The 72089-nt window shown below is 32.6% G+C and overlaps 4 protein-coding genes across 8 annotated transcripts; 2 read left to right on the top strand and 2 right to left on the bottom strand.

Annotated features, from left to right (window-relative positions):
• The first annotated feature begins 2991 nt into the window (after positions 1–2991).
• Positions 2992–3576, top strand: LOC150033657 (uncharacterized). Its single transcript, XM_090317009.1, has one exon. It carries the CDS (start codon positions 2992–2994, stop codon positions 3574–3576), a length of 585 nt encoding a protein of 194 aa, XP_090173135.1.
• Positions 3577–6539: 2963 nt separating this feature from the next.
• Positions 6540–14360, top strand: LOC120085786 (uncharacterized). Its single transcript, XM_039041973.2, has 8 exons — positions 6540–6901; positions 8176–8568; positions 8813–8883; positions 9027–9422; positions 10283–11618; positions 12003–12097; positions 12356–12497; positions 13467–14360. The coding sequence occupies exons 1-8, from the start codon at positions 6658–6660 to the stop codon at positions 14150–14152; spliced, it is 3363 nt and encodes a 1120-aa protein (XP_038897901.2). The 5' UTR covers positions 6540–6657; the 3' UTR covers positions 14153–14360.
• Positions 14361–16606: 2246 nt separating this feature from the next.
• DWF1 (cell elongation protein / DWARF1 / DIMINUTO (DIM)) lies at positions 16607–20344 on the bottom strand. 5 transcript variants are annotated; one of them, XM_039042450.2, is made up of 3 exons: positions 20170–20344; positions 17821–19091; positions 16607–17258 (listed from the first exon to the last, which is right to left on the bottom strand). In XM_039042450.2, the coding sequence occupies exons 2-3, from the start codon at positions 19066–19068 to the stop codon at positions 16806–16808; spliced, it is 1701 nt and encodes a 566-aa protein (XP_038898378.1). In that variant the 5' UTR covers positions 19069–19091; positions 20170–20344; the 3' UTR covers positions 16607–16805. The 5 variants fall into 5 exon arrangements, with proteins under 5 accessions (XP_038898378.1, XP_038898380.1, XP_038898379.1 ...); XM_039042452.2 differs by lacking the exon at positions 20170–20344 and adding an exon at positions 19775–20020; XM_039042451.2 differs by lacking the exon at positions 20170–20344 and adding an exon at positions 19627–19767.
• A 9887-nt stretch (positions 20345–30231) lies between these two features.
• Positions 30232–36217, bottom strand: LOC120085026 (pto-interacting protein 1-like). The gene is made up of 8 exons (XM_039040845.2): positions 35855–36217; positions 35111–35222; positions 34499–34749; positions 34284–34410; positions 33784–34057; positions 31995–32127; positions 31817–31903; positions 30232–30552 (listed from the first exon to the last, which is right to left on the bottom strand). Exons 2-8 carry the CDS (start codon positions 35193–35195, stop codon positions 30421–30423), a joined length of 1089 nt encoding a protein of 362 aa, XP_038896773.1. The 5' UTR covers positions 35196–35222; positions 35855–36217; the 3' UTR covers positions 30232–30420.
• Positions 36218–72089: the final 35872 nt, after the last annotated feature.

Here is a 72089-nt window from a genome sequence, read left to right on the forward strand (position 1 = left end):
AATTTCATGTTCAATAGATTTCTAAAATTTTCAGTTTTGCATCAAACCTATTCTAACGTATTTTAAAAAATATACATATCTATTGAATATATAACTAAAAATTTAAAGCTATTCCAATTGACATTGATGAATGAGAAGTTGTAGACCAATAAAAAATTGTCACATTATTTACTAAATTAATGACAAAATTCCAAATTATCAAATTTGAGACCAATTAGGAGTTGACATGTATTCCAATTTGAGGTTGAAGATAAATTCTAATTACGCCACGTATTTTCATCACAAACGTTAGATTGAGTAAAATTAATTTAGTTCAATTTGATATTATAATTTAGAGCTATAGTCCAGTTACGCCCAATAATTTGACCCAAATGTCAAAGTAGGCCCAAGTCCAACTGATCGAGTCCAAAGGTCAGACCCATGGACCATGCTCACGATACCACTAGAGAACTTTATAAATAGAGGAGCTCTATTCCTTTGTGGGGTTGATAATTCTATACTCTAGAGAGCCTAGAGATTTGTCTATAATCAAAACATTCCCTAACTCTTGAAGCGCTCATCTCTTGAAGACTCAAGTTCAACTCATGGTACCGACATAAAATTAAATCTATATATTATAGATCAATAAAAAAAATTTGAATATATCAAGATCTAGTAGGTAAAAAAAATTGAAAATTTAGAAATTTATTATACAAAATATAAAATTTAAGGTCCTATCAGGCTTTTTGAAAAGTTAAGAAACCATAGAATTAAAATTCCAATTCAACCCATAAAAATTAAATTAGCAATAAATGACTAAAACAAATAGGGTTATTTTGGTATGAAAATGTGATTGGGTTGAAATAAAAGAAGATATATATATATACATATATATATATATTATGTGTTAAAATGAAATTTGCGAAATCCACATTTTAAATTTAATACCTTTTATTTTTAATTCAACAAATATGGAGGTGGGAGCTTATCTACCAAGCTGTATGTGAATTGACGATTTATATCGTTATAATAGTATTTAATTAAATTTATCGATAATATTGTGTTGGGTTAAATATTATTTTCATCCATGAACTTCTTGCTTTATGATATTTATTTTTATTTTGAAATTTTGATTGAAGAAAAAATAAAAAAGGGAGTCAAGGACTAAGTGGTAATTTTATTAGTACATGAATTTTAAAAATAAATAGACCGAAGTCGGAGTGGATAACTCTCTTTTTTATAAAATTGCAAAATACACGACTAAAATATGATGATAAAACTTTCGATTGTAAAAATTAGGCCATCAAACTTTTATAATTGAAGGACCTCAAACCTAAAGTTATATTGGACCTCAATGATGAAAATTGAATCTCTAGCTTATACCATGGTTACAATTTCTAGTTAGAAATAAATAATCAAATTTTAAAAATAATTTTTTTGAAAAAAATAATAAAAAATTAATTGAGTGGTTAATTTGAATATTAATTATTGTATAATTTTTTTTAATATTTATTAGTTATTATAAGAGTTAATTAGTATTAAGGCATCAATACAATACCCCATTAATAATCTAAGTCTTGAAAGATCATTCTCGAACTAACTTTGTTCTTAAAAAATCCAACTTATCTCAAATTTAGGAACAAATAAAGTGTTTAAATTCAATATAGGCCATGGCCCACATATTTGTTATTTGTAAGAATGGCAAAATTGAAGCTCGACTCGTATATAAATGAGGCACAATCGCTCGAGTCTAATTCTTGAGCGAAGGAGTCGCTTTCAATGAAAATTTCTCTTTAGCAATCAGCTATCAGCCATCTTCAAGTTGTCGAATATAGATAGGAGATCCACTTCGACGTTCAAGGCTGGCAGCAAGCGTAAGTGTAATCGCAATCCCTATGAATTTCATTAATTAATATCTCTCCCGCCCTAACGCACTCTGTTATATATCACAAATACCCTCACTATTGATATACTTGATAACTACTGATATACACTTAATACACTTGACCAATATACTTGATAATGATGTACTTGACTGATATATTTGATATACTTGTTGTTGAATATTGAAAGTCTTCTCCTTTCCCTTATTTCTTTGGAATATTATTTCTTGTAATTAGTATTCATTCTTTCTCTATAATATCCTTTCCTTATTTTCATTCTTTTTTACTGTTGATTATCTTTGCCATACTTGGCTCTTATCATTATATACCCATTTGTAAAGAAATAAGAAGAATTTAGAGAATTCAGAAATTACAATATGGTATCAGAGCATACTCTGTGAATTTTCATAGGTTTCACGACAAAGAAAAACAAAATCATTGAAGCTTCAATCAACATACCGATTAGTTTGAAGCAGTGCATCTGTCTATAACCTGGAGCTTCAAGTCCGAAGCGAATCTGTGAAGAATCGTCCAAATAGTAGATTGACCAAGCTTCACGTAGAAGAAAATCGCAACATCTATCAATCAAAATCTCTGTTTCACATCCAAAACAAATCGGCCAAGAATCGTGGGCTAAATTGCGGTTGCAAGGGTTTTGATCGTGGGTGAATCATGGCTAAGTAAGGATCTTCATTGTGGGTCAATCAAGTCGTGTGTATCCAATCGGGTCAGACATATCCGAGTTGTGGGCTGAATCCGCTGTTACTTTTTTTTAATCGCAATTGTTACTTAATCCAAGTCGTGGGTCTTTTCTCCTCCAGCTTCGTCTTTCGGTCTAAGAACTCGTCTTTCCTATTTTTACTTGTTTTTTTAATCGTGGTTGTTACTTAATCGAGGTCGTGGGTATTTTCTTCTCAAGCTTCGTCTTCGGGGCTGAGAACTTGTCTTTTTATTTTCCTTTGTTACAAGGAATATTTGGATAAGTGTTAAATATCTTCCTCTATAGAATTTAACATTCTAATATTTCATGGCATTTGTGAATTCTAATAGAACAGAAGGTACCATACTTCCAACTACTAATCACAAACTAAATGGAAGGAATTATTTCCCTTGGTCATAATCTGTTATAATGCTCATATGTGGAAAAAGAAAGGAAGATTATCTATCAAGTGAAAATCCCATCCCAGACCAAGCTGATCCAAAATACAAGACATGGAAAGTTGAAAATAATATGGTAATGTCATGGCTAATCAACTTCATAACGATAGATATTGGTGAAAGATTTCTACTTTTCTCAACTACAAGCGAAATTTGGGAAGTAGCTCGTGAAACCTATTCCGACCAAGGAAATATAGTGGAGTCATTTGAAATTGAAGGCAAAATTCACGAGATACGGCAAGGGGATATGCAAGTTGCTCACTATGTCACTCAAATACCTCGTCTTTGGCAACAACTTGATGTATTTGAAAGCCACAAGTGGGAATGCACTGCAGATGGAGGCAAATGCAAAAAGATAGTTGAGAATAAACGAGTGTTCAAATTTCTTCTTGGCCTTAATAATGAACTAGATGAGGTACGTGGTAGAATCTTAGCTATTAAACCCTTACTTAATATCAAAGAAATTTTTGCAGAAGTAAGAAGAGAAGAAAGTAGGAAGAAACTAATGTTAGGAGTGTCTACAAGTTCTGAACCTGGAGGATTGAAATCTTGGTAATGAGGTACGTATAAATACTCATGATAACCATTACAATCGAAAGTAGAGCTACACAGGAACCGAAAATTGACAATGAAAATTAAGACCATGGTGTGAGCATTGTAGAAAACTAGGACACACTAAAGAAGTGTGTTGGGATATTCATGGCACGATAGACGTGGAAAGGCCTACCAAACAAGTGCAACAACCGAAGGTAACATTTCTCCTAAAAATAATGTGTTTATTAAGGAGCAGTTGAATCTTCTCCAAAAACTCTTTGGTCAACCCAAATCTAATAAAAAAAACATCAGAAACAAGTGTGGCTACAGTTGCACAATCAGGTAACTTTCTTTGTGCCCTTAATGCAACTAAAGAAAATTGTACTTGGATTATTGATTCTGGAACTTTAGATCACATGATAGGTGATATCTCACTTTTAACTAATTATGCCCATTATAGCGGTCAAATTACTGTAAAAATTAATGATGGTACCTATTTTAAAGTGATAGGAACTGACAATATTTTTATCTCTAGAGATTTTATTTTAGAAAATGTGTCACATGTCCCAAAATATAGATGCAATATTCTTTTCATAAGCAAACTAACACTTATGAAAAAGTGTATTCCAACTTTCCACTCATATAATTATATATTTTAGGATTTGAATTCGAAGAAGACGATTGGCAATGCTAAGGAATCCTCGGGTCTCTACATACTGAATGTTTCCAAGTCTCACGTCAAGGAGTTAGGTCTTAGCAAATCTACTTTTATTGTTTTTAAAGGCAATTATGATAGTACAATAATGTTATGGCATAATCGTTTAAGACATCCCAATTTTCTATATTTGAAACAAGTTTTTCCAGATATTTTTAATAAAAGTTCTCAGGTTTTTCAATGTGAGTCTTGTGAAATAGAAAAGTTTGCTCGAACTTCATATCCAGTAAGCACTTATAAACTTTCTCATCTTTTTCCTATGATTCATAGTGATGTTTGGAGATCTAGTAGAGTTCAGAATATAACACGAGCTAAATGGTTTATTTTCTTTATTGATGATCACATTAGACTTACTTGGGTCTTTTTAATGAAAGAAAAATTTGAGGTTACTGTCATATTTAAAAATATTAATGTCATGATTCTCAATCTCTTTAACGGAAAAATCCAAATCCTTCACATTGATAATGCTAAGGATTATTTTAACACTTCATCAGGACACTTTCTAAAAGAAAAAGGTATTGCCCACCTAAGTATGTGCCCAAACACTCCCCAACAAATGGAATTACAGAGAGGAAAAGTAAACATGTTTTAGAAGTTTCTAGAACTTTTATGTTTTTCGCTAACACCACCATCAGTTTTAGGGAGAAGTTGTTCTGACAGCCACATACCTTATTAATAGAATGTCCTATTGAACATTCGACTTCAAACCTCCCTTACAAAAACTTGAGTATTTTCACATAATATATTATTCTCTCAAGTTCACTAGAAAATATTTGGTTGTAAAGTTTTCGTTCAAGATCATCGATCCAATTGGAGTAAACTAGATCTTAAGGCAATCAAATGTATCTTTCTAGGTTATGCTCAAAGCTAAAAAGAATACAGATGCTATTCACCAACCATGAAAAAAATTTATACCTCTATGAATGTAACCTTATTTTCAAAAGCAAGACATCAGTGAACCTTCCATACTTGTTGAAAACGAAGGAACCCTAATAACAACCTTCAATGAAGAAAGTACTCCCCTCCTACATGAAACTGACATTTCCAACCAAAGCATACTCGAATGTAGGAAAGATCCGATAGTCTTTACTCAAAGAAAAACGAACATCCTTGGACATAAACCAATACTTAGTCAAAATTCAACTGAAATGCAGGATAATCATGTTTCCAACTCCACAACGGAAACCCTAACAGAAGACATCGATCTTCCCATTGCAAAATGGAAAGGGGTAAGAACTTGTATGATGCATCATATTCAAAACTATCTTACCAATAAACATCTCTCTCCCAAGTTCAAAGCATTTACAACTACCTATCCAAATATGCATTACTAACAACGTCTATAAAGATATTAAAGAAACCAATTGGAAGCAAGCTATATTATATGAAATAAAGGCCTTGGAAAGAACAACACATGAAAAATAAAAAACCTACCCCCAGGGAAGAAGACGGTAGGACGCAAATTAATCTTCACCATAAAAAAAAAAAAAACTAAAAGAGAAATAGATAGGCTCAAAGCTAGACTTGTTGCCAAAGGATTCCCAGTCTTATGACATTGACTACCAAGATGTTGGGATTGGTGTCCTAATTCTCCCGGAGTCTCGTTGTTTGTAATTTATACACATTGTTTTATGAATAAAATAATTGTTATTTCATTATGGTATTTACTCATATCCAATAAACAAAACTCCATAGTTATCTTATGTAAACTTGATAACCTAAATAGGTCTGTAGTTAAAAAAAAAAAACATTGAACTTCTTCTTCGCACGAACCAGACCCCTCCCCAATCCCTCCCAACATCTCTCTTTCACCAACCAACACTGCTCCACCTGTTGTTGCCCATTGCTCCACCTCTCTGCCGTTTGCCTCCGTCGACTGTTGCACGTCAAGTCATCGCTTCTCTCTCTATCTTTCTTTTCTCCAGCATCTCTTTTTCATCAACTCCACACCATCTGTTGCTGACCACCATTCCACCTCTCTGCCGCTTACCTCCATTGACCACTGCATGTCCGATCGTCGATCACCGCTCTTCTCTCTATCTTCCTTTCTCTCTCTGTCCATTGATCATTTAGGACAAATATGAAATAAAAAAATAATTAGAAATCTAGATTTAAAGTTTTAATATATTTGTAAAATATCAAATATGGGTGACGCGATTACAAAATAACATATTTAAATTTCCATTTTTTTAGTTTGAAAAAAGAATCACAAACCTTGTTTTATATCCCATTATATATTGAGTCGAGACGACATGTCGTACCGTACAAGACGATTATGGACTCGGCACCCGACCCATTTGTGATGTGGGCATTTCATTTCACATCCTTTGGAATTGGGTCTCGAAAATTGAGAGTTGGAGTCTCTGCCACTGGACCATAGATGAAAGAATGAATTCAACTGCTGAAGCTGGAAGACGACTGTGCCAGGGATTTGGATTTGGTGATGGCCGGTTTTATACGAACAGTGAGAAATGGAAGCTGTTTCTGGTGGTCGTTGCTGCACTTTTAGTATCCTTGGTTGTCGAATCTAATGCATCGGAGACAATTGGAGAATGGCAAATTCTTACCAGACAGAATTTCTCTTCTCAGATCAGACTTCATCCGCATATTCTTCTTCTCGTCACACTGCCCTGTAAGTTTTCTCTCATTCTGTGATTTTATTTTTATGCCAGAAGTGATCAACATCGACTAATTTTGAGCTTATTGTGAAGCGAGTGTGTTCGTCTCTTCTGTTTTGATTAGAAACTATTTTCTAATGTTTAGCTGATTAGGTAGTATGGTGATTTTTATTGCATTCGGACTATTTTTTTTTTTCGCATTTTCTACTTCCGTGATGGAGTGGCAAGGAGTAGTCCTGGAGTAGTTTAACTAGAGCGGTTCAGAGGCTTCATCGTATATTATCACAATTTAAGTGGCAAGAAGAGTAGTATTGGAGTAGTTTCGTATTCAATTTACACAGTAACAGTGTAAATCGAAGCTAAAAAAGTATAACCGGATGTTGATGGTATTGGTTGTCCAATTCAACGCCCAAATTCAAAATTTTAAGATTATCTTGTTTATTACCTGGAACAGGACCTTCGTACCCATGGAAATCAGTAGAAATCAAGCACACTGATTCTGATAAGAATTAAAAGTCATTAAAACAAATTTAAATTGCCAGAAGTGATGGAGGATAAGTACTCTTTCAACGAGGAAGCTAAGGACCGAATCAATAATCTCTTCTGCACTTTATCTTAAAAACTCCAACAATTTCTCTCTGAAGTTGAAATCACTCACTCTCATTATCTTCAGAACATTTACATTTGGTTTCCTTCTTTGCCCGTGGCTAGAAAGTGCTTGAAGGAGAAATTTTTTAGTTCTGAAAGGGAGGCACCACTCTCTTTGAATCGTTGAAACACCTTGCTCCTAAATTCCCAAGAGGTTGAAAAAAGATGTTATTGACCTTCGTGAGCATTACACAAAACATTGGTTGTGAACTTTCCTTTGGACTTGATATAGGGTGTGAGTTTCTTTTAAAATTAGCCACCAGCCTTTTTTCCTGATATGCTGGTTCTAGGCCTAAGGTATATAAGCTTTGAAATTGCCAATTGGTTAGAAAAATGAAATTGGTTCTCTGAGAATTCCCCTTGAACATGATCCTACTACGATCACCAGCTTCGAGGGAATATTCTGAGTAAACAGTATTTTACAATTAGCCATCCGAGAAGTGAAGATATTTGGAGCCTCTACTCCAATTGTTAACGGTAACTGTTCAATGTGAATGCTGAAGTATTTTATTTTACAGTATCCTATATTCCGAAAGTTTTGGTTTCCTAAACTTTAGTGATGTAATTTAGGTGTTAAAATTATATATGTGAATATATATTTGTTTTATTGTTGGTGCATGATCAATTATTCTGTTGGCAGGGTCTGGTGAGTCACGAACACTAAAGAAAGATATAGCCCATCTGATTGAAAATAGAAAAGAAAGCTATAGTTCATTAAAGCTGATGTTCATGTACAGAAACTCGGAGAAGATGTTAGTAAATGCAATTGGTGCTACTTCAGAGGAGACAAATGTTATTTTCTACCATCATTCTGTATCTTACAAGTATCAAGGGAGACTAACAGCCCAAAATATTGTATTCTCAATTTATCCATACATGTCACTATTGCCTGAACAACTTCCCCTTACACACTTGAATACCCCTGAGGACTTGAAGTCATTCCTTGATTCAACTGATAAGGCCTTGCTTCTTGTGGAATCTTGTGGATGGACCCCAAAATTGTTGTCCAAGGGGATAAAGGGCAATGTTACAGGTCTGTGATGTTACTTCTGTACCTCTTGTCACCCTCAGCTTCGCTATTTCATTTCTAAATGTACAAATACAATTTTTTTTTTTTATTATTTTCACTTTCAAAAGTGAATCGTTATGCAAAAAATTTGACAACAAAAAGATTCATTTATACTTGCTTTTGTTGTATTCGATACCTACTCCTGGTGCTTCATCATTATGTTTTCTGTAATTTCTAGAATGAATATCTGCATAACATTTTGTTGCAGATGATCTTATTGGAACAACTGACAAACATGCGGATGGAATGCAAACATCGAGAGGGAAGAATAACAGCAAGGTGGCTAGCTATTTTTTTTTTACCATTACGTGATTGGTTGTAGAAGATAACAAGAAAATAATTTATTCCAATATGTTTCTCACCTCTTCCTTCTCCCCTGCCTGCACCATCTACTTCCCCCCCCCCACCCAAAAAAAAAACAGCATCATAACCAAAATACGGACATGATGTGTGGTATTGAAAAAGGATATGATGGAGTTCCATGGTTTGGGGAGTTCAGTTCAGGAAACGATACTTGTACAGAGACTAAGTGTACCAATGAATCTTTTCCATCATCCTGCAATAATGAAGAGTTCATGCGGTACAACTCTTTCTTCACAAATTTATTGGCTGTTGTCAGAGAATTCTTCCTGCCCAGAGAGAAGCATGGGTTTGGTCTGATTTCCGATAGATTGATGATTTCTTCTCTTGGCATTGAAGATTCGGATTCATGGTTTGCAACACTTCATTTTGCTGGATGTCCCAGTTGTTCAAAAACTCTGAGAGCAGATGATGACCTTAAGCAAAATTTGCAGATGAATAATTTCATTGTTTCAGAGGTAAGTTAATTTGCCTTCAAAGATAGATTTTTTTATTATATAATTTATGATATTAATATCATTGCTTGATGTTTGGTTGGTTTCTCTATGATGTATATGTAAACAAACCATTGTGATACTTCTTTCATAGTTTCATTATAGATGATCATGCATATGTTATAGAAATTACACCACTAGTGAATGTTTTGTACAGAGACTGTACAAATGAACGTTTTCCATCATCATGCAATAATGAAGAGTTCATGTGCTACAACTCTTTCTCCACAAATTTATTGGCTGTTGTCAGAGAATTCATCACATCAATGAAATTTTTGTTTTCTATCAAAAAGGGGGGGAAAAAAACCCCACTAAGCTGCTCGTTACACATTTTGTTTTTTGTTGCTTTTAATGCCTTGATGACTTTTTGCCCTTTTTTATGCTTTTAAGGCCCTTCTAAGGTTTGGTAAGTGCTTGAACATGTTCCTCTTCCTTGTGCTTGAGTACCGACATCTTATGACAGTTTATTATTATTATTATTATGAAGCTAATACTCTAAGATCTTTAGGTTCTAGAAACTGAACATCAAATGTGAAACGTGGAAATTTATGTTTTCTTTGTGATTGTCTTAGATATTAAATAGAAACACCACACCTTAAACAATATTCAAAGAAAGGGGAGAGAGAGAGAGAGATCTTAAACATGGAAGTAGGACTGTTTCTTATTTGCGTGAGTATTCCACAACCAAGCTAATGTTTAGATAATGGAAAAAGGGTTAAGGTATCTGCCAGATTTGAAAGGAAAATGGAGTTTAAATCTTGAAACAAAAAATAATAGAATTCATTTTTTATATATAATTTGTTGGGATTTGTGTTATCATTTAGCTTGAAGTAGATGGGAGCGGTGAACAGCCTACTTTGCCAGTCAATAAGCCATCAATAATTCTATTCGTGGATAGATCATCCAACTCATCAGAGTCCAGAAGAAAAAGTAAGGTCGCTCTTCGGGATTTTAGAGAATTAGCACCACAGTATTGCACATCATATCCCGTCACTGAACAAGGTGGTAACAAGGTAGAGAAACCTTTGCTCCAAAAATATCCAGTTATGAGAAGTCCCTTGGAACCTCCTAGACTAAAGTTGTCTCCAGCATCTCGGTTGATTAAATTGGAGGATAAGATGTCTTCTGTCATGATTGTGAATGAGGGAAAACTTGTCTCTATGGATAAATTAGCTTCAGAACTACAAGGAAATTCATTGCATGAGATCCTATCGCTTCTAAAGAAAAAGGAGGCTAGGTTAAGCTCCCTTGCAAAGAATTTAGGTTTCCAGCTTTTATCTGATGATATTGACATTAAGTTAGTGGATCCATTGGCTGATGTGGCAGAAGTTCAACCTTTAGAAGTGTCACCAGAGACATCTCAGGAAGGCACTATGACACCTAGTGTTCAACCAGATGAAGATCAGTCCATTAATGGCAGGTGTATGTCTCCCAAAGAGCATAGGGAAGCTTCAGAATTTTGTACCATCGAACCTACTCCTCAGCAAGATAATGAAAAGAGAGATAGTATTCATGCAGTTGAGCATCATAATTTTATACAGTCTGATGAATCAACTTCCGACCATGTTCCTCAAAACATTGAAGTTGAAGAAAAATCTTCTTTAACAATGGAAATATCAAGGGATGAAAACCTCCACTTCCAAGGTTTTGAAGGTTCATTTTTCTTTTCTGACGGTAACTACCGATTACTTAAAGCTTTGACAGGTCAATCGAAGCTCCCTGCTTTGGTAATACTCGATCCCCTTCTGCAACAGCATTATGTCTTTCCACCAGAGAAAATACTAAGCTATTCCTCACAGGCTGATTTTTTGAGCAGTTTTTTCAATAGAAGCTTACTTCCATATCAACTGTCTGAATCTGTTAACAAGAGCCCTAGGGCAGCCATCAGCCCACCATTTTTTAATTTGGATTTTCATGAGGTGGATTCTGTTCCTCGAGTTACAGCTCTTACTTTCTCCAAACTTGTTATTGGCTCCAACCAATCTGAATCCTTAAATACACTCGATGCATGTGGCAAGGATGTGTTGGTTTTGTTCAGCAATAGTTGGTGCGGTTTTTGTCAGAGAAGCGAAGTAGTTGTTCGTGAAGTTTATCGAGCTATCCAGGGTTATGCTAATACGCTGAAGAGTGGATGTGGAAAGGAAAGAAATATGTTAAGTGGTGAGTATTTCATTGCTTGTCCTCAAAATTTGTTAGGAGTGATGGTGGTTTGTTCTTTGTCGTCTTATCTTCTTCTACCTGTTCTGTTTGAAAATGCATCCGGATTTCCTTTCGTGGGAATTTTACAATTTGTCTTAACATGAAATTACTATTTTGCTCATCGCTTTTAAGTGGTTTCTATGACTTGATACGAAGCTCATCTATTTTGTAATCTTAGTATTTTAATGTAAGATATCTATAGAACGTCGGTTGACTTTTGGTATTAGAGGAAATTTGCTAATAAAAAGATGGCAGTAAGTGTTTTTCTTTTATCCATTAAATGTTTAAATCAATTTTAGAATGGTCGAACAATAATAGTGTTTATATTCACGTTACATTTTGCAGAAACACGTGCAGATCTACTGTCAAATCTTCCGCTTATCTACTTAATGGACTGCACACTGAATGATTGCAGTTCAATTCTAAAGTCATTTGATCAGGTGCGCTTGTCAGGACTGACATCTGTTTTTTTCTTCCCTGTAAAAGTTTTTCTTTTATTTTAATGCTTTTATGCAATCAGTGTTTTCATAGATTGTTTTGCCAAATTATTGGTGAACATGGTATGGTAGTTCCAACAATGTTAGATTTAAAAGTTTTGCGTAATTTTGTATTTTGGAAATTTGTCTCTGCCAGTGATTAATTTTTTATTTGCTTCGCATTGTTCAATAGTTAACATTTCGTAAACTTGGAACATGCAGAGAGAAGTATATCCTGCACTTTTGTTATTTCCAGCAGCAAGGAAGAAAGCTATATTGTATGAAGGTGATCTAGCAGTAAGAGATATTATTAAATTTGTGGCAGAACAAGGAAGTAATTCCCAACATCTTATCAATCAGAACGGTAATGTCCAACTAAGACTTTTTATTGTCTCCCTTATTACTATTCTTACCACCCGAGTTCCATCATCATAATCATCATCTTCTTCTTCCTTCTTTTTTTCCTTTTTTTTGGCATCATAATGGTGTTGATTTCTGCATCAACAGGCTTGTTAGCTTGTTGATATTATATTTGTATGATTTGCTTGTACCTTTAAGTCCACGATCGTCGTTAAACCTTCCACATATATCTTAGGCATAGAAGACAATTTCTCTTGGATGAGTAAGAGTCATGAAACATATTGAATGCACCGTGTCACGGTCTCAATTAATGTGGCTGGTTCTGTTGATTGAGAAATTTGATTAGTTCAAAACTATCAAATTATGTATAGAGTAGTATTTTTTAAAGTCCAAGCGCAATAAAGCGCAAGTCTTCTGGGGCAAGCACAAGGTGCAAAAGAAAGCACGGGCTTTTTGTTGTGAGATGCACTGTATATAAAAGTACCATAAAAAGAAGAGAAAACATAGTTGAAGTGGAAATATAGAGAAAAAAAAAAAAAACCCTAAGCACAATGAATATTGCATTTAGACTTAGTAAATATATTTTTTTTAGTTAACAAAGAAGAAAAACCCTAATTATTACTATTTTTTTTTTTAATAATGTAAAGGCTCAAAGCAGGCTTCCCAAAATGCACACCTTATTTTGTGAGCCTCACCTTTTCAAGACATTGCGCTAGACTTGCGCCTAGCACCTAGGCATGCGTCTGAGAGGGCTTTTTAAAATGCTGGTTGAGAGAACAATTATTGTCTTTGACTTTCACTAAAAACTTTACTGGAGGATGACATTATTTTAAACATTTGGCTGGGACGTGTTTTGACTTTATGATAGGGATGTCCTCGGGAATAATTTTAAATATAGAACTGAACTTGCAAGAAACCAGACATTTTCCACATTTTGTCTAGAATCTAATTTGCTGGTTGTTCTTTAATTTAGGAATTCTGTTGACAGTAGCGGACAACAGAATTGGAAACGTCAGGTCATTTGAAGATGCGAGACCTACTCATCCTCGAGGAAAGGATGCTATTGCAATCGAAAAGTACCACGAAGTTCTAGTGAGAGACAGGAAAGTGGAAAGTGCTACGAGATTCAGTCACATAAATCTTCATATCACAAATGATGAGGATGAATCATCACCTCGTATAGGCATTGGATCGATGTTAATCGCCACAGACAAGCTTGTTGGTTCACAGCTTTTTGATAATGCTCAGATTCTGATTGTCAAGGCAGATCAAACAATTGGTTTCCATGGCCTGATAATCAACAAGCATATCAGATGGGATTCTCTTCAAGACATGGCAGAAGGTTTAGATATGTTAAATGAGGCGCCTTTGTCGCTCGGGGGACCACTCATTAAACGCAAAATGCCACTCGTGGCGTTAACTCAAAAAGTTCCTGAAGACCTGCAGCTTGAAATCCTACCAGGCATTTACTTTCTGAATCAGGTAGCTACATTACATGAGATAGAAGAGATAAAGTCAGGGAATCACTCAATTGATGGATATTGGTTTTTCTTGGGTTATTCGAGTTGGGGTTGGGATCAGTTGTATGATGAAATTGCTGAAGGAGTTTGGAGATTATCCGACGATAGCGCGAGTTACTTAGGTTGGCCAGAAGTTTGACAACTTTTTATCTGCATCAGAAGAGCTTTTAGAGCCTAACAAAACAGGTGAGTGCACACGAACTAGTTAATACAAATGAGATCATTTGATATTTGCCAGATGAATATTGATGGTGTACAAATTTGGTGTGGCTGGATTTTTGTAAAATTGCTTTTGTCCCTTATATATATAATTTTAAAATATAAATCAAATTTTAAATTTTAAATTGGATATATTTTTATTCGACGTGATTAAAATAAAATTAAGCTAATACTATTTTAGTCAGTTTATTCAATTTTAGTCCATTGTCCAATTCTAGGTCTTGTACTTTAATAAATCTTAAATTTAGTTCCTCAAAATTAATGTTTATCAAAATTGATTAAATAGTATTAATAATTTTCATGCAAGAAAGTAAAATATGTGAACATGTTTTCAAAATTTATAGTAAAAATGATATAGATAACAAAAAGCTTTTTAAGCATTAGGGATTAAATTTAAGATTTATTGAAACTGAAATATATGGACTAAAATTGGACAACTGAAAGTATAGAGACTAAAATGGGAGAATTGAGATTAAAATTGAATAAACTTCAAAATATAGGAGAAAAAAATGGTATTTTAACCTAAAATAAAAAATGGAACCAAAAGGATAATTAATAATTGTATTAATTTAAGTATTGATTTTCGTAAGTGTATCAATTTATACTTATTTTTAGATTTTGTTCAAAAATCATTGTTGGAGACTGTAATTGATAATTGTCATAAATGGAACTAATTTAGATTAGTTATTAAAATTACCTTGAAAAATTATCTATACATCCATTCTTACATGTGTGTTGATATCTTCGAATGTCGGAAACAAATTGGACTATTATAACACACACATTGCACGCACACACGTGCGTACACACAATTACATATATATTAAAAATCTTTAGGAAAACTTTTTCGATTTAGAGGAATTTTAGCTTCATTTTCATATTTGGCACCCGTGGTAGCGAAGGCTAAACATCTATTCTTAAAGTTTTAAGTTTAGATTTAATTTAGTACTTAGATTTCAAAATGTTGCAGTTATATCCTTGAGATTTGAGTTTTTTTTTTTCAGTTTGGTCCATAAATTTTAAGATATTGTATTTTTAACCTCGATTTTTTTTAATCAAATATTCATTTTCAGTTATTGATGTAAATATCTATTAATTAATTTAGAATAATTTTTAGTTAAATTTTAAATATAATTTTAATAGTGATGAAAATTAGTGAAACTTAATTTATTTAAATTATTTTAAAGACAAAAATTGAGTATTGAGTAAAAAATTTGAGTTTAAAAGTGCAAATCTTGAAATTTATGGACCAAATTGACTCTAGGGTAAAATTCAATCCTCTATTGAACTTCAAACAATTGGGCATAGCTAAAGTTTAAGGTTTTTACCTATATCACTTAAATAAATAGTCTCAATTATACAATTGTTTAAATTTTCTCATTTGCCACGTGAATAGTTGGATAGATTATTATTTTACACAAAACTTGGTCTAATTTAGTTTTTTAACCCTCTTTCTCATGCAATTAATTGATTATATATACACCAAAAAACATTGTAAGGAAGTTTTCCGCGTTTATGAATTTTTTAAAACGATCTTCTTTTTAAAACCTAAAATCTCCAAAAAAATCTCCAAAGATTTCCAAAAATTCAAAATGTGTTCTCAAACAAAAGTAATAATGGATAAGCTTCAAAAAAGCAAACACGGTATATATGATACACAACATGATATATATCATATATATTTGAATTTTCTAGAAATAAATCAGGATATATTTGATAGATGCACGAACAAGACAATTTGAAATATAGAAGAAAATAAACAAAATCTAAACATTAATTTGAAATATCTTGCATTAAATGATATAGATCAAATTAATAAATAACAAATACAAATATAAAATTTGAAAATGATGTAAGTAAAAAAAAGTTAAATATTTAAAAAATCTTTAAAATAATTGTGAAAATATTAAATTAATTAAAAAAATTAAAGGTAAATGCTCTTAATGAAACAATTTGTAAAAAAAAAATCTAAAAATCATTCATTTCTTTTCTTCTTAGTACAAAGTACAAACTGAAATCTATTTCATATTTTGACATTTGTATAATTTGATGCTTGTAAGTTTAAATCACAATTATGTAGTTAACCCAAGACTTTAATCATAATAATAAGAATGACCATTCTTTTTCTCTAAATTACATATATAAAGTCTTAGGTACATTGACAATTAAGTGCACTTCAATAGCAATAATTATAACTTAAAACTCATTTAAGAGGCATCAATTTGAAGTCTTCTTAACACATTTTTATGATATCCATAATTCCTCCTCTAAAATACTCATCAAGATCAGCATTTTTTTAGATATTTCCATCAACATCTCATCTCATCTATGCATAAAACACATCAAAGACAAACTCTAATGAAAACTCATCAAGTTCAACAGTTCAAACTACAACATTCTCAAATTAATCCTTAAGAGAGCCAAGGCGGGTCAGACAGACAACTCAGATCAGATATGAAACTACAAAAGCATCATTTGCTTGAAAAAAGAAAAAGTACCAAAGAGAGAGAGAGAGAGAGAGAGAGAGAATTAAATAAGAAAAACCCACCAAATATTTGAAGGAGGAACTCAATTTAATTGGGTTGTTCAAGTTCAGCATAAGTAGTTTCAAGATGAGCTTGTTCAGCTTCCCTCACTTCCTTCTCGGTTTTTCGACCTTTCTTGGACTTGTAATACACTGTCATAAAGGTTCCTACAGCTCCATATTTCTTCCGGCATTGTTCATAGAGTCCAGCATCAAACATTCTCCAGAAATCTTTCTCATTCAGTTCCGAAACTGCATACAGAGCCTGGAATCCATGGTTTTCTAGAAGCCATTTCTCCATTCTACGGACAGCCTCGGCACCGTCGAAAACTTCACCCCTCAGGACAGGACCTGGTGCATAGTAGAGTCCAACATCTGTGTACATTTGAGCATAATGTGTATCGCCTTGTCGACGTTGTAGCTCGAATCCTGGCTCGGGATATATCATGGTTTTGACTGGAAGCTTGAAGATTCTGTGTGGGCAGAGCCAAATAGGGTAAACCTGTAGAAGAACACACAAACAAATTGATGTTGTTAACCAAATAAACTGCATACTTCAATTGAAAATTGAAATCCACCTTTGATAAGAAGACTCATCAGCCATTTGGCTATAACCACATCTATCAAATATATAAGTTAGCTAGTTGAAGTGAGACTTGGTTGGTTATGCTACAAGTTTAGTCTCAATAGTTTAGGAGTTGTGTTTAATAGGGCCATGTTCAAAATGTGTCTAACAAGACTAACTTTGAATTTTGTGTACAAAAAATTCTTGAATTTTTTATTTTGCATCTAATAGATCCTCGACGAATTCCAAATTCTTAAACTAATGAATCTATTAAATATAAAATTACATTTTGTTCTATCGGGATGCTAAACTTGTACTTTTGTGTCTAATAGGATGTTAAACGTACAATTTTTCATCTAATAGGTTTGTGAATTATAAAGTTAAAATTTTAGAACTTACACTAGACAAATTTAAATTTAGAGGCCTACTATTCACAAACCTACAACTTCAAAACTAAACTTATAATTTACCGAACAAAGGTGTATGGGAAAAGAAGTACCTCAAACTCACGATGAGCCCACTCCAAAGCATCCGGAACCTTGTAAAGAGGAACAAGCATGTCTTGAATAACATGCATTTCATGATAATAATTTCTGATAGCTTCACCTTGGGTAGCTTTGAGCAGAGAAACTTTGGGAGGCATCATCCATCCCAATAAAAATCTGAACCACCATTGATCTGCAAAGGGAAGGATTAGCTTTCCCTCCCAATACAAAGACCTGGTGTGTCTATGATAGTAATCCCTTGTAGGGATATACTCCACAAACTCCCCTTTCTTGAGTGCTGTAGATGCATGCTGGTAGAACCATGGTTTGAACCACCATCCAATCTGATTTATCACATTTCCCCTTTTCTTAGCCTCTTCTTTGGAAGCATATCTACCTGTCATGACCACAGCTTCAGAAGGGGTATAAATCATAGTCTCAACAAAGTCGGGAACCTTTTCTGGGTTATCTTGATCTCCATCTCTAGGTGCTAGTGAATCCATATAAGCTTGTCCAATCTCTTTTAATGTCCCTCTAAAAGGTTTATAGGTGACTTTCATATACTCTTTAATGGGTATGAGCTTAATCTCAGCAGCAACAAGAAGACCAATTGTTCCTTGGGACCATGGGATTGCATAGAAAAGATCTGAGTACTCATTATCTTTAGTTGCTCTAACAACCTGGCCATCTGCTAGAACAATCTCATAAGCCACAACAGTGTCCGAGAACAAGCCATAGAGATGGGAGCTTCCTTCAATTCCATAGCCGTTGATGAGTCCTCCAACAGTAAGATCGTCAAGTTCAGCAACTACAGCAAGAGAAAGATTGAGCGGAACAGTGGCCCTACTTATTTGCCCCATGTTCACAAGGGGTTCAACTTTGGCAATCATTCTATCTTTGTCAATATCCAAAATATTCCGAAAAGCCGATAAATCAACCTCAAAATGACGTGCTCGTTTGTAGTCAACATTTCGCATTCCAACAGCAATCCAAGGCTTGCGTGCTGTGCAAACAAGTCCATCCTTTGCTGGGTTCCTCTGTTTAAGGCGCTTTACAACTTTCTGCACATTTTCATCATGTTCCTTTTGGCGTTTCTTGTAGGACTTCCAGGCAGATCTGACGTCCCCAAGATATGTGAAGAAGTATAGGCTGAATGATATAGGAAGGACAACAAAAATGACTAAAATCCATCTGAATTGCACAAAGTAGTCCACCCAGACCTTCTTCCTCTTTGGGCGCAAAGGAACCACTAAATCTGACATCGTGCTAGGAGATTATGCCTTCACTGCAGTAACCATGAAGAAAAATGGTCAAAGTGATTACAAAATATCACACATTTTTTTAATCAAGTGTGAAGTTTCATCAAAGAATGTCCTCCACAAAAAGACTGTACACCACTACCGAGAAACGTTTAAAAATTTGTTTATTAAGTGACAGTGAACGAATCAGAGACAAAAAGAAAGTTAAAAAGTATTTCAGCATTATAGGGGAAAGAAAGCTCATCTATTAAATTCAACTGCATATCGTGTTAATTCATCCGATATATTAATTTATTTATGCAGGCGTGTGCAGCGATTATTCCAAGAGTAGATACAATCCAACATCCTAATATCTTTTTTTCCCTAACAGAAAATAAATTATAAATTAAGCAGTCAACTAAATTCCTCACTCATTTTCTCAGTACCGAAACAGAGGAGAAACAGAAAAAGCAGCGAAGAGATCACTCAGTTGCTAACACGAAAACGAAGGAAGAAAATGTTGCATTAAAATAGACACATTTTTTTCTCAGAATTACAAAAAAAGAAGAAGCGAGAGGCTACCGGCGATGATTGAAGGTGAAACAAAGGAAGTAAGAGATCAAATCGTAAAGGCGTAGAAAGGCCGAGCTAGAAAAGTTGTAAACATGAAAATTAAAGTAATAGCGAGTGAGAAGCAAAATTATACACCGAATTAAACGAACAAACGGACCTAAAGGATTCTTATCCTCAATTATTCTTCAATTGCAAAAGGAAAGAAACAAACAAGTGGTGGAAGAAATCCAAGGCAGATCGATGCTTCAACAGTAAAAGAATTCATGTACTTATCGTATATATCTAAGCTTGTCCTTCCTTTCCAGTGAAAAAAACAAGTCTAAAATGCATAATTTTCTTTGAAAGAAATTGCGCCGTTCATTTACAGAAAAAGGATAACAGAAGTTACAAGATCGAAATGATTACTCTTAGAAGCTATAGCCATACTTTTTGACGAGGAGAGAGAGAGAGAGAGAGAATACGAGGAGCTTTTAGAAAAGCAAGAACAAATGCAAGAACGGAAACGGAAAAATAGAACCAGAAAGTGTTCGGAAGTCAGAGGTAGAACAGTACCTGAAGCTCCGAAAATGCGACGGCGACGGCGGATGAGGGACGGCAAAAGAGTGTAGGAAGTGAGAGTGATTATAATGTCGGACGTTTTATTGGCGCGCTCTTCATTGTCTCTCTCTTCCGGCCCCTATTGAAATTATGACTGCACCTGTTCTTCATTAATATAATATCGTCTCACAAAGTTATTTGAATTTTAAATAATAATAATAATAATAATAATAATAATAATATAATGGAAAAGCTCAAAGTTTTTTCTTTTTTCTCTTTTTGAAAAATATTATTTAAAAAAAAAAAAGAGTACGTTGCGTAGGTCCCAAATATGACGGATTATGTCTAACTGAACCTAATTCAATTAGTCAAATCTTCAATTAAGATATTAAAGATTTGAATTTCTGCCAATAATATTATTGAATTAATCTTACGTTTACAATTCATAATGGAAATTGGTATAAATGTAACCATTCATTCACAGATAACAATATGACATAATTTTCTAATGCAATTCAATTGATCGTCTCACGTTCGTCATTAAGATTACCTTATTTGATTATGGATTCTCAATTGGGGCCCATCTATCCGTACGAATACGAAATGTTGTAAACACTAACAAACATTTAAAAAAAATGGATCACACTTTCCATATTATCTCTCATTTATTGCGATACGCCTTCTCTAAATGTGGCTTAAAAACAAATTTTTGATGTGACATATTGTTATTAGAAAGTTAGTAGGACTAGGAGCTCTCTCCTTACGTTTGTGTGCAATGTATTTTTAACGTACATATATTTTTTTTCATTATACTTTTATCCATTGTTTATCACATTGTCTATATTTAAAATGATATAAAATCTATGAAAATAAATATCAACTAATTAAGATATATATTATTGATGGCTCCAATGACCTTAATCACATATTGAAAAAAAAATCTGTCAACAAAATAATGCATCACTTATTTGTGAAAGTACCACGATTAAATGGTACAAAAAATAATTAATTACATTAATGTTTTTATTTATTTGAATTAGATAGCTCCAACCTTGTACATTTGCTACAATAATTAAATTAGAACACAGTGAAGCTGTATTTTACTTTAACCATTTTTATAGTGGTTGCTCTTAGTTCAAACCTTTTGAGTTTTATGAAAAAAAAAAAAAATCAAGATTAGGTTGGGGTTGCTAACATCATTCTTGTCTAGATTTTTAAAAATATATTAGTATTTTTTTTAATACTTGAAAAAACAAATTAATATAAAATTTATGACTAATCATTAACTACCAACCTTCACTAAGTGAGCTTTAACTCGAGAGTAGTTTGAATGCTTTTCCTCTCTTGAAATTAGAGGTTTGATTTGACCTCATAGTGAAAAAAACTATCGATATTTAGGTACTATATTAATATAATTCTTTAACTTTTTTTTTAAAAAAAAATAATAATTGAATTAACTCGGTTACCAATTGTTTTTTGAAAAAAAAGAAGTTAGCAAAATTAAATTGTCAAACGATATAAAATGGTCAGAAGTAATTATACGAGAATCTCAATTAAGTAGTATGTTTTGTAAAACTGATTGTTTTGTTTTTTAGGTTCTACCACGTGAGGTGGTAGATTAGAGTCTCTCTAAATTGATAGTATATGCTTTAGGTCCATTGAATTATGTTCATATTTAACTATCTAATTATTTATTTTTGGTTTAGGTTTTCAATCACATGCCTAACAACTTTTTGAAGCATTTTTCTTAAAATCCTCCATATCCTCTCTTGGAAGTTCTAAAATTTCCAATCTTATCATTTTATATATTATTATTCGCATCTATTTCATTCTAAATCAATAAATTTTTAATTCATTCATTTTTTATAATGGATTACCTATGATAATATAGGATTTTAATCTATTAATTAACAAAGTGTTGGAGTAAAAATTGATATTTTGAAGGAAAATTTACAAACTCAAGAGAAAAAATTTCAGAGAAGATACTACAAATTTTATTCTCTTAGGTAACCCAATTTCTTTCTTAAATTTTTCTCAATTGGCATGTAAATAAAAAAAATGTTAAATTACAAACTATTTAGACTAAATAAAAAAAAATGTTGAACTTTCGTTTTAAAAAATTATTAGCATGGTTTCAAATATCGCTCTTAAGTTTAGAGGAGAAATTATTATCATGATTTTTATTTATGCATTTCTCATCCATTCGCTTGTTGAAATTATCGAGGAGAAACTACGAAAAATATTAAAGTTTATTTTTAAAAAATTATTAGAATGACTTCAAATATGGGTATATTGATATATTATGAATCAATAAAATGGCTACTTTTTTTATTTTTTTAAAAAAAATTAAAGACTAAAATGAAATAAAAATGAGAGAGAGAAAAAAAACCAAATTTAGAAAGAAAATGGAAGAGAGAGAGTGTTTTAAAAAAGTAGGGAGGCAGGTGCACGTCATACAACTCACTGATGTTACCTATCAATACAAAAGATATTATTTAGATATTGCTATGCACATCATATATTCAACCAAATAAATCAACTTATTTTTTTTTTAATTTTTAAATATTAAGTTTATAAACTTTCAATTACTTTTAATTTTTTTATATACTTTTTATCAATATTTTTAAAAAATCAAATCGAATTTTGAAAATTAAAAAATAGTTATTTTTATCTTTAGAATTCGACTAAAAATACAGCTTTTGTATTTTAAAAGATTGAGGTGAAATAAATTTAATTTTTAAAATAATTATTTGTTTTTATTTTTTAAAAATGTTTTTGGCTTTTTTTTTTATCAGAAAAAAAACATGAGAAATGTTTTTGGCTTGTTATATGCATTTTTATATGGCTACAATTTTGTTTTTATATGCAATGTTATCGCTATATAACTTTTATTTTTTTGCTAAAGGAGTTGATATTTGTTCTCTCATGTTGACTCCTTTTTAACTCGACTGATAAAAAAAAAATTGTCGTTAGATTTGATTTTTTTAAAACGTATAATAATGATTTTTTTTTTAAATTAAACTTATTTGATTCTATAGCAATCCAAAGACGTCAATTAAAAGAAATAAGTGTTTTATTTAATTGAATTTTTTTAGAAGCATAGAAATTAAAGTTATATTCCATGTTTACAACATTTATGAATTTGCCAAATTTTAAATTAAAACTTCAAATATATACTAATACTATTTTCACAATTTTAACTTATCGTCTCATAAGACAAGACTCAAAGTCTATAGGTAGGTCCAAGTTTATAAGATTCTGGGAAGAGGCATAGGGAGCACGTGCATCCCAAATGGAAATGTCAATCCCTCAAAGTTTATGCCTACCAACCGGATCAATGAATATATAATAATAAAAAAAATAATCAAGCTGGATTTGAACTAGCACCCTACAATCTTGAGCATTAGAAACATCCCTAACATTGTTGTTGCTACATGCAACCAGAGGTACATCCTGGAGAACATACTTATAAATAGTCCTATTCAACCACGCCAAAGAATCTATGAAGGAAAGACCCGACCTTACTTCTTTTGTACTTATTTGAATTAGCCACTTCTTGTACTAACTTAAGTATCATAGTGTAATAGACCCGACATCACACTAATGCGAGGAGCTCTTACGCAAGTCAGCTCGAAATATCTCAAAACCAAACTAGAGATAAGCAAATCGAAGGTGAAGGTCATTCTAGACCTTAGAAAGTCACAAGGACGAGATCCTACTTCAAACAAATATAAACATATTATTAGAAATAAACTCAGAAAAGTAAATTCTGAAAAATAGTGAATCTAAACATTAAAAAAATGTACCGAAAGATAAAGACATGTTTGTAGGTAATTTGAAAACAATGATTAAAAAAAAAAAGAAAAAAAAGAAACATAGTTGTATTTTATGTTTTCTGATATGTGTTTGATAACAGATTAAAAAATTAAATTTTAATTTAAAAAAGTTATCAAAATGTATTTGATGATATATTTATAAACCATAAAACTAATTATAGTTTCTCAAAAATATTAAGTTTAAATATAATCTGTTACTAAATAATTTATGAACTAAAAGTTTTGTATAATTATTATTTTGTAATATTATATAACATATAATATATTATGTAATACATATTTTAATTTTATGATATGTGTTTGATAACCAATTAAAAAATTAAACTCTAATTTAAAAAAGTTATCAAAATGTATTTGATGATATATTTATAAACCATAAAACTAATTATAGTTTCTCAAAAATATTAAGTTAAATATAATTTATTACTAAATAATTTATGAACTAAAGGTTTTGTATAATTATTATTTTGTAATATTATATAACATATAATATATTATGTAATACATATTTTAATTGAACAAAAATAATTGAGTTTATAACATGAAATACTATATTCTTTTATTGTATTTATTTTTTCTAATATAATGCTGCATTTTAAAATTTTGAATTCAAAATCTAGAAACATTGAAAACATAAAAATGTTGTTTTCAAAATTTACACTATTCTGATCATAAAATCCAAAAATAATTTTAAAAAACATAATCCATACTGCCTATCAAACGCATATTTACTAAATGCAGTGAATTTGAAAACATAAAATAAAATATGAATTATATATATATATATATATATATTCCAACTATACTTTAACCTAATAATTATATGTCATTATCTTATACCAAAAGTTTAAATGTAATTCATTTGATTATGTGATTAGAACTATAGACCACGTGGTCATTAACTCACTCGTAAGTTAATTGAGTTATGTTCGCTTTGACAATTAACGTATAGTTAAATATTAGTTAGTTTGAGCATAATTTTTTTAGAATAGATGGTATTATTATACAACAATAAGAAGGATCCCACAGCTCGGGATCAAGGCATCAAAGCAACCAGGTACAAGCAAAGACAGAGCAACAAAACGCAAACAAAGCCAACAAGATAAAACTTGAACATAACCAAACATAAACGTAAAAACCCCCCAAAACACCAGGGAAAAAGCTAAAACCCCACAACTAGGGACAACAACAAAACAGAGAGCAACAACAAGTTCAAAGAGAAGAAAAGCAACCGTAAACACGTTAGATAAGATCAAGAAGATCAACCCGCCAGGACATGAACACAAATCGTAGAGACCATAAGATGAAACAAAGCAGAAACCGTAGAGACAACTAGTTTGAACATAATTTAATTGGTTTTAGGATATATTATTGATTAAAAGAATTAGGCTTGGTTAAAATCTTCTCGTCTACTCGAACTCAAAAAATTAAGAACAACGAAGTAAATGTTGACTTTTCTTTCATAAGATAACTATATTATATTAACTAGTGAAAAAAAATACACAAATTTATTTAATTGATTGAGAATAATTTGTTCAAATATGTTAAATTTTTTCTAATACATTAAATTTATTGTAATCCCTTTCCTTAAGATTTTAGGTTGAGTGTCAACATAAGTTTGATTCAGTAGTATTGACATTATTTCCGTCTCAAGATGTCGGGGTTTAATCCTCCACTCCTCATGTTGTATTTAAAAAAAAGTTTTTAAGTTAATTGATAGATTTAACAATGAATAAGTATGTTATTTAATAAGATTGAATTTCTACGAAATTAGTCTGAATCCAAACAATTTATTTTGTTTCTAATTTTGCACATTTTCAATTTAATATTTTTAAAGTTAATTATTTACTACATTAAAAAAAAGTTAATTCTATTTATTAGAAAGTAATGGAGTACAATACTATTACATCACCTTGTATATGATGCTACTCTAGCATGTCTAAATACATACTTAAAGGCAGGATAATAAATTGGGATGATTAATTAAAGGATTAAAAGAAAGATTAACATTTTTAAAACATCTCTTAAAAAAATAATAAAAAATAGGTTAAAAGCATATTGGTTATAGTAATCTCATCAAAGTAACGATTTAGTTCTTGAACTTCTTATATAATATTTTTGGTAATATACATTTAAATATGTAATAATGTAACTTATGAACATATGTAACAATTTGGTCTAAATTTATAATGATTTAGTTCTTATGGTAAAAATTGTTGTTAAGATTGAATGAGATTTTTTTAACGTATGTAGATCAATAAATGTTGGGACAAACGTATTTATAAGCTACAAAGACCAAATTGTTATATCAATGAAACTACAAACATATTTGTAAGCTACAAACATATTTGTGGTATCGACCAAATTATTGTAAATTTGAAAGTAGTGGAACCGATTGTCATGGACATGTGTTGAGTGATTAAGACCAACACGCGTAACCATTTGATTTTTAAAAAATAAGTTTACTTTCTCTCAATTTTTAATTATAGTTTTTTATATTTATCAAGTAAAAGAGTTGAATTCTTATTTAAATTTCAATAAAAACAAGTTTTTAAAAACGGCTCTATAAGCCAATTTGGTAACCATTTAATTTTTTGTCTCTAGTATTTTAAAATTAAGTCTACAAGCATCCTCCCATCCCTAAATTTCTTGTTTATCAATATTTTCAAAAACCAAGCCAAAATTTGAAAACTAAAAAAAATAGTTTTTAAAAACTTGTTTGTTTGATTGTTTGATTGTTTTTTTTTTCTTTAGAATTTGGTTAAAAATTCAACTCTTGTACTCAAGAAACATGCAAATCAAGATAAGAAAATATGAGAAAATAGGCTTGATTTTAAAAAATAAAATGGTTACAAAACGAGACATTAATTTTCAAAACTTAACTTGATTTTTTAAAATCAGGTAGAAAGCAAATAAAAGAGTCACAATTTTAGAGATGGAAGTAGATTTTATAGATTTAATTTTCAAAACCTAAAAAATAAAAAAAAGGGTTAAAATACAATCTAAAGATTACAAATTTTAAAGTAATTATTATAAGGAATTAAAGAGATTCTTAATGATTTAATTTGAGGTCTTTTTTGGTAAAAAAAATTGATTTTGTTTTTTTTTTTTAATTTTAAAAAAAGAAATTAGGTCTATAAACATAATTTCTAGTTAGGTTTGTATCTTTTGTTGTTTACCTTTTATGAATATTTTCAAAATCTAAATGAAAATTTAAAAAAATTCAAAAACTTGTTTTGTTTTGGAAATTGGACTATGAACTAAGAATGTTTATCTAGGAAATATAAAAAATAAAAAATTAGATCCTTTAGTACATGTAGTTAAATTTGGGGGGTTTTTCAAAAATAAAAAAAATAAGGAAAACTATTTATATAAAATAACAAAATAGCAAAATTTAATCTTCTTTGATAGAGACTGATAAAAATCTATCAGCGTCTATCAGTGATAGAAACTGATAGAAGTCTATCATTGATAGAAACTTATAGAAATCTATCACTGATAGACTTCTATCAGTATCTATCATTGATAGACATTGACTGATAGACTTCTATCAAAATCTATCAATCTTTTTTTTATTATTTTTATAAATAGTTGAATATTTTTTCTATACGTTAAACTTTCCATAATGAATGTTAATTAATGGTAGCTACCAAATTTATTGTCATCATTAAATCACACTTACTTTTAATATCATTGAATCTCTCTCTCTCATTTTGCAAATTTTTTTGGTTTGGTCCTCTCATTTACCAATTGTTGCTATGTGAATAGAACTTTTATATTGGAATGGGGTCCACAAGCCTACATAACAAAAGAAAAAAAAAACATTTAAACTTCTTATTTTTTGGTTGATAAAATATACTTCAACCAATTGATATTGCTACTTTTTCAAAACTTGAACAATGAAAGTTAACCAATCTAATGACTGTAATGATGTTGCAATGCTCCACATCAAAACAAATAATTAGTTAACTATAGTTAGAATATATTAAATTTAATCTATGTTATCAAATCAACATAACTCAAATGTAGTAAAGTATTTGCTTTCAATCTCAGGGTTTATTTGAATTAAATTTTTAAGTACTAAATTTGAAAATAAGTCATTTAAAAAAAAAATTGAAGTATTTGACAACCACTCAAAATAATTTTTGAAACATTTTCAAAGTATATTTTAAACAGTTTTGATCAAAAGAGTTTAAATAAAAATTATTTTTTTTTGAAAAACAATTTTTCTCTAGACATTCCAAACAAACCATCAAATTCCCCATCCCATGTTAAACTAGAGATAGAGAGAAAGGTTACGTTTGAAGAAAGGATTAAAATATCAATGTCGATATCAATAGCGAAATTACAGTCTTACGAATATAATAAAAAAAAATTATAAAACTTATTTAAATTAGTTATTAAGATTTGTTTACTTCTAAACTAAGTTATCCATCACGTTATTAGTAGATGTATTCATATTGCGATTAATAGATGAGTTTTTTTTTTTTTAATAAATATTTTTCACCTATTTATAAAGAATATCAATGATATCGATTAACCTTTTAGTATCGTCTAATTTACAAATATACTAATACATCAATAGATATTTTAATTTTTTATTTGGAGGTATTTATCATCGTTGCTAATGCTAAAAGTACTTTACACTCGAAAAGTGTCTGATTTCACGAACACAAAAAGTGATTTGATATTTAAAAGCAAAACGCAAAAATTTGTTAGAAAGCATTTATAAAGTACTTTTTGGCCTAAAATATGATTAGGATTGTTTTTAGTAGACGTACTTCAATTATAATTATTTTACTTTGATGTTGAACTCTACACTCGTCAAAGTGCTTTTAAGTTGCTTCATGGACATCACTTTACAATTGCTATAAAAAATGCATGGTAATTTTGAGTGGAAGCAGTTTGGACCATAAAAAGTGCATTTTACATGCCAGTAATATTCCTAAATATAGTCTAAATCATGGACAATGAAGTACTTCAAAAGCACTTTTACCGGTGTAGAACCTAACATCAAGATAATTTATTATGAACCATTTACTAAACTATTTATAAATCTAAAAAATATTTATACTTTATAGTAAAAAATTTTATTGCACTTTTGGAACTTTTTACTAGAAAGAGTAAATATCTTTTTATATATAAAAAGGCCCCATTTTTTTACCATGGTTTTTATATCTTTATTAAAAAAAAGGAAGTAATTCTTAACCAAATTTAAGAAGAAAAAAAAGTTCTTAGAAACTATTATTTTTTGTTGTTTTTAAAAACTTATTTCTGTCTGAATTTGGGTAAAAAATTCAAATGTTTCTTTGAAAAATGTGAAAGTCATGCCAAATAAATAATAAATAATAAGACATCACTTTAATAATAATCGAGTTTTTAAAAATTAAACTTATAAATATTACTTCCACACATAATTTTTTCTATGTATTATTAATCCCTTTCTATGATTATTTTTAAAAATCAAGTTAAGTTTTGAAAAGCACATGAAAGAGAAAAAAAGTTTTTAAAAGTTTTTTCTTTTCTTTTCTTTTCTTTTTTTTTTTTTTAAAAAAAAAATTGAACTAGAAATTCAAGTTAGCTATGATGTTGTTTTTCTCTAAAAGTTCATCAATCACATATCTCATGTATGTTTTCAATTTATTAAAAGTACTAGGGAGACTTATTACAAAGCTAAAATTGAAACAAGATTTCAAGTTTAAAAGTTAGGTTGTAACAATTTGATCGAAATTAAAAGTTTTTCAAAAATGTTCTTTTCCTTTATTTTCTATCTAACTAGTTTGAATTTATTAACATCAATTCTATGATTAATGAATTCTTTGCATGGTAGAATTCACGACCATACAACTCTCTATACTAAACAACTTCATTCTTTATCTCAAATGTTCAGACCTTCTCTGATAAATTCAATAACCCACTCAATACAAGTGCGAAAGTTCAGAACAGAGAGAGAGAAAAAAAGATTGTAATTTATTTTTTTATTACTAGTTTTCAAAGGAGGGGTCCAAACTGAAAAAGAAAAAGAAGGGACGTGCAGTGTGTCAGAGGGAAAAAGTGTTTGTTTTCGCCTTTCAACCCGTGAAGCTATAAAACTAAATAATAGAATAGAAAAAAAGCTAGCAACTTTACTTTTTTTTTCTTCTTTTTTTTTTTCCATCTGAAATTTTTAGGAGAAAATGGGCCATCAGGCACGTGGGATTGTGAAGAAGCACACAAACGAGAAGCAAAAAAAGCAAAAAAGAAAAAAAAAAAGTCACGTCATATATCACATAAAATCATAATAATTATGGTATCTCACTCACTGTTTTTGTAAACAAATTGATGATCACCACCTACTGGAAATTTAATTCCCTGGTAATAATTTGCACGATCACGTCACGTGTCAGCACGTGGACCCAAGAAGAGAGAGAGAGAGATAGAGATTTACTGTTTAAAGAGTTGGTGGCTCACCGCCAGGACCAGGACGGGGATTTAACAGAGGTTGCAGAGCTTTGACTACAATACTCATGTTTGGCCTGAAATCTGCTTCATATTGAACGCACAATGCAGCAACCGCTGCAAACTGCAAAATAATCACAAAAAAAGTGGTTCTTCAAGATTGGATTACATTTACATATATACTTTTATATCACATTCTCCTAAAAAGGATCTGGACAAGTTACAGAAAAATAGCTTCACAATTGTCTGTGTTTGCTTGTAAATTGAAACCTACCTTTTCTTCTAGAAAAAATTATAATTGTCTCTTACCAACTATTGAATGTAGATTAATTTTTTTTTTTAAAAAATTATTATTATTATTTTTTTCTCTCTTTTAGTAGGTAGAATTTAGTTCTTAAGTTTTGAGTTTGATTTTAATTTAATTCTTAAATTTTAAAATATTACAATTTTATCTTTTAGATTTGAGTTTTGCTTTTTGATCTTGTCTCGAGATTTCAAGATCTCCACTTTTGACATAGATTTTTCATTTCAGTCTTTGGCGTTTAATTAGTTTAGAATAATTATAAGGGGAAATTTTAAAAAAGAATGAAAAATAATAGAAAAAGTTAATTAATTATAATTCTTTTTTAGTGAAATTCTTATAACCAGAAAAAGCGAAACTATTTATATATAGCAAAATTTAAAACTAGTCTATTTGGAAATTTTATTATATGTGTAAATAGTTTAGCTAATTTTCTATGTTTGAAAATGTCCATTCTTTTGATTCTTTTAATTTAATAAATAGACATTAATACTAAATATTAGAAGTGAGTATTTTGTGAAAAATCAAGAGTAAAATTGTAAATTTTGAAATTTAGGGTTCAAATTAAAACAAAACTCAAATTTCAAAAATAAAATTGTAACATTTTAAAATCTATGACCTAAATTAAAATCAAACTCAAAACTTAAACTAAAAGCGTAATATTTTGAAACCAGTTTAATAGAAATATTTTAAGTACTCTCACTCCTACATTGTGATGGTTTATCGAGTAATTTTTCCTTTTGTAGGTTAATAGAAAAAGGGGAATCGACTACATTCTCGGTGGTGTGGGGTCCTTTTGTATTTCATATTGGTTCTGTAGCTACCACTTTTTCTTATTTCTCTTCTTCAATTTTGAAATGGTTGGTGAAGAGTTTACACTTTGTGGCTCGAGGTCATTTAACATGTCCTCTTTGGGCTCAGTTCCCCTACCCCTTACATGGAAAAATGTTGATTTAATACAATTTCTATCTAAAAGTAGAAAGAAAAGAAAAACGAAGGGAATCTCACACAGACAGGCAATCAGGAAAGAGAGAGAAAAGAGAAATAACATTACCAAACATAAGCAAGAAAAGAACAGTATGGTTACCTTCGCAACTGACTTAGGAGGGTACTCATTTCCTAGTTTTGCATCAACACACTGCTTAACTTTATCCTCGCAAAGTTTAGGCGTGGCCTGAAAACGTCTCAAAACTTCCAAGTCTCAAGCTCAGAATCAGGTAGATAAAAGGAGGAAGATCAGAAGAGTATAGGCATAAAAAACGTACCCATGTCACGAGGCTCTGCTGTCCTCGAGGCAATGTATGATCAACTGGTTTTCTTCCTGTCAAAAGTTCAAGCAGGACAACACCAAAGCTGTACACATCACTCTTGGCATTCAATTGTCCAGTCATTGCGTATCTGTAATTTTCAAAATGGGAAACCACCCACAACATTTAATTATGTAGTGATGTTTTACATTCAAACTTGGTAGAATTATAGAACTTTTGATTATATCAATAATAATATTCAAGTGCTCAAAATCTTCTGCAGTTTTATTTTTCTTTCGGATCTTCTATTAGTTACTAATGAAGTCTGTTGAGTTGTTGAGTTATCAAAGTGATTTCAGAACTCGGATAGCTCATAACTGAGCCGGCAGTTATTAAATATTATAGCTCGCCAGTTGGCCGTCTTGATGTAAAAGAAAAACACTGCAACTAGGAGCTAGAGCTAGTTAAGAGAATTTTTTCTTCTCGGTTTAATTCACCATCTTTATTAAGGTTCTACCCCATGTATTCTTCTTTGGTGCATCAATGAACCAGCGGTGGTTTTTACAGTGGCCGCGTGGGCCATGATCTAAGCTGACCGATCCACCAGGCTATTGTTCTCTATTACCTGTTTTCTCTTAGTTGGTAGTTGTACCTTTTGTGTGTATTCAACAAGAAAAAAATCAAAATCATTTGTTGGAATGCCTTGAATTTGTTATCTGATACTTCTAATGACTAAACATGAGTCTCGCTGTCCGATCAGTGAGCCGAGGTCTAGGGGTGGTGGACCTTGGTGGGGATTCAGGAGCAATGCCCTCAAAACCGAATACGTGATTGGTATAATTATAATTTATGGTTTCTTTACAATTATGATCCTAGAGTTTAGAGAAATACACCATATAACTCTCTAACCCTAGAGGGCTTTGTATTATGTAACATTTTCTCTGATAAAATTATTCTCTCTGTGGACGTAGCTAACACACTATTAGTTAGTAGTGCAACAAAAAACCGAAAAATCAAACCGATCCATTGGTTTGGTTTAGCTTTTTAGTGTAAAATTAGACATATTAGTTTGTATTTTAAAAAAAATAAAAAGTATTGGTTTGGATCGGATTTTGATTGGAAAAACCAATCAAAATCAAACCGAACCGAGGATTATATACCCTTAAAAATAAAATCTAACATTAGGCATCTTTTAGTGTTTTAATTATTATGGTGCATATATATTTATTGTTTAGGAAAAAGACCAATTATTATAGAGTGTGTATGTTTTTTATTTAGAAAGTGCCTAGAAAAAAATGTCCAATTTCAATCTATAAAAAAAATGGGCCCAATTTTAATTTAAAATGAGCAAAAAATGACCAATTCAAAACCAAATCGGAAATAAAAATTAAATTTTGGAAAAAAAATGTAAAATACCGAGAACCAAATTGATAATAAACCGAACCAAATAAAAACTAATCGATTGGTTTTGTTCTTTATTGGGCATCAATTTGGATCTATTCTTTATAAAACCAATTGATTCGGTTTGGTTCTTGGTTGACCCTAAAACCTACAAAACCAAACCGACTATCCCACCTACTGTTAGTGAACCAAGTAAATTTACGTGTCGATTATCTATATTTTATGTTTTTTGTATTCTTTATTTGTCAATTTCAAACCTAGTGCTAGAAAGGGCTAAAATAATTTAGACATGGGATAACAAGTAAGCAGTAAGTTTCTTTAATTTCAATATACCAGTTTTAAGTATGAACTAAATGCAGAAGATTGAAATTCACCCTGATGTATAAGAATATTAGAATCAGCTTACTCGGGAGCATGATAGCCAAAGGTTCCAAGAACACGGGTGGAATGAAGCCGTGCAGCCATATCAGGGGCTTGGTTTGACAAATCAAAGTCAGCAATTTTTGCCAAATCATCATCAAATATTAGTACGTTGCTGGATTTTATGTCACGATGGATGATATGAGGATCGACCTTTTCATGCAGATACTCCAATCCCTTTGCAGCACCTACAGCAATTTTTACTCTCTGTGCCCAGGAAAGAACAGGGCGGGGTTGTGCTCCTTTCACTCCTTTCCTACCTACATTAGACACGTGTCATGATAATTTTAATCAGCCTTCAAAGCATTAATCAATTATAACTATAGAGAATATGCACACTCAAATTGCTCGATCAGATTGCATGGGCAAGCAGTTCATCTTGCCTTTTCTTTTTTCAGGAATATTGAAAGAAAATAACAAACGAAGATCAATTAGTCAATGCTTAATGAGCATGATCTATTACACTCTAAGATTGACCGTATGTACCGTGTAAAATGTCGTGAAGAGATCCATTTGAAGCATACTCATATGCAAGAATTCGAGAGTTGCCACCAACACAGTACCCAATCAAGTTTAGAAAATTATCATGCTTTAGTCTTGAAACCATGGAGACCTATTAGTTTGAACAATTAGTCAATATATATAGTGACAGCTGATTTTAAATAGCATATTACAACTTGAACTAGTGTAGTCAAAAGAACCTGGGATAAGAATTCATCATCTGATTGTTTGCTGGCATCCAACTTTTTGATTCCCACAGTCTGCCCACTTGTAAATACCCCATAGTATACTCTACCGTAGGAACCCTCTCCAATCAAACAGTCGGCATTGAAATTCTTTGTTACCTCCTTTAGTTCCTCAAATGATATGGCAGGGACTTCAATGGGCTGAATTTTCACTATTGGAGGACTTTTAGGTACAGTTTGCCGTTTGTGATAGCTTTCATCAGTTCCTACATGACAGAGCTTTACTTTTTTACTATTTGATAAATTCTATTCCAATTAACAGGGACAATAAAAACAGAGACATAAGAGGATTCTCAATTTTATACAGAACATACAACCACCAATTGCAAAAAGAATCAAACACATATCACAGTTGCATTAAATGACAGAGAGATAAGGCCCGATATCCTCCCTAATACGCTAAAGGAGCAACTATAAATTGTAGCGATAATATTTCAAACATACACAACATAAATCCTTGTTCACACCAGCAGCTCCTATTAATTCCGTACAATGCATTTATGAATTTTGATGTGAGGATATATCACTCTCAGTATGGTTTGAAATTTAGTGCCTCACAACGATTACCTGCTGAAGTTTTTACTTGGTACATGCTGCTGTTATCAGCAGCCTTCTGGATAGCATCTTCTTCGCAGCAACCAAAGCATCCCATTGTTTTGCTTGCTCACGGATGCGCCAACTGATGCCAAAAACAGTAAGTTAATAAAAATCTTCTGCCATTTCCAAGTGCAAAAATAGACGTTAGAACCACCAAAAGTGTCATTGTTGTTAGAACAGGTGATCAACAGCTTTACAAACAAGAAGTATTAACCAGAAATGTGTACAACGTCACATGAAGAATTCAAACAAAGACTAGAGAACCGGAAACTAAACAAATATGAATTCTCAAAAATTAACCTACATTCCCGAACATCAGACTAAATGAATAAGGACTCACTAATACTCATTAGCATTGGTTTCGAATTCCAAATCTTTCTCTAGTTACATCAATCGAAGAAGTAAAACAAATCAATAAAAAGAAAACGATCCGATAAAAGCCTCATGTACATGCAGTTCAGGAGAAAATTCATTATTAGGATCAATATAACAAGAAAACCCAAAAGAATGCGAGAAATCACTTCGTCGATCACAATTCACAAACTACAACTCCGCAATTCTCACTAACATCAAATTGAGCTTAATTTTCCGGAACTAGTAAAGCAATACACTCAACATCATGCATGTTCTTTAACATTTTAAGGAAAAAAAAAAGAAGATAACATCAGCAATTCAACAGTAAGCTAATAAAAATTACAAGAAATCCATTAATACCGTTGATCAGATATCAAATTCGACAGAAACAAGTCCTTAATGCTTCAATCAGAGTAACGACAGGTCGTCTTCGCGTTCAGAGCGGAGGCTGTAATATATAAAAGCGAAAACCTCGAAGCAGCTGACTGCTTCGTGGAATGGAGTCGTCAAACTTTCTTTGACTTGACTTCGTTCAACTTCGCCGGTCGTCTCCTACTTCCGATCAACTTTTCCCGGCGACCTACTACTTCAACTTCCTTTTGTAATACGCATTCATACGACGGAGCCATTACGTTTCACAGTCATCCATTTATTCCAGACAGTAACGGCAATTGAAGAGGACTTTGGGGGCAACGATTGAGCAAAAATTTGGAGCTCCGCTCCAATTTCGAATCGCAGCCGTTGATCTTTGATCAGGAATTGACCATCAAAGTCGAAAAGATCGACGGTTGAGGATGATTTTGGAAGGTGCACGTTGGTGTATGACGTGGCGGAATGTTATTGACGGGAGAGCTGTAGTTGACCAAGAAATTGGGCAAAACGACAAGACGGCTCACATGGAATTGATATCTTATTACTTCATGGCGTATTTTAATAGTTTTGATTAATGTAAAAATTGCTGTTAAGCTGAAAAAAATAATAAGGAATATTCTAAATTAGGCGTTGATGGAAATATTATGGATGATGATCAATAATTATATTGGTTTTAAGAATGTATGTCAAATAAAATGATGGAAGACAAACATTTTATAATAATTGACAAATATTGAATACGTATTTGGTTACTCTTAATAATTTTCTATACTCATGGTTCGACAAATCACGAGTTGCCACATCATCAATGAAAGCCCGAGCCTATCAGAAAAATTATAAGTTGGATTTGGCCGAATAATTAAAGTTGTCGGGCCCAACCCAATTCAAACCCATGGTGAAATTTTGGGTTAAAATTAAAGAATAAACTCAAGCCCAGTATTTCAACTCAACAACAAATGGGTCCAAGCCCTTAGCCCAAACTAAATTTGGGCCCAATGGGTCCAAGCCCTTAGCCCAAACTAAATTTGGGCCCAATAAAGTAATTAGGCCCAAGCCCATGTAAGACCCATGAGAAACCTCTATAAATAGAAGTCTTATCTCTTCATTTGGGGAGGAGGTAGGAGGAATTGAAAGCAAAATCTCTCTAAAGATTTGAAGTCTGAAGCTCTAAGGATCTGAAGAACATAACTCCTCCAAAGCTTTGAAGATCAGAACATAAAGTTATGAGGATCAGAAGACATATCAAAGCTCTGAAGATCAGAATACTCTAAAGCTCTGAAGACCAGAAGACATATCAACATTCTGAAGACTGAAAGGTCAACAATTCTGCATTCCAGAGAGCTTAGAGGGAATTCTCTACAATTAGAAGACTCTTTGACTCCTGAAGTTGGCCACGCTTAAAGACTGAAGTCCTTTGAAGATACAAGCATTCTGAAGACTGAAGTCATTTGAAGATACAAGCATTTTGAAGGCTGAAGTCCTTTGAAGATACAAGTATTCTGACCACGCTTGAAGACTGAAGTCCTTTGAAGATACAAGAATGAACACGCTTGAAGACTGAAGTTCTTTGAAAATACAAGCATTCTGAACATGCTTGAAGACTGAAATCCTTTGAAGATACAAACATTCTTCCAAGACTTGATGCTTAAGAACATTCACACGCACCGCTTCTATACATCAAGCATACACATTCAACCGAGAGAGAATTAGAGGATCAAACACTAGAGATCGAACCAGATCGCATCAAATTAACATCAACATCAACACCAACTTAAGTTTAACTCCACGAAACAGGTTTCTTCGGAAGACTTGTAAGAACATTAATCCTCCAAGAAGATTAACAAGCCCGAAAGCCGATCATCCAAGAAGATCAACAAGCCTAAAGGTTGATCGTCTAAGAAGATTAACAAGTCCAACGACGATCGTCTAAGAAGATCAACAAGCCTAAAGGTCGATCATCCTATAAGATCATCAAGCTCAAAGGTCGATCATCCAAGAAGATCAATAAGCCCAAGAACGATAATCCAAGAAGATTATCAAGTCCAAAGCCCAATCACCCAAGAAGATCAATAAGCCCAAAGGCCGATCATTCAAGAAGATCAACCAGTTTAAAGATTATAGTTTATTTTGAAAGCATCAAAATACTATGTATTAGAGATTGTACTCACTTTCCACAAAATTAATACAAATACAAAGTTCAAGTTCCACGAAATGAATTTCTATTGAAATCTCATGCGAACACTCATATATTTACTTTTGACTTCATTAAATAAAGTTTTAATTAAAAAGTTGATGTAGCACAAAAAAAAAAAAATCGATAGACTATGATAAAATTTAATGTTCAAATATACTAATGTATGTATTTTGACAAATGGTTAAAATGACTCACGATTTTAGGTTAATTGAGTTGTATGACTAATAATAGGTTTAAGGTTTAGAAAGGGAAAGGGTAATAGAACAAAGAAAATAGGGATGTTAAAAAAATCAATGACTCGAAAAAACCGATCAACCCAATCCACGCTATAAGAAAAATCACTTTCACTAGCAAAAGTTTAGTGATGCAAGTCATTTTTGTTGCTAAAAGTTAACTCATAACAACGCTTTAAAACACATGTCATAGAATATCACTATTAACAACGAAATTTATCTTAGCATCACTAAAAAAAATTGTGACTCATATACTGATGCCACTAAATGTTAATATCTTTTAGCAACATATTACCTCGTTAAAATTTCTTGACCCATTTTCCCCTCTCGATTTCCCCTATTTTTTTACATCTTTCCCCTCATTTTTCAATTTTCCCCGTAAGTGTGTTTTCCCTTCCCCTTCCCCTAATTTCCCCCAATTGTCTACTATTCTCTTATGTGAATAAAAATCCCTTGAAATTTTGATGATTTTTTTCTCTACTAAGTTTTCTCCATTGGTGATTATGCTCCCTTCTTTGATCTTTAAAGTATTTCAACATGCTTTATCCTCACTCACATGAGTCCTAGGACCAAGAGGTCACCCAACATAGGATCGCTCCAAGCTAAGAACACTTGATCGCTCCAAGCTAAGAACACTTAATTTTGGAGTTCTTATGATTTAGCCAACGAAAAGGAAGGTGCACCTTGTTGATATAGGTAGTAACTTTCAATTCTTTTAAGCCTTTTTTAACCATACTTTCATGTCCTCAGGATCCCTCTCATTTAGATGTGATATCAGTTCATTCATGTACCCTTCCTGAACTCGGGTTGTTACAATATCCCTACAATAACTTAATGATGTATGTGATTTTTCACTTTTGGAAAAAAAAAAAATACTTTGTTATTACATGCATAGAATAACTAATTTCTTTTAATTTAGTTTCATGAGCTAGTGTAATGATATCCATCACAATTGTAGTTTGTTCTTTTCTCTCTCTCTATATATAATCTAGTTTGTTCTAAAGTATTGGGTTAGATTAAGTATTGAAAAATATATGACTAAATTTAAATAGTGTTTTTCTTCTTTTAGAGACTAAGAAACAAAATATTCTAGGTACGAAGCAAGTTACCAAAAGGCTAAAGGATTAGAGGTTAAGTTGCTTGCTTGAGTTCAAGTTGGGTGTGATGATGCTGACGACTTTATTAAGAAAAAGTTAGGTGTGGTGAAACTGACGAAGAGATTTCATGAAGTATTTAAGCTAAAAAAGACAATTATTTAGGGTCAACAAGTAATTTTAAGGTTTTAGAGTATTGTACTTATTATAATTACCAATTTTGTTTATTTTCGTAAGTTGAATATAGCTTGTGGAGGAACAAATAGTTCTATTAATTTTATTGAAGTGAATTAGTTATTGTTATGTTTGTTGAAAGTTGTGTATATAAATATCTTATTGATAGAGTAAAGATGCATAGAATGGAAGCTAATAGATTCATTAAGTACTCTAATTACACTTAATTTGAGTAAAAAACATGTTAAAACATAAGTTATTCACAAAGAGGGTTTCAACATGTGTACCTTTGAAGATTTCCACTTAATCCTTTGCAATCTCCACGAATTAGATCTCCAAATCTCCAGTAGACCACTAAGAGAATCTTCTCTATTATTCTCAACCTTAGATTGAGTGGTGGAAACTTAGAATTGAGAGTAATTGGAGATGAGATTGGAGAGCTTTTTGGAAAAAAACAGTTTTTTTTCAGAAATTTCTCAAATTTCAGATTGCATGAAGCTTCAATCTCTGATTATTGAAGCTTTTATCATATTCAAGCATGTAAGCACTAACTAAATTCAGCTGATTGACACTTCAATTAGCAAGCACTAACTAAATTCAGCTGATTGACACTTCAATTAGCACTTAGTGAGTGAGATAGACGTTAAAATGTGGAGTAATCCATTATCTAATTGAAATTGGGATAAATCCACTTTCAACAATTAAAAATCATTTTGATTTGATTTTCAAAACTAATTAATTTTACTTTAAAATTAATTTAGATTAAAAAAAACTAAAATTCAATTCTAAAATTGAATTTTATAAATTAAAAATGATTTATTTAAATAATTAACATATTTAATTAATTAAATAATAATTTAATATCAAATATTAAATTAATAAAACACCTAATTCAAACATGAACCGTATTCATGTAATCATTATTTAAATATTTTAAATTCTTCAATTACGTTTAATCATGACAAAATTAAACGTTAATTATATTGAATATAGTTATTCAAACCCTAAATTGAAATTGAACATTTCAAATTTCAAACCCTAAAATTGAAATTGAACATTTCAATTTCACTCAATTTTCTAATCCAAGGTTTAATCTTTTACGAGCTAATAGAGGGATCTTATGGACCTACAGATTTTGAGCTCCAATGATTTGAGATTAATTAATTAGACTCTTTAATTCGAATTAATCAACATTTGTTAACCACCGAGACACACCACTATAACTCGATGGTTGCACTCTTCTCACTGTAGATATATTTCTATCCATTTGATTTAACTATAATCAGTAAGTCGATCCTGTTGGGATTGGTATCTTAATTTTTCCGGATTCTTGTAGTTTGTAATATATACACATTGTTATGAATGAAATAAGAGTTATTTTATCTGACATTTACTCATATCCAATAAACAAAGCTTCATGGTTATCTTATGTAAACTTAAGCATGTATATGAGATATACAAATGGATCATGCCTTAAGTGATAACCTAAATAGGTCTGTAGTATAAGAATTAAGGTGGGATACCTGATCCTGATGACACTACGGATACAACCTGCTTTGTAGAGGTTTGCAAGTATTGTGAACTACTACAGATGGTAGATCCTAACCATTTATGTAGAGACATGTGAGTGGGGGTGTCCTATACAAAGAGTTTGTAAAAGACCGGACCACGAGATGACTAGTCTCTGTATATAACGTTGTTGATACTGGAGACTTACATCTCACCTAAACGACCATAGGTGACATGACCTCAATCCTGAGTGTTTTGGGAATTCCTGCCTTTGAGGCAGTCATTTGATTAGTATGGGTGAGAGTGGCCAAGTTGCCAACCCAACATGCTTACCTTTTTTAGGGACTTGTCTGATTTGGGAGTTGGGAGCTCAGTTACACAAGATGGAATTCACTCCTTCCTCGAAGTAGGGGTAAGTAGATAGATTGCTCCCTTAAGGGCTAATTTTGGGTCTTAAACATAGTGGCCACAACGTCTCTTTGGAATAGAGGAATCAGTCATAGTAGGACTATGACTTATGTTCATTAGAGGGATCAGTGGTACTTAAGGAGTTAAATGTAACTACAGGGGCATAACGGTTATTGGCCCAGCTGTACTTACGAGCGATCTGTGAAGTGTTATCGTATTGTTGATTGGTTGATATGAACACATAATATATCTGTAGTAAGGAGAGTTCAGTTGTCGGTCTTTAGTGGAGTTCCTGGTAGTTAACGGATGGTGGATCCCCTGACTAAAGAGTTTAGTCAGTTATTCACGTACCGTTGAAGCTTCGAGCTACAGGTTCATAAAGTCTACTTGGTAGCTTAATGGATTCAAGTTGAGAATTAGTTCTTGATGTTGATTTGAAATGTTCAAATTGACAAGAGGTAATTCAATTATATATGATATGATTAGTGTGATGTATGAGATACATCAAGTAGAGGATTAATGTAATGAGATTTACATTAAGTACTATGAAATAGAAAAATAGCTATGGTTTATATGTTTCATGAGATGAAATATTAAAACTATAGGTTATAAATATACTATGGTAAGTTGGTTATCATATATATTTATAATAATATTAGTTATTGGATAATTATCTCTTTTTATCTAATAGCCAATTGAGTAGGGGATTATTGGTGGTTTCATGGTAACCGTGAGATAAAAGAAAAAATGTTTTTCCTAAATTTAGTAGATTTGAGAAAATTGCTATTCTCGGAAAGAACTCATGGTGGCTGTCAAGTGAATAGGATTCACTAAACGATAGCTGAAGAGAGACTAAACGATCGTACAGTGACTTTACACGATAGTCACTCAGCTAGCCGACAGCTAAACGATCATGGAGCTTTTGCTAAACGATCACGGAGCTTCTTCTAAACGATTGGGCATCGTTTATATGATAGACCTCTGCCATCTCCCACTTGCTCAACCGTTTACACGATTGTTCTTCCTCCAGTCTCGTCCTCTAACCAAGTCCACACAGAGCCCACACTTCTGGATTCTCACACCGAGAATATCAAGATAGCCATTGTGATGGTGTCATACTCAACTCGACATAGTCTAGGTTTTTGGAGGCCGTTTGCTGTGTTCGTGATCTTGGCGATCGTCGTGTTTGTAGTCGCGTTGATCGTGCAGTATAGCAGTCATAGTGTTCGAGCGTTTGTGATTGCTGCCTTGCTGATTGTACGAGTGTTCGAGATCGAGGGTGTTTGAAGATGAGTCTTCAAAGGTATGTTAATTATATCCCTTAATCTTTGTTAAGCATGCTGTAATTTTTTTTTGTACATGACCAATATGTTTCCGTTTCTTGATTGTAATTGTGTATGTTTATATACGAATGGAATTTGAAACAATCATTCCGCTGCTCATGGAAATCTTCATGTTTCGATTTCCTTCAGATCATTCATAGGTCGTTCGTATTTACAGCTAGGTCAAAATTATCATTTTACCCTTATAAATACATCTTGCTCCTTAAGTCACCACCGATCCTCTATTGAACAATTAATTTATAGTCCAACTGATAAACCATGTCCCTCTCGGCTATGAGAGGGAGAGACTCCTTTGTTCAAGACCAGGAATCAGTACTTAAGAGAACAACCTATTTGCTAACCATAAAATTGGGTAGGAGTAAATTTCTTCTTACAGGACTATGTCCTCAACTATCTATCCGGTTTTATCTCCAAAATGGGAGTCTTATTGAGCAGTGTTGTTAAACTACTCTCACCTATGCAGATCAAAGGATAATCTCGAATAAACAAGAGTTCATAGTTAGCTCAGGATTATTATGATCGAGTTACCCTAGATCATCGAATTGAAATAGTCAGTTTTAACAGTAAACGATTGTTATAAAGAAAAGTGACTATTTCGTAGTCCATTCTTATGCAAACATATTTTGCATAGGATGCCTCCACTCGCACATGAATAATTTTGGAATCACATCGTTTGTATCAGTATATAAAGTGGATCGCATCCATAGTGTCCCTAGGAGGAGGTACCCAATCTCATTCATATACTTATAGACATTTTAGGCTATATACTATAACTTGATCCTCTTTTATGTCTCTATATAAAGTTAAAATATTCGTACTATAGCCCTGGGTTCGTTTATTGGATTTTATAATAGAATGCAATTTCAATAATACTTTTATTGATAAAAAGAATATGTTTCTATGATTACGAACTGCGAGTTTTAGGAATTCCCAACACTTATTACTTTTATTATATCCATATAAATATTTGTTAGTCAACCTTCTTCGATATCGGTCAGTACCCTTATAATGTTCGTTTTCAGCAGACATTATAACCTAGCTTTGTACTAGTGATAACAAGTTTATATATTAAATTGAATATTATTTTTTAATTAATGAAATACTTTCACCGACGCTTACATATGTTGCAAAAGATACTTGCAATGACCATTGATTCACATCTAGTAACAATCTTATATGTTGCTAAAATTTAATTTAGAGACGAATTTTCAACGTCACTGTATAACAAAAATAGCGACAAAATATATGTTGCTAAAAGTACACTTCTAATAATATGTTAGCGTCAGTAAAAGTCACGTTTTAGCGGCACGCAATGAGTATGTCACTAAAACTTTTGACTATACGGCTATCGCGACATTCACAGTGATGCGCCTCTTTGCGTTATTAATACTTTTAGCGGCGTTTTTTAGTAACGCGTTTTACTAGTGCCAACCTGTGTAGTTTGGATTGAGTTATCAACTCATTTGGGTTGAGTTGGGTTCAAATAAATAAAAATTTATGGGCTGGGTTGGTTCACGAGTCACCTAAAATAACTCAAACAAACTCGAACCAACCCGAACTTATTATATACTAACTTTAAAATTACTTATATAATTATATATGCATATATTTATTTTAGTTTTGTTTATCATTGTTTTTTAAACAATTTATTCTTTAAAAACTCCTAAAAATAGTTTTTTTTAACACTTTGGAAAGAAAATTTTCATTAAGTAAATTGAAATTGAGTTTTGTTTTTAATTCAATATACGAAAATAATTAAATTAAATATTTACATATTAACAATTTACTTCTTCTTAGAATGAAAATTTCACTAAATGATCTGAGTGACCTGAACCAACCCAATCTAAATATTTCATGGTTGAGTTGGATTGAGTTCATTCTTTAATAAAAGTTATTTAGGTTGAAGAAATTTATAACATACAAAATTAGGTTGGGACTAAAAAATCATTCACTCCAACCCAACTCAGAATGCTCCTAAAAACAAATTTCAGTTAAGAAATGGTTGTTATATTTTAACATGCACATGTAAATGTAAAAGTCAATTTCTCTAGTTTTAACTTTTGATGACTGCAAAGTAAGCCTAAGTGCAGTCAATTTGTGCAATTTTGAATTAATTTTCAAAATGTGATATGGGCCCTTTGGCCCAACATGGTCCGGTGAGCTGGCCCATATCTATGAAAAAAAAATATAATAATAAGGAACCAAAATTGGAGTTGTACGGACTTTTGTAAGTGTATTGAATTGAATTATCCGTTACACTTTGTTTGAATAAATATTGTGTGAGATTTATAATTTTATTAATTAAACGTCTAATGATTTAAGATTTTATAGATATCTGAGAATAGAAGTTGCTTAGGAGGTTTAGAAATAAGAGGTCTGGAAATCAAAGACAACTGTGTTTGATTATGTATGATAATGAGAATAAGATATCTGAGAATGTGTTATACTTTTTTATGCAATTATAAAGTATAAAATTAATATAATTAATTTCAATAATTAATTTTTATCTTTTAATTTATCTTTATTACATTAAGTTATTAAATCAATTTTAAGTCATTAAAATTTAATTCAATTTATCAACTCACCCTCCAGTTTCATATATTTATTATCAATTAAATTTTTCATATTGTACATTTATATTATCATTTTTATTAAAAATATTGATAATTAATTTAAATACCTATTTTTTTTTCTGTTGTTTTGTTAATTGAAGAGTTAATTAGTTAATTGTTTAATGTCAATTATAAGCCTCATATTACAAAAGAAGTTGATATAAACTAAATGATTTTAAATCATCAAATAATGTTTTTAATTTTTAAAAAATAACTATAATTATAGATTAAAACTAGAAGTACAAGTATATAAGATTGCTTAATTGAAAATAATTAACTTATTTTATTATTAGTTAATTAATTAATATTTTTTAAAGATTAATTAATAATTCTAATAAATAATTTATGATGTTAATATATATTACTAATAAAAAGAGATTCAAGCAAATATAATTATGGTTATTTATATTTTTTAAAAGGATTATGGTTTTTTATATTAATTCGTAATAATGGAATAAATTATTATATTAGCATTTTTATTAATAAAATTAATTTAAACATATTTTAAAGAATTAAATAAATTAACCAATATCAACACTAGGAAAATCAAATAAAATGAAAAGATAAAAAGTAAGAGAGAGAAAAACCTTTGGAAATGGAGAAAACCCACTTATTTGGGTGGTTGTGAAAACTTCAATGGATGGAAATATGAAATGTCTTGGAATAAGATATTCTCATTTCCAAGGTTGAAAATATGTACTAAATATGGTGATAAAATATCATTTTCCATTCCCACCTCTTGTTTCCATAAGCCAAACGGGCCATACAATTCCATAAGTGGATCAATTTGGATTCTCAATTACAATTTCGTTTATCCATTTGTAAATTCAACATTTGAAAAAGTCTATATATGTGTTTTAACTAATGTAGTGACGATTTTTAAAGAAACCCTTAATAAAATATCTAAATCGATCCGCTTATCAATAAATTAAGAGTTGAATTGAAACAACCATAAATCTCTTATAATATTTTTCAAATGAAATTTGAAATAGGTGTAAATTAATACAATCATAAAGTTTTAAGGTTTAAATCAATATAATTTTTTGTTTAGAGTTTTAATTGTTACAACTCAAAATTCAGAGGTACACATTGAAAATTTTCTAATAAGCCACGTATCAACAGATACTATACTAGGTTCACACAAATTATTTTACACGTTTATCTTTTCTTTTTTTTTTTTTAATAAAAAAATAAATAAATTATAATGAAGGGATCTTTTTAAATATAGAAAAATGAGATAACTTATTTACAAATATAACAAAGTGTCATTATCTATCGGTGATAGACAACGATAGTCACTGATAACATCTATTAATCTATAAGTGATAGACAGTGGTAGGCGTTGATAGATGTTTATCGTTGTCTATTACTGATAGACGCTAATATTTCACTATTGTTCGCACGAGGTCTCGGAAGAAACTTGCTTCCTGGAATTTGAACTTTTGTATTTGTATTAATTTTAGTTTAATAAGTACAATATCTAATACATAATCCTTTGATACTTTAAAAAATAAACTTTAATCTTTAACTTGGTTGATTTTCTTGGATGATCGGACTTTGGGCTTGTTGATACATTTGAGTTTGTTGATGATCTTTTTGGATGATCGACATTTGAGCTTGATGATTGACCTTTGGGCTTGATGATTAACCTTTGGGCTTGATGGTGACCTTTGGGCTTGATGATCTTCTTAGAGGATCAATGTTCGCACGAGGATTCTGAAAAAAATGTATTTCATGGAGTTAAACTTGTGTTGATGTAGATTTGATGTGGATATAGTTCGATCTCTAGTACTTGATTCTCCAATTCTCTCTCTGTTCAATGTATATGCTTGATGTATGGAAGCGAAGTGTGTTGATGTTCTTGAAGTGAATGCTTGTATCTTCAAAGGACTCCAGTCTTCAAGTGTGACCAGCTTCAAGAGCCAAGGAGACTTCTGATTATAGAGAATTCTCTCTAGGCTCTTTAGAGTGTGGAATTGTTAACTCCCATGAATGAAGAGAATTCCTCTATTTATAAAATTCAACTGGGCTTTGTAGGCTTGGACTTGGTTGGTTAATGAATCTGGCCGTTGAGTCTAACTAATTGGATTAAGTCTATTTTTGGACTTAATTAGACTTTAACCCAAATTATAATACCAAATTGGATTAAATTAATTTTATTCAATCCAATCGTCATGATGAAAACAAGTGGCATCATCGGAGTTTGTCAATTTATGACTTTTATTTTAATTTGGGACACATGTCAATTTTTAATTCATCTCAAATTCAATTATTTGTAATTTCGTCGTTGGTAAATGACGTGATAATTTGTGATTGGTCCAAATTTCTCATTCAACAAAATGCTCATTTCCGAGATTTATGCATATATATATATATAAGTGGATAAATCTTGAAAAAGATAAAGTTGGAATCAAAATTCAAATTCACTTGTTCTTGAATTTGACCCCATTTGACGTGTAAGTCAAACTTTCAATTTGGACATGAGTTTAACTAGAATTTGAGATAAACTTTAAACTCGACGCCATCGTTCTTGTCGGTCTTTCGTCGCTGTCTGTGATCGAGTGAAAGAGAGTAAGTCGAGAAAACTGAGAGAGACTCATTGCTGTCTACCAATTTGGACATGAGTTTAACTAGAATCCGGTCTTTCGTCATTGTCCACAGGGCAGGTTGGGGCCGGGGATGCCATTTCCCATCCCCGTCCCCGCTCCCCATTTCATTTCTCATCCCCATGAAATTCTCCATGGGGATCGGGGCGGGGATTCCCCACGAAAAATTCGTGGGGATCGGGTTCCCTGCGGGGAATTTTTCCCCTTTACTTTTTTTTTTTTTTTTTTTTTGTAAAAAGCCAATTAATTCAAATCACTAATGTGAGCAAATTTTAATTAAATAATTAACTTTATCACTAAATCTTTTATTATGGTCAGTTTTGTATGACAATTTGAATTTAAAATAAATTACTCAAATTTTGGCATAAAAAAACTAATTAATTTTTTTAGTAGAAAGAAATAAATATAAATCAAATTATTCACATATATAATGTAAATTTAGACATTCAATTTAAACATATTCATTATCTTTTCCAATAAATAATCAAATTTGAAATTTAAATATAATATTTATATAATAATAATGATAATATAATATTAGATAACTATACTAAATAAATATGTAAAAGCTAATCGAGGCGGGGACAGGGAATGTAGTTCAAGGGGAATTTTTTCCTCCATTCCCTCCCCCATTCCCCATCTAATCGGAGGCCCCGCGAGGTCCGTCTCCATGAAAAAATTGGACATCTCTAGATACTAAGGAAAGGGGGACGACACACACAACAAGAGGCCCTAGTACGCACGACAACGTTCAACAATAAAAAATTGGATTTTGAATTAAGATGCCTTTTTTTCTTTCTTTTTTTTTTTTTTACTTTCCTTTTTTTACTTTCCTTTCTTTTTTCTTTTACATTTTTTTATTTCTTTCTTTTCTTAACATCTATTTATTTATTTATTTTCTCTCCTTCCTTTTTTCCTTTTCTTTTTTTCTTCACTTTTCACATTTTTTAATCTTCATTCTTCTTTTCCTTTTTCCTTTTTTTCCCTTTCTTTTTTCTGTTCTCATTTGTTTTCTTTTTTTCTTCTTTATTTTTCATTTTTCCTTATTATTTTCTTTTGCAGTTATGAAAGAACAAGAGGTAGTTTGGGTCTTCAATTTTAGTGCGCAATTTAAGGATTCTGTTGGATTTGGCTTGAGTCCTTGACTTGAGCGTTTCGTCGATTTCAAGCTCAGTGCTCTACCGGCTACGATTTAGTATTTTTGTTGGCTTTGATCTTAGTGCGCGACCTGAGGATTTCGTCGGATTTGACTTGAGTCCTTGACTTGAGCGTTTCATTGGTTTTAAGCTTAGTGCCTACCTGTTGGTTTAGCCAAGCATGCAGCGGAAGAATTTAGGATCCTACAACACTCTAATTCATTGATTTTAACATTAAACCAAGCATGTTCATCAAATGAAAAGAGGGTTTTAGCAATATACCTTGAAGACTTTCCTCAATCCACGAAATTGACTCCAATCTCCTCAGCAACTAGATGTGAACCACCACAAGATCTTCCCTACTATTCTCTAGGAACCTTAGATTGAGTTGTGGGACTCAAAATAAGCTGGATCAAGAAAATTTTTTAGGACAAGAAAGTTGGTTTTTTTGCAACATTGAAGAACCCTTGGTTTTTCTGCAAAACATTGAAGAATCTTTCTTCAAGCTCTTAAAGTAGAAAATTCAACTTTTGCATTGATAATTCTTAGCTCAATCTTGTGTGTTTTAAGTAGAAGATTCATTCAAACAAATTGCACAAGCTAACAACAACTCTTAATTCATCAAATTGGAGTGGATTTGAGTGGAGTATAGATGGGTTTCATGCAAGTGGGAAGACTCTTTTAGTGGATTTTTCCAAAAACCATTTTCCCTTTTAATTTTGAAATTCATTTCAAAATTAAAACTAATTTCAGTTTTAATTAAACTGAAATTCTATTAATTTTACAAAATTAATTCGATAATTAATTTTTTTAAATAAAATTAATAATTAATTAAATAATTTAATTAATTTAATATAAAATATTAAATTAATTAAATACCAATTCCACTACCATGAATCCCTATTAATGTAATTTTATATTTAAATCAAAATTAAATATAAACCAATTCTCCAATTTCGTTTAATTAAACATATAATTATATCACATATAATTACAATTCCCTCAAATTGAATTTGAATGTTCCAAAGTCACTCATCATACTATTCTAAGGTTTATTTCATTTGTGAGCTAGTAGGGAACCTAATGTACCTACAGATCATGGGCTCCAATGATCCGAGATTAATCGGCTAATCTCTTTAACCTAATTAACCCCCATTTATTAACTACCGAGTCACTCTATTAAAGCCTAGTAGTTGCACTCTCCTCACTGTAGATATATCGTGTCCACTCGATATAACTATGATTAGTAAGTTAACCCTTCACAGGTTGTTCGTAATAGCAACTGGGTCAGTAGCTGTTTTACCCCCGAGATTATCTGTTGTTCCTTAAGTTTCACTGATCCTCTAATGAACAATTGGTTTGAGATCCAATAAAAAAACTGAGTCCCTCTTGGGCCAATGAGACAGTGGGGCCCTTGTTCAAGACCCAGAGTCAGCACTTAAGGGAACAACCTCTCTACTATCCCTAAAAGTGGGTAGGAATGAATTCCATCTTGCACCCTATGTCCCCAGCTATCTACCCGGTCTTACCCTTGAAATGAGCGTCTTATTTAGCCGACGCTGTTGAGCCAATCCTCATCCATGCAAATCTAAGGATAATCCCGAATAAACAAAAGTTCATAGTTAGTTTAGGATTAAGGTTAAGTTACCTAAGTTATCATTTTGAAATAGTCAGTCTTAAATAGTAAACAACGTTATAAAGTAAGAGTGACTTATTTCTTGGTCCGATCTTATGCAAACTCTTTACATAGGATGCTCCCACTCCTCATATCACCACATGAACAAATGTGGATCAATTCGTTTGTAGCACTTTACAACGATTGTAACAACTACAGAGTGGGTCGCATCCAATTGTGTTATCAGAATAAGGTACCCAACCTTATTCATATACTATAGATTATTTTGGCTATTTATTTGAACTTGATCCACTCTTATGTCTCCACATAAAGTTCAAATACTTATATAATAGCTACGAATTTTAAGTTTATTGGATTTATTTTCTAATAATGAAAAGAGCAATTCATATATTCAATAACTACTTTATTGGATTAAACTTCAATAACATCTTTATTGATTAATAGAATAAGTTTATTATTTACAAACCACGAGTTTTAGGGCATAAAACCCAACACTACCAGCTATGATCTCAATGTTTCTATTGGCTTCAATCTTAGTGTGTGACTTGAAGATTCCTTTCGGATTTGGCTTGAGTTCTTGACTTGAGCGTTCTGTCGGTTTCAAGCTCAGTGCTCTATCGACTTTGATCTCAACATTCCATTGGCTTTGTTCTTGCAGATGTGATGAAGCAATACAAACTGGACCTATTCTTGTATATAAGGCAAAGCTTGGCAGACTGGATGTGGAGCCTAGTAGATTAAACTTGATTATGCAGATGAAGCAAAACAAGACAAACCGAACTTGACTGTGCAGTTGGGGCAGAGTTAGGTAGACAAGACTTGATCTCACGGATGAGGCAACACTTTGCATATTAGACTTAATCTTGGATATGAGGCAAAGCCACGCAAACTAGACTTAATCTTGTAGATGAGGTAAAGCCAGATAAATAAAACTCGATCGCAGATGAGGTGAAACCGGGAAGAAAAAAATTTAATCTGGTAGGTGAAGTAGAGCAACACATACCAGACTTGATCGTGTAGATAAGGCAAAACAAGGCATATCGAACTTGATCTCGCATATGAAGTGGAGCCAGGCGAATTGGAGTTGATCTCGCATGTGAGTCGGAGCCAGGCAGACTAAAGTGAATCTCGCAGATGAGGCGAGGCGGAGCCAGGTGAACTAGAGTATGTTGGCTTTTTGGCCCTTAATCTCAAATTAATTAATTTTAATTAATCAATTAAATAATATTTTTATGATAACAAACCTGATTCTTTTTTACTAATAATTTTATTATTTTGAATAGTCCATAGCGTAGAGTTCGGAACAAAAATTTCGATGCATTTTGAATCACCTAAATTAGAGTTCAAATGAAAAAGATATAGCAAAAAGAAACATAACGGAAAAATACCCAAGATGGTAACATAGAAAATTAATCATCAAATTATATCAATTAGAGATTGCCACTTAAAGCAATAGGGTGAGTGACACATGGGGCTTTAAATTTTCAATTGGTAGATTTTAGTTTTTATCGAAAGAAAAGAGAATTAAAAGAAATTGATTTTGTAAAAAAAAAAAAAATGATTTTGTTAAATAAAAAAACTGAATTTAATATTACTTTATGTTTGTATCTAATTACTAATTTTTGACAAATGGTATACTCTTGTTTTTTTCTGTTGGGTTCTAAAAGAAATGATTTAAAAAGATATATATTATTATATTATCTTTTTGCTTGTGTCTAACGACTTGTTGAGTTTAAATCTCTACCATTCAATTTAACTTTTTGAACAATTCAATGACCCAAATTAAAATCTACTTTTTGCTCTACTTCCCTTTCTTTTTATACTTCATCTTCTCTAAAATTATTTCAATTTTTTTACATTTTACAATCATCAAAATTAGCAAAAAAAAAAAAAAAAAAAAAAATAAAAAAAAGCCACCATTGTTACTCTCTCTACAAGCTTCCAATTTTCTTTCTTTTCATCTTATTCTTGAGAGAAATCTTTATTGTATTGTAAGGATTAAAGTGTGTGAGCTCAAACTTGTATACCCACTCTTTTTAGAGAGTTTTATTTGTTGGAGTAAGAAAACATGCAGTAGAAGTATCAAGGATTCATGAGCATTCAAATTCACTACTTTTGACAGAAACTATAGCATGCTCATCTAAATAAGAGGGTTTTTAGATCATACCTTTGTAGAACTTCTCAAGAACTTGATCAAACAACAACAGTCTTCACCGAAGATCACCATGAACCATCTAAAGATCTTCCCCACTATCCTTTTTGAGCTTTAGACCGAGTTGTGAGACTCAAGAATAGCTTGAAGCGATGTAGAATAGAGAAAATCTCACAGTAGCACACTTCCAAAGAACCCTTCTTCCAACTGAAATTTTCTCTCAAAATTTCTGTGTAATGCATGCCTTCAATTCACTCCAATCTTCTTTATTTATTGCAGATGAACATGTGATGACATGTAGAAATGCATGTCATCTTAGGCCTTTTACTTAGAATTATGAAGGTTGTTAGGCAATATATGTGGCAATCATGATAGGAATTCATGAGAAAGTGAACTTGCGTCGATCAGCATGTCGAATCTCAGCTAACTTGTTATTTTGCGTTAATTATGCGTTCAATGTTCTATTTTTGTAGCTAATGCAGGAAATGGATGCAAACGCAGAAACCGGACCATCGCATAGACGACCGCATGCGGAGAAACACTCCATCGCAAAGCATACACATCGATCAATGCATGGATGTTGCGGTAATCAGCTGTATGCGTCCATCGCATGGGAGTTGCGCTCGTCAAGCGATTGCTGTCATCATGTAGAGTTGCGGTATTAAGCGAATGCGGCCATTGTATGATTGCGGCTACGTGACAATGCATACTAATGGGATCAATGCAAGGTTGGTGGAATGAACGCATTAATGCATTTACCTCGAGAAAAACCAAAAGATGATGTTGACATTTCACCTACCACGCCGTTAGTGGTAGAGGTTCAGAAAGGATTAACGCACTGAATGTCAGACTCAGAGCAGTCCAATTAATGCTGTCGGCAACCTAAGCTCTATAAATAGAAGCCGATGAGCTGAAATTCAAGTTATCCGAGGATGATCCTTGTGATCCGGGGATTTTCTCTACGATATGGACAAACGCGTGAGAAGATGGCTGAGAGTTCTTCACCTCCTTCATCCATTCCAAGTGATGACCGGAGCTAGATCTCAAGAGAGTCAGTTCCTCCGCCCATCCATGGTACCACTGGTAGCCTTGACGCACATCCGTTGGGAGCAAGCCTTTGCTTCCAGCCGGTCATTTCATTTCCCTTTCTTTTCTCATATTGTATTGCATGATATTTTGGAATTAAGGAATTAATACAATTTGTTTTCAATGCATTTCTCTATTCCTTCGACTCCATCTTCATTTTCTTTTCCTAGCATCTTTACTTTCATTGCAACTTAGTGGGATTGCTTGGATATCACATACTTAGTCATGTGGATTAGGGATATGAAGCATGTAGCAACCCATCGAGAGGTGTGCGTTGCGCGAGTAGGTGAGTAATCTTATTTGCTTAGTGTGAAGCTGCTGCAATGCCTGTCTATAGGCTAACACATTACTTGTCTATGAGTAAAGTCAGCAACAATCAACTGCCTGGGAGGGTAAGTGGTTGGACGTATTAAGCAATGCATGCATTGTTCACTAGAAATAGAAGTAATCTTGCGTCAACCAAGTTCATGCGTTTGTCTTGTTTTATGTTGTGCCCAATACCCCTTTAGAGCTACTCGAGAGAGCTAGATTAGAATCTAGACTCGAGAGAGCGAGAATAGATCGGCATAAGCAAGAGATAGGGACTTAGAGGTAAGCTCTGTTTGTCAACACTGCATCGCATGCACCCTAGGAATAGGTATGATATTATGTGGTCGCCTTATTTATGTGTGTGTCACTCTGTCATCACATAAATGAGAATAGAGGCTTATGTGTAGGTCTTATAGACTTATTAAATATATCGCATGCGTTCTAGCATTAGAAGCCGTAACATTCGCATCGAGAGTTGGTTTACTATTGTATGTGTATTGCATGATCGCATGGCTTGCATTGACTAAGGTTGCCCTTACGGTCACTCTTAAGAGTTGAAATGAATTCATCTATGCATTTTGTCTATTTTCCCATATATTTATTTCATGTCAAGTGTTGTAGTATCTCCACCTCTCATGCATATTCTCATTGCGTTGTCTGTTAGATAGGAGTAGGAGTAGGGTTAACTTAGTAACCTCCCTTCCATTCTTTAATTTAAACCGCCGCATGTACATTACTACATATATATAGCTACAAGTCCCTGTGTTCAACCTCGGATTACCCGAGAAACTTGCGTTCGCGTTATACTTGGCGTAAGTGCAAGAAAACTTGTGGCAGGACACATGGTCATCGCCTACATTCATTAACACATTATCAGTCTAACGCATGACCATCGATGCATGACTATCAATGCATATCTTAGGAATATGCATCGCATACCGCGTCAACAGGATTTTGGTTGTCGAGTAAAATTGACTTCTAATTTCCTGCCATCAGCTATGAGTCTTGTTTTATAGGTCTATACCTTGCCAGTTTGGTCTCGTTTTCACTTGTAGATCCATTTACAACCTATAGGTGTAACCCTATGTGGTTGATCTACAAGTTTCCAGACAGAGTTGAAGTACATAGACTCCATTTCATCGTCCATGGTTGTTATCCATTGTTTCTTGTCGACATCTTCCATTGCCTTTCTAAAGGTTAATGGATCCTCTAAATCATCATCTTGTATGATGTTTTGAGTTTCTGTTAAACCCATGTAGTGTTCAGGTTGTTGGATAACCCTTCCACTACGTCGAGGCATCCCCAACTCTTAGGATAGACGTGACGAAACAACAACAGTTGTTGACAGACCAGCTTGATCAACAACTCCTGTTGATCTTTCTTTAGTATCTTTAAACAATTCTTGCAATATTAGTTTACTGCGAGGTAGATGATTTTTAATATGATCTTCTTCTAAGAACGTAGCATTTATCGATACAAATACTTTATCTTTTTTGGGATCACAAAAGTATCCTCCTTTTGTTTCTATGGGGTATCCTATGAGCAGGCATAATTTCGAACGTGTTTCCAATTTCTTAGGATTCTGTACCAACACATGTGTTGGACAACCCTAGATACGGAAATGACGTAAACTCACTTTGCACCCTTTCCACATTTCATACAGTGTTTCTGAACTACTTTTGGATGGAACAATGTTTAAAATATAAATTACAGTCTGTACTGTATACCCCCAAAAGTATTGAGGTAATTGAGCATAACTCATCATAGACTGAACCATGTCCAACAAGGTTCGATTTCTCTTTTCTACAACACCATTTTGTTGTGGTTTTCCAGGTGCTGTGAGTTGGGATTGAATTCCATGATCTACTAGATAGTTTTGGAATTGCAAATCCATATACTCACCACCTTGACCAGATTGAAGTGTTTTAATTCTTTTACTTAACTGTTTTTTAGTCTTAGCCTTAAATTCTTTGAACTTTTCAAGAGTTTTAGACTTATGACTGATTAAGTAAATATAGCCATATCGAGAGTAATCATCAATAAAATTGACGAAGTACTGATATCCTCCTCAAGCTTTAACATTCATTGGACCATATAGGTTTGAATTGTTGGATTTTATGTCCTAAAACTCGTAGTTTGTAAATTAATAAACATATTCTATTTTATTTTTCGATAAAGTTGTTATTGAAATTGTAATCTTGAATCCAATAAACTAAGGTCCTGAGGCTATTTAATGTAGTTTGAATTTTATGTAGTGACATAAATCTGGATCAAGTTCAAATATATAGCAAAAATGATCTATAGTATATGAATAAGGTTTGGTGCCTTATTCTGGGGACACTATGGATGCGACCCACTTTGTAGTTAGTAAAATGATGTGATCTTGAATCGTTCATATAGAGATATGTAAGTGGGGCATCCTATGCAATGAATTTGCATAAGACTGAATCATGAAATAGTCACTTTTTACGTTCTAAATGCTGTTTTATGTATAAAACTGACTATTTCGTTAATTGATGACCTAGGTAACTTAATCTTAATCCTGAGCTAACAATGAACTCTTGTTCACTCGAAATTATCCTTAGATCTGCATAGGTGAGGGCAACTCATCATCGCTGGCCTAATAAGCCTCCCATTTCAGGGGTAAGATCAGGTGGATAGCTGGGAACATAGGGTGCAAGATGAAATTCACTCCTACTCATTATAGGGATAGTAGATAGGTTGTTCCTTTTAGTACTGAATCCAGGTCTTGAACAAGGGGCCCCACCCTCTCCTTGGCCCGAGGGGGGTTCGGTTTATAGGTTGGACCTTAAACCAATTGTTCATTAGAGGATCAGTGGAACTTAAGGAACAACATGTAGTCTTGGGGGTAAAACGGTTTTTATGACCCAGCTGAGATTACGAACAACCGGATTAGCTTACTAATCATGGTTATATCATATGGACAGAAATATATCTATAGTGAGGGGAGTGCAACTACGGGACGTTAGTGGAATGACCCGTTAGTTAACAAATGTTGATTAATTAGGTTAAAGAGTTTTACCGATTAATCTCGGATTGTTGGAGCCCATGATCTGTAGGTTCATTAGGTTCCCCTACTAGCTCATATGGAATAAACTTAGAACAGTATGATAAAATGATTCAAATTGTTCAAATTAGGTGAAGAGAGAGAAATCGACAAGAATATGTGATATAGTGGTCGGGTTTTCAGTTTAGATATACAACTTTAATATTTAAATGTGATTTAAATATCAAGAATATGAATACGTTCATATTCGAAAGCTCGGAAATAATGGAAATGGTCAAAGATGTAAAAAGTCAAAGAGTTGACTTTTGACTTTGAAAAGTCAAACTTTGACCGACCTTATATTCAAATGTGATTTGAATTTCGAGAAAATGAATGCGGATTCATGCTCGGGAGGTCAAAGTTAGTCAACACGAAAAAATCATAAAAAGTCAAAATATTGACTTTTTGGTCAAAGTTTGACTTTGAGCAAATGACTATTTTGCCCTTTGACTAAAGTTAGTGGGAAAATCCAAACTTTTGTTGGATAATTCCACTATCAAAATAGTGGGCTAGGTGTTGGCTTATAGTGGAGACATTAAGCCCACCTAGATAGTGGATTTTAGGTGTTGGGTTTTTATGAATTTGTTTCATGCAAATGTTGCATGGTTTTTTCTATAAAATGGGCTTTTGAATTTGGATTAAAGACCTTTGCCATTTTTTTTGCAAAAAGTTAGTTTTCAAAATTGGGCTGAAAAATTAAAAACCCAACCCAAAAAATCTCCATTTTTTCCATCTTTTTCTCTCTCTCGGTTTTCTTCATCCATCAGGTCTCACAACCCGGTTATGAGTCTAGAGGATAGTAGGTCAACTCTAGTGGTGGTCCGAAAGAGTTTGGGTCGAGATTCAGTGAGAAAAAGCGGTTTTCGGGAGCTTCAAAGGTAATTTTTAATTACTGTTTTTTTCCTTCAAATTGCATGTTTTTTTTTCCTTTAAATTAAAAGCAATTAGAATGTAATTAGATCCTTTTTCCACTGCGTATGTCTTGTGTTCCATCATGAATGTATAAGTTTGAGAGGTTCTTTGGCATGAATACCTTTGTCAGAAAAAGTTCTTTTTTTCATTTTTCCCTCAAGACATGATTCACATGGAGGTAAGGAACTATCTTCTAACTGATTTAGATGGCCGTTTTTTTACCGATCTCTCAATCCTGTTGAGATTAATATGACCAAACCTGAGGTGCCAAAGATAAGCGTTAGGAGAAATTTTCCGCTTTTTATTATGAGTCTCAGCTGTTTTAAACATCTCTATATTTAAAATGGCTTTTGCTTCAGTTAGTTGTAATATGTATAAGTTATTTTCAAGTCTAGTAGAACAAATATGAACACCTCTTGAATAAACAAACACTTCATTACATTCAAAAGATACACTATACATATTTTCTAATCGACAGGAAATGGAAAATAAATTTCTTTTCATCTTTGGTACATAGAACACATTCTTAAGTAAGATAAAAGAATCTCCAAAAAACAACTTCACATCTCCACTGCTTCAGTTGAAATGACTTCACTTGTTCCCACCTTGAAAATCATCTCATATTCAGAAAGTCTTCTCTAAGAACTAGTTTCCTGTAGAAAAGTACAAACATGATTAACGGCGCCTGAATTCAATATCCAGATAAGGTGAGAATTTTCCACTATACATGTTTCAACAACTAATAAATCAGAGTTACCTTGTTTAGCCTTTTCTACTTTCTTTTCAGCCAGATATTTTGGGTAGTTTCATTTCCAATGCCTAACTTCTCCACAATGGAAACATTTTCCTTTGGGAGTTTTGTTTTTGTTTTTTTTGCAGTGGCTTTCTTTTTCCCTTTCCTTTTTTCTTCATTTGTACGGTTTTATCCTTAGTAGAAGAAGAATCGGCTTTCTTATCATCAATGGGTTTCGTACATAACGTGGACCCCTTATAAAAAATTTTCGGTTTCGAAATAACGTTTATTTCTTTTTCCTTTAGTTTCATCATTGATTGATATGTTTGCAACTCATTCAACAACGTCATTAAGTTATAAGTGATTTTGTTCATGACAACGTTTATCCTGAATGACAGATAACTCTCAAAACGAGATTCTAGTATCATGCTCACTTGACTTATCTTGTCTATCATCGCCCCGTGAGCCTTCACAATGTTAAAATGAACCATCATGTCAAGAACATGTTCTCTTACATTGGTTCCATCTTTCATGCGTGTAACATAAACATACTTGATGGCTTCATGTCTAACAGAAGATGACGGTTGCTCGAACATCTCCTAAATGATGCCATAATCTTACGGACGGTGGACATGACCTCATGTTTCTTGTTGAGTACATCAGATATACTCGCCAAGATATAGGTCTGGGTTTTCTCGTTTTCCCTCACCCACCTATCATAGACGTCTCGAACATTTCGAGTGGCCGTTGAACTGGAAACTGGAGGACACTCCTCCATCAACACAAACCTCAGATCATTTACTACTAATATCGTATTGATGTTTGACTTCCAGTTCGAAGTGTTGACCTTATGGATCATGCCTTAAATGATAACCTAATAGGTCTGTAGTATAAGGATTAAGGTGGGACACCTTATCTTGGTGACACTACGGATATGACCCGCTTTGTTGAGGTTTGTAAGTGTTATGAACTACTACAGATGGTAGATCTTGACCATTCATGTGGGACATGCGAGCAGGGATGTCCTATACAAAGAATTTGTATAAGATCGAACCATGAGATGATTCGTCTCTATATATAACGTCGTTGAAACTAGAGACTTACATCTCACTTAAACGACCATAGGTGACATGACCTAAATCCTTAGTGTTTTGGGAACTCCTGCCTTTGAGAGTGGTCCTTTGATTAGTATGGGTGAGAGTGGCCAGATTGCCAACTCAACATGCCTACCTTTTTGGGGACTGATTTGGGAGCTGGGAACTCAGTTACATAAGATGGAATTCATTCCTTTCCTGAAGCAGGGGTAAGTAGATAGATTGCTCCCTTAAGGGCTGATTCTCGGGTTTGAACATAGTGGCCCAACTTCTCTTTGGAAGAGAGGACTCAATTATAGTAGGATTGTGACTTATGTTCATTAGAGAAATCAGTGGTACTTAAAGAGTTAAATGTAACTACAGGGGCATAACGGTTATTGGCCGAGCTGTACTTACGAGCGATCTGTGAAGGGTTATCGCACTGTTGATTGGTTAGGATGGACACATAATATATCTGTAGTAAGAAGAGTTCAACTGTTGGTCTTTAGTGGAGTGCCTAGCAGTTAACGAATGGTAGATCTCGTGACTAAAGAGTTTAGTTATTCACGTACCGTTAAAGCTTCGAGCTATAGGTCCATAAGGTCTCATTGGTAGCTCAATGAATTTAAGTTGAAGATTAGTTCTTGGTGTTGATTTGAAATGTTCAAATTAACAGGAGGTAATTCAATTATATCTGATATGATCTGTATGGTGTATGAGATACATCAAGTGAATGATTAATGTAAATGAGATTTTCATTAAGGACCATGGAATAGAAAAAGAGCTATGGTTTATATGTTTCATGAGATGAAATATTAAAACTATAGGTTATAAGTATACTATGGTAAGTTGGTTATCATGTATATTTATAATGATATTAATTATTGGATAATTATCTCTTTTTCTCTAATAATAAATTGAGTGGGAGGTTATTAATAGTTTCATGGTAACCATGAGATAAAATGGAAAAATGTTTTCCTAATTTTAGATAGTTGTTGAAAGAGTTTCCATTCTCAGAAATTACTCACGAAAAGGCTGTCAATAATTACGATTTACTAAACGACAGCTTGGAGAGACTAGACGATCATGGAGTGTTTCTATATGATAGACACTCAGCTGATCGATGAGCTAAACAATCGTGCAGCTTTAGCTAAACGATCGCATAGCTTTTGTTAAATGATTGGGCATCGTCCTATACGATAGGCTTTGACATCTCCCACTTGCTCAATCGTTTACACGATTGTTCTCCTCCGGTCTTGCCTCTAACCAAGTCCACACAGAGCCAACACTTTTAGATTCTCACACCGAGCATACCAAGGTAGCCATCGTGGTGGTGTCATACTCAACTTGGCTAAGTCGAGATTATTTGGAGGTCGTTCGTGGTGTTCATGTGGAGTCCACTGTGTTCATGATCTTGAAGGTCGCAGTGTTTAAGTCCTTTGTTGATCGTGCTGTATTGCAATCGGGGTGTACGAGCACTTGTGTGTTTCCATTTTGTTGTGATTGAGCGTTCATGATCAAGAGTGTTGAAGATGAGTCTTCAAAGGTATGTTAATTCTTCCCTTGATCATTTAGAAAAACATGCTGTAATTTTACTTTATGCATGACCGTATGTTTCCGTTTGTGTACTGTAATTGTTAATATTTATATATAATTGAAATTTGGAAGGATCCTTCCCTACTCATGGAAATCCTCATGTTTAGATTTCCTTCAAAAGAAGTGGCACACATTGGTCTTATGGCTCATAGTGAAAAAGATGATGAACTTGATGATAAGGTAACTCTAGAACCCCTTTCTTATGATGAATTGTTTGAAACTTTTGAAAGTATGCAAAATGACTTAGAAAAACTTAGTTAAAATATATTGTGTTTAAGAAGAAATACAACACTTTGACTAGTGAAAATAAGTCTTTACTTGATGAAATTACTTGCTTTAAAGAGAATAAGCATGTTGTACAAATTGATGGAATACATGTCTTGTGTGATAAGCATGTTTGTGATTGTGATGAGAAAAATGCATTGCTTGATAAAGTTAGATTTCTTGAGCATGATGGTTGTGAAAAAGGATAATTTGATTAAATCACTTAAAGAAAAAGAATAAAATGTTTTGTAAGAACTTGATAAAGCTAAAGAGTCTATTTAAAAGTTGACAATAGGTGCTAAAAAATTGGACAATATAATTGAAGTAGGAAAGCCTTTTGTTGATAAGAGAGGTTTATGCTATATTGATGAATGTTCTACTCCATCAAATTCTAAAACTATATTTGTTAAAGAATCTTTTATTATGCCTAATTGTCTAATAATGCTAAATTTAGTTTCGTGCCTATATGTCATAATTGTGGTGTGTTGGAGGTTGTTGGAATACAAAAACATGTAGCCGAAGAAAACATGATTATTAAGCATTCTAATTCATTAACTTTGACATCAAAATAAGCATGTTCACAGAGAATTAAGAGGGTTTCACACATACATTTGAAAAACCTCTTGAATCTTGTTCTTCAACTGCAATCTCCTTTTCCTTTGATTGTGAACCACCACAAGATCTTCCTTACTATTTTATTGGAGCCTTAGATTGAGTTGTGTGATTCAAAACAAGCTTGAATTAGGGAAAAATAGAGAGGAGGTCACCTTCTTCAACCTCCAGAATTTCTCAGCAAATTTAGTCAAATTGCATGCTCATTTCCACTTGGAAATTGTTCTATATATTGCATGACTATCATACAAACAATAACCATGCATGAATTACAACTCAAGCTTTGATTTTGATTGAGAATTTCAAGTGGAAAGTGAATAAGCTACCAACTTTTTGAAAGTGGAAAAATCCCATTTTTGGGATTTTTCACTTTTCAAACTTCCTTTTGATTTTGATTTAGCTTTTCAAAGTCAATTTTTTTATTTTAAATTTTAATTATTTAATTAAAATTGGGATTTTATTAATTTTACAAAAAACAATTCAATAATTAATTTTTTTAATAAAATTAATAATAAACAATTAATTAAACAATTTAATTAATTCTAATTAATTTAATATCAAATATTAAATTAATTTATCACCAATTCCATGAAATTAATACTTAAATCATATTTAAATATTAATCGATTCTCCAATTTCGTTTAGTTCCCAAATTAAATGTGTAATTATATCACATATAAGTACTAATTCCCTTACTTCGAATTTGAACGTTTCAAATCAACTTATCATGCTATTCTAAGGCTTATCCATTTATGAGCTAATAGGGGAACCTAATGGATCTACAGATCATGGGCTCTAACGATATGAGATTAATTGGTTAAACTCTTTACACTGAGTTAACTCCCATTTGTTAACTACCGGGTCACTCCACTAAATCTCGTAGGGTTCTATAGTTTGTAAATCTTGTTTGAACAAACTTATATGTGATTAATAATATTTGATATTTTATTGACTTTCTCTATAAAATGTGTGATATTTTAGTTGCATTAATCATAAACCAATAAACTAACATGCAAGATTATCATTGTAACTTAAACATGTATGTGGAGACATACAGGTAGATCATGTTTAAGTGATAACCTAAATGGTTTATAGTATATGAATAAGGCCGAGTACCTTATCCTGGTAATACTACGAGTATAACCCACTTTGTAAGTGTTACAAATGTTGTAAAGTGCTACAAGTGATCTGATCTTGATCATTCATGTATTAGACATGTGAGCGGGGATATTCTATGCAAATGAGTTTATATAAGACCAGACCACGAAATACTTAGTCTCATTATATAACATCGTTCATAATGGAGACTTTCATTTCACTAGGACGAACATAGGTAACATGACTTTAATCCTAAGTTGTGAACTTATGTCTATGAGGGCGGTACTTTGATTTGTATGGGTGAGAGTGGCCAGATTGCCGACTCAACAAGCCTACCATTTTGGGGATTTGTCTGATTGAGGAGTTGGGAACTCAACTACACAAGATGAAATTCACTCCTTCCCTGAAGTAGGGGTAAGTAGATAAATTGCTCCATTAAGGTCTGATTCCGAGTTTTGAACAATGTGGCGCCATACCCTCTCCTGGCCCGAGAGGGGTTTAGTCATAGTGGGACTGTAATCTTGTTCACTAGAGAGATTAGTGGTACTTAAGGAGTTAGAGATAACTATAGGGACAAAATGGTAATTTGGTCCAGCTGTACTTACGAGCAATTTGTGAAGGGTCATCGTACTGTTGATTGGTTATATCCAAGGGACACAGAAATATATCTATAGTGCGAAGAGTGCAGCTGTCGATCTTTAGTGGAGTGCCCGATAGTTAACAGATGGTGGATAATGTAATTAAAGAGTTTAATTAATTATTCACGTACCGTTGGAGTTTCAAGCTACAGGTCCAGAAGGTCCCCTTAGTAGCAAGGATTTTGTTGAGAATCAGTTTTTGGATTAATTTGAATTGTTCAAATTAATAAGAGGGAATTTAATTATATATGATATAATTAAATTAATTAAATTATATATGATATAATTGATATAATGTATTTGATATATTATAGTTTAATTGGAAGAATAAATATTTTGTGATTCAAATATATTTTCTATAGATGAGATTCATAGTTGTTAAATTTAATATAAAATATGATCTATATTAATTGCCATAAAATAGAGAAAAAGAATTATAGTTTATATTGCATATGATGCAATATTAAAACTATAGGTTATAAATATAATATGATAAGTTGGTTATCATATTTATTTATATTATTTATTATTTTGGATAATTAATCCCTTTTTCTCTCTAACCACCTTAGTGCGTGGTTAAATGGTTTTTGTGGCAAATGGGATAAATAAAATAAGATTTTATTTTTCCAGAAAAACAATCTACACGACAAAAATAGAGAGACTACACGATTGAAGTTCTTTTACTATACGATAGTGCTTCTTCCTCAATCGTCTTCCTCCTCCAAACTCTCTAAAACTCCCTCCTAACCAAAATAGTTAGAGCCCACAACTCCTTGGTTCTCACCCTAAGTATATCGAGGAATCCAAGTGGTTATGTCTCATTTTTGGTTCGTGAGATTCTTGAAGAGAGTCTTCAAGGTTTATGTGTTCAAAGTTGCTGTTTGGAGAGTTCGTGATAGTTCAAGGGATTTATGCGAAGAAGTGTTCTTCAAAGGTATAATCACTCAATCGCTATAGTTTAAAAGCATGCTATAATTTTACTTAGAATGCATAATCTATTGGTATTTACTGTAAATTCGTGTTTTCAATCGAAATGGAATTTGGACGATCCGCTTCCGCTCATAGATCTCTTTGTAAATGAGTTCCTTCTGTAATAACGTTAACTAGTTAGGTTCCTATTTCAATAGGATGACCTAAGCAACTAAGTCTTAATCCTAAGCATATTATGAACTCCTGTTTACGAGGGATTGTCCTTTGATTTTTATGGTTGAGGGTGGCTAGTTTGCTGACCCAATATGTCTACGATTTTGGGGATAAGATCGAGTAGAGAGCTAGGAACATAATAATACAAGATGAAATTCACTCCTTCCCGTCTTAAGGGTAAAAGATGAGTGTTCCCTTAATCAGTGTCTTCGAGACTTGAACAAAGTGAAGGGATAAAAACCCTAAGGCACAACGAAAACTAAAAGACAGAACTATTTCAACCTTTTCAAATTGGCATTTAAAAACAAAACAATTTTGCATTAGAATAAAAGGCAATATCAATTAAGCATGTAATTCCCAGAAAGACTAATTATACATGGGAAGAAACCTTACCTTACAAACCTTTTGACAATTTTGTAAAATTTCTTTGTTGAATTGATATTGGGCACTGCCACTTGGAAACTTCCCTATTCTTGCAGGGAATTGAGGCTATGGAGAATTGTGGGATTCTCTCTTTTGGGATTTGGGAATATCATATAATGATTTTTCTTTCTTTCCCTAGGGGAAGAAAACACATACAAAGACCTTGAGAGCTTTTTTCTCCCTCTGCAAAATGAATCCCTTTTGTTAGAGAGAGAGGGATGGTGAGAGAGGGAGAGAAAAACGTAGGATTCTCTCTTTTGGGATTTGGGAATATCATAGAACGATTTTTCTTTCTTTTCCTAGGGGGAAGAAAACACGCACAGAGACCTTGAGAGCCGCATCCTCCCTCTACAAAACAAAACCATTTTGTTAGAGAGAGAGAGGGATGGTGAGAGAGAGGGAAAAACGTGGGATTCTCTCTTTTGGGATTTGGGAATATTATCGTATGAATTTTCTTTTCAGGGTGAAAAAAACACACACAGAGACCTTGAGAGCCTTTTTTGCTCCCTCTGCAAAACAAAACTTTTTGTTAAAGAGAGAGGGATGATGAGAGAGGGAGAGAAAAGCGTGAGATTGATCCCACGTTTTCTTGTAACTTCCCTAAAATGGGGAGTTAATTTGTTTAATTTAATTTAAATTAATTAAATGATCATTTAATTAAATATTTAAATGATTTCCTCTCACATAAACTATAGTTTTCATGTGCTTTTAATGTACATTAATTTTAACCTATAGTTTTGATTTAATTAATTTAATTAAATATAAATTTTTATTTAATTAAATTAAATTAAATAATTAATAAATTCTTAAATTAATTAAATATCCAATTAAATATCACATATTTAATTTAATTTTCCATTTGAATCATATTAAAAAAACTTTTCTATCATTTAACCTATAGTTTTAATACGCATCCAAGAACATTATTTTTAACCTATAGTTTCAATATAAATCTTATTCATATTAAATTCATATTTGAACTCCTTTCAAATATTTATTGTCACATTTATTAATTTTGAATCATATCCAAAAATAATAATAAAGTCTAAAATTAAACTTTATATTAAAATGTATCAACATACATTAAAAAATTCCCAATTCTGAATTTGAACATTTCAAATTCAATTTAATGACAAATTACCTCAATACCCTTTACAAGCTAGGAAGAGGACTGATGCTTGTATTTTTGAAGTGGAAATATAGATGATATGCGTTGATGGAATTTCGTTGTGCACTTAAGTTTCCCCAGTGGAATCCAAGTGTAAATTCCTCTAAGTGTCATGGTAAGTCCAGGGTCGAACACAGGGACTTGTGAAAACAGTTTGCGTTGGTAATTTTTATGAAGAATTTTGTGGTAATTGGATAAATAAATAAAGTGTTGGGTTTTTTGTTTGCGTTGATGAAAAAGAAATAAACAAATGTAGAGGAGTTGAGAAAAGACAGTTGTGCTGATAGATGCAATGAGTATGCGATGAACAGGTTGAGAAGATCTTTAACTAGCGTTACTTGGGAATGCGTCAGACTATGCGATCATGTTACTACCATGCACAGCAAGTCATTTTCCAATGTAAATGCGATGCTCCTAAATCTAGGACGTATGTGTTGAATGCAAAATATCCATAGAGCTCATCCCTAAGTCTCTACTCTTGTCCTATGCGATGATGCAAAATGCATAAAAGCAAGGTGACGACATACAATCATATCCTATCTCTAGGATGTATGCGATGCGATGATAACAAATAGTGCTCATTCTTAAGCACCTATCTCTTGTTCATGCGTTCTAATCTGGCTCTTCCGAGTCTAGATTCTAACCTGACCTTCCCAAGTCTAGATCTTGTCCTTAGACTACCCTCCCGAGTATCTCTAATGGATGAATGAAGCATACATAAACAAGATAATCGCAAAGAATGAAGATTCCCTAGTTGTGCTAGCTAAATGCTTCTCAACCCATTCAACCGATTTAGCTACTCATGCGTGAATAACAGAGAGTGAACAAGTATAGATAAGGAAATTCCATTTTAATAAATGAGTTAAGTACAAAATGACAATGGAAGTTAAAGATAGAGAGCCTGGTAGAAATTCCTTGCTAACCGAGGCTTTTACACTGAAATCTCTATTCTGCTCTAAAGATGTTCCTGCTTCCGCAGGTGTCGACCCTCTCTCTGTCCTTAAAGCTTCCGGCGCTCTCCCAAGTTTACTGGAATGATCTGCCAGCACAACTTCTTCCCTCGCGTCCGCCTTAAAATGAAAAAAAATTAAGAACAAAGACGTGTGAACTGAAGTATGAAATCTCTAACTGCTGAACTCGTGAACCCCTTCTCTGAAGAATGCCCTTGGTATTTATAGAGCATCCATGGTGAAAGGCGGCTTCTCTTTCCTGGTTATACAGATGGGACAGCTTTAATTCCCGATTGATGCGCCGAATAATTGTCACCGATAAAGCTAAATGTATTTTGTGACTGTTATCGGCTGTCAACTTAATTTGGATTCGACTATCATCAGCTTTCTGTCCCATCGCACTTAATTGGCCTTTCACCCAGATGCGCCCACTATGTTACACTGACCAAGTTGCGGCGGTCCTTCTTGGCCGAATGTTTGCGAGCACGATCAACGCAAAGCCTTGTGGTGAAGTTGAGCTCGACCAATGATTCCTATGATCACAATTCTTGCATTGCGTTAACGCATATTCTGCACAAAAATATAAAAATCAACTGTTCTAATACGCTGAAAGCATGCGACCGCAATATTACGAAATTGATGCTTAATGGACGCAAAGTAACATATTTCATCAACGCAATCCAATATTGTTTAAGAACTTAGCACTATGATAACGTGCATTTCTGCCCATTATCAAGGACCTAATGGACCTGCAAATCAGAAGCTCCAACAATGTGAGATTAATTGGCTAAACTCATCAACCAAATTTATCAATATTTGTTAACTGTGGGTACACTCCACTAAAGACCCACAACTGCACTCTTCTCACTACAGATATTTTTCTGTGTCCATAGATATAGAACAATAACAACAAGCTAGTCCTTTACGAATGTTCGTAACATCAGTTAGGTCAAATTATCATTTTACCCCCTAGGGTATCTCTACATCCTTATGGTCCAACCATTGCTCCTCTAATGAACAACTTGTTTATGGTCCAACCATTAAACAAAAACCCCTCTCGGGCCAGTGATAGGGTAGGGTTCTTTGTTCAAGTCCCGGAGACACCACTTAAGGATACACTCATCTACTTACCCTAAAGTCAGGAAAGAGTGAAATCCATCTTGTATGATTATGTTCCCAAATGCCCACTCAGTCTTATCTCTAAAATGGTAGGCATATTGAGTTAGTAAACTGGCCATTCTCACCTATACAAATCAAAGGACAATTTCTCGTGAACAGGAGTTCATAATGTTGGGTTTTATGTCCTAAAACTCGTGGTTTGTAAACAATAAAACTTATTCTGAAAATTCAATAAGTTGTTATTGAATATATGATCGATTATTTCATTTTAGAAAGAAATCCAATAAACTAAAAAGATCCATGACTATTACATGAGTACTTGAACTTTATGTTGAGACATAAAAGTGGACCAGGTTCGAGTAAATAATCAAAATGATCTATAGTATATAAATGAAGTTGGGTGCCTTATTCTGGTAATACTATCGGATGCGACCCACTCTGTAGTTGTTACAAGGAGTTGTAAAGCTGATTCTAATTCATATATGTTATGAATATTGAGGAGTGGGGGCGTCCTGTGCAATGGGTTTGTACAAGATCGTACCATGAAACTAGACACTCCTCCTTTATAACACTGTTTACTGTTTAAGACTGACTATTTCAAAGCAATGACCTAGGTAACTTGACCTTAATCTTGAGCTAACTATGAACTCTTGTTTATTCGGGATTATCCGTAGATTTACATAGGTGAGGGTTGACTCAACAGTGTCGACTCAATAAACCTCCTTTTCAGGGGTAAGACCGGGTAGATAACTGAGGACATAGGGTGTAAGATGGAATTCGCTCCTACCCGCTTTTAGGGATAATATAGAGGTTGTTCCCTTAAGTACTGACTTTGGGTCTTGAACAAGGGGCCCCACCCTCTCGTTGGCCCGAAAGGGACTCAATTTGTTGATCGGATCACAAACCAATTGTTCATTAAAGGATCAGTGGGACTTAAGGAACAAGAGGTAATCTTAGGGGTAAAACAGACATTTGACCCAGCCGTTATTACAGATAACCTATGAAGGGTTAACTTACTAATCATGGTTATATCGAGTGGACATAATATATCTACAGTGAGAGGAGTGCAACTTTGGGATTTAGTGGAGTGACCCATTAGTTAACGAATGAGGGTTATTTCGGTGTAAAGAGTTTAGCCAATTAATCTTGGATTGCTGGAGCCCATGATCTGTAGGTCCACAAGGTCCCCCTACTAGCTCGTAAATGCATTAACTTTAGAATAGCATGATAAGTTAATTTGAAACGTTCAAATTAGAATTAAAGGAACTAGTAATTATATGAGATATAATTACGCGTTTAATTTTGGAATTAAACGGAATTGGAGAATTTAATTAATATTTCAACATGATTTAAATATTAAATTCATGAAGGTGGAATTTGTATAAAATTAATTTAATACTTGATATTAAATTAATTAAAAATAATTAAATTGTTTAATTAATTAATTATTATTAATTTTATTAGAAAATTAATTTATGAAATTAATTTTATAAAATTAATAAATGTTTTAATTTTGAAAAACTAAATTGATTTTAGAAATTAATTTATAAAAACAAATTGAAATTGGAAAAACACAAAATGAGAAATATGGGATTTTTTCACTCACCCTCATCAAGCAACTTAGTCATTTTCCCACTTGAATATGCTTCAAACTTCCAAGGATGAGTTGCATCTCATGCAGCCTTTTTCTTTGCATGAATATCCCGCAATAAATAGAGAAGATGGAAGTGGAATTAAAGCATGCATTAGTTGAATTTTTACAGAAAATTTGAGTTGAAGAAGGTGTTCTTCAAGTGGATAGTGCAGTGAGTTCTTCTCCAATTTTTCTTCATTCAAACTTCTTTTGAGTCCAACAACTCAATCTAAATCTCCAAGAGAATAATAGGAAAGATCTTGAAGTGGTTCACAACAAGATTTGGAGAAGATTTGCAGCTAAATTTGTGATTCTAAGAGGTTCCACAAAAGTATTACTTGAAACCCTCTTATTATTGTATGAGCATGCTTCATTTATAGCCAAAATTGATGAATTAGAATGCTTATTGATCCTTATTGCTTCCACTACATGCTGATATACTCCAACACATAATATACATAGGAGTAAGACTAAGTTGCCTAAGTCATCTTATTGAAATAGAAACCTAACTAGTCAACAGAGCTACAACTAATGGTTACTATTTCGCGGTCCGATCTTAAGCAAACTCATTGCACAGGATACTCCCACTCGCGTGTCTCCTTCGCGAACGTGTTGGATCACGGCGTTTGTATCAAATACAAGGCGGGTCGTATGCACAGTGTTACTAGGATAAGGTACCCAACCTTATCCCTATACTATAGACCCTTTAGGCTGTATCTTAAACATTGATCCCTATATGTCTCTACATACAGTTCAAGACTCATAAGACAGTCTAGAATGTTAATTTATTGGATTTTAGGGTCAATAAAACAAAATTAAATAATATATCAATACCACTTATTGATAAAAACATTAATAATTATTTATTAATGATGGTCATTTAATTACATTCATTATCTACGAGTTTTAGGGCATAAAACCCAACAAACTCCCACTTGAACTAAAACTCTAGTTAGTGGGATGTACATTAAACATTAAAGAAACCATTGAAGGTCCTTGAGCAGAAACATGATCGAAACCTAAATTCCATAATTTACAGAATTAAGATTTTTACAGATACAAGAAACAATATGCATTTAATTGAAGAAAAATACACCATAATAGGAGAATTATAGAAAAGTAAAATGGGTTTAGAACCCTTACCTTTGAATACCAATCTTCAAGAAGAATCCCTTGATAAAAAAAAAAGAAAAAGAAAAAGACAACTATGAAATTACCACTGTATTATCTGGATGAGAATCTAGTAGTTGTGGGCTCTGACTATTTTGGATTAGAGACTTTTTTAGAGAGATGATAGGAAGT

This window comes from Benincasa hispida, chromosome 9 (assembly GCF_027475165.1).
Source record: "Benincasa hispida cultivar pf3 chromosome 9, pf3_genome.v1.1, whole genome shotgun sequence".
Lineage (NCBI taxonomy): Eukaryota > Viridiplantae > Streptophyta > Magnoliopsida > Cucurbitales > Cucurbitaceae > Benincasa > Benincasa hispida.

Coding starts and splice junctions, on each gene's coding strand:
- LOC120085786 (XM_039041973.2), top strand. CDS start 6,658: ATGAATTCAACTGCTGAAGCTGGAAGACGACTGTGCCAGGGATTTGGA. Junction 9,423..10,282: donor ATAATTTCATTGTTTCAGAG/GTAAGTTAATTT, acceptor GTTATCATTTAG/CTTGAAGTAGATGGGAGCGG. Junction 12,098..12,355: donor TTCTAAAGTCATTTGATCAG/GTGCGCTTGTCA, acceptor TGGAACATGCAG/AGAGAAGTATATCCTGCACT.
- LOC120085026 (XM_039040845.2), bottom strand. CDS start 35,195: ATGGGATGCTTTGGTTGCTGCGAAGAAGATGCTATCCAGAAGGCTGCT. Junction 32,128..33,783: donor TTTGGCTATCATGCTCCCGA/GTAAGCTGATTC, acceptor TGAAAATTACAG/ATACGCAATGACTGGACAAT. Junction 31,904..31,994: donor AGCAGAGCCTCGTGACATGG/GTACGTTTTTTA, acceptor AGACGTTTTCAG/GCCACGCCTAAACTTTGCGA.
- DWF1 (XM_039042450.2), bottom strand. CDS start 19,068: ATGTCAGATTTAGTGGTTCCTTTGCGCCCAAAGAGGAAGAAGGTCTGG. Junction 17,259..17,820: donor GGGCTCATCGTGAGTTTGAG/GTACTTCTTTTC, acceptor GTTCTTCTACAG/GTTTACCCTATTTGGCTCTG.
- LOC150033657 (XM_090317009.1), top strand. CDS start 2,992: ATGCTCATATGTGGAAAAAGAAAGGAAGATTATCTATCAAGTGAAAAT.